The following is a 72,089-nucleotide window of genomic DNA, read 5'->3' as shown; positions in this document are numbered from 1 at the left end:
CCAGAGCGAACCCAAGCAGATTACGTAGCCTGGCCCCTGGCAAGGGCAGTGCAATACTGCCTCCGGCAAAGACATTTGAGAATCACTGCAAAAGACCCCCCTCCCAGAAGATCCAGCAAGAACATCCAGCCAAGACCAAGTTCACCGATCAATGAGAACTGCAAAACTTCAGAGATACAGGAATACAGCAGGTAGAAATCATGGCTTTTTCCCCATAATTCTTTAGTCTTGCAAATTAAATTTTTTTAATTTTTTTATTCTTTTTAATTTTTCCCCTATCCTATTTTAAAGTTTTTTAACTAGTTTATCTTAACAATACCTTTCTTAAAAAGAAATCTTTCTAAACCTTCATTATTAGAGTCATATTTTATCCTTCATTACATTTGACCTTATTTTTTGTATACATATAGGGGTTTTTTTCTAAAAAATTTTGAGATAAAATTTATTCTAATAGGTCAAAATATACCCTAAATCTATCACATGGCTTTGTTCTAGTCTCCAGCCTGAATGCATTCTCTCCACCTTTTTTCCTTTCTTTTTCCAACCAACTTATCTTAACAATTCCTTTTTTTTAGAATTTTTTTAAAATTTCATCTTTACAGTCATATTCCCTCCCTTCTGATTGTTTGCTCTTATTTTTTTGTGTGTGTGTGTGTGTATGTATATATATTTTTTTCTTTCTTTAAAATTTTGGGAGTTAAATTCTTCTGAGATCAAAATACACCCAAAATCAAGTAGGTGGCTCTGTTCTATTCTATATATTTTTTTTCCCTTTCTTTTTACCACCTTTCTTCTCCCCCCAATTTGGGGTCTCTTCTGACTTGGTTAACATACATTTTTCTGGGGTCTTTGCCACCCTTTTGGTGTTTTATTCTCTTGTTCATATATTCTTATCTGGATAAAATGACAAGGTGGAAAAACTCACCACAAAAAAGAGAACAAGCAGCAGTACCAAAGGCTAGGGACCTAATCAATACAGACATTTGGCATATGTCAGATCTAGAGTTCAGAATGACGATTCTCAGGGTGCTGGCTGGGCTCAAAAAAGGCATAGGAGATATTAGAGAAACACTGTCTGGAGAAATAAAATACTTTTCTGGAAAAATAAAAGAACTAGAATCTAACCAAGCTGAAATAAAAAAGTTATTAATGAGGTTCAATCAAAAATGGAGGCTCTTGGGGTGCCTGGGTGGCTCAGTAGGTTAAAACCTCTGCCTTTGGCTCAGGTCATGGTCTCAGGGTCCTAGGATCAAGCCCCGAGTTGGGCTGTCTGCTCAGCAGGGAGACTGCTGAGCCTCTCTCTGCCTTCCTCTTTGCCTACTTATGATCTCTGTTTGTCAAATAAATAAATAAAATCTTTTTTTAAAAATGCAGACTCTTACTGCTAGGGTAAATGAGGCAGAAGAGAGAATTAGTGATATAGAAGACCAAATGATGGAGAATAAAGGAGCTGAGCAAAAGAGAAACAACCAACTACTGGATCACGAGAGGAGAATTTGAGAGATAAGTGATACCATAAGATGAAACAACATTAGAATAATTGGGATCCCAGAAGAAGAAGAAAGAGAGGGGGGGTGCAGAAGATATATTGAAGCAAATTATAGTAGAGAATTTCCTAATATGGTGAAGGGAACAAGCATCAAATTCCAGGAGGCACAGAGAACCCCCCTCAAAAATCAATAAAAATAGGTCCACACCCTGTTATCTAATAGTAAAACTTACAAGTCTTAGTGATAAAAAGAATATCCTGAAAGTAGCTTGGGACAAGAAGTCTGTAACATACAGTGGTAAAAATATTAGACTGGCAGCAGACTTATCCACAGAGACCTGGAAGGCCAGAAAGAACTGCCATGATATATTCAGAGCACTAAATGAGAAAAATATGCAGCCAAGAATACTATATCCAGCTAGGCTGTTGTTGAAAATACAAGAAGAGATTAAAAAAAAAAAAAAAAAAAAAAAACCTTCCAGGACAAACAAAAACTAAAAGAATTTGAAAATACCAAACCAGCCCTACAGGAAATATTGAAAAGGGTCCTCTAAGCAAAGAGAGAGCCTAAATGTGACAGACCAGGAAGGAACAGAGACAATATACAGTGACAGTCACCTTACAGGCAATACAGTGACACTAAATTCATATCTCTCAATAGTTACCCTGAATGTAAAAGGGTGAAATGCCCCAATAAAAAGACAAAGGGTATCAGAATGGATAAAAAACAAAACCTATCAATATATTGTCTGCAAGAAACTCATTTTAGACCCAAAGTCACCTCCAGATTTAAAGTGATGGGGTGGAGAACAATTTACCATGCTAATGAACATCAAAAGAAAGTTGGGGTGGCAATCCTTCTATCAGATAAATTAGATTTTAAGCCAAAGACTATAATAAGAGATGGAAAAGGATACTATATCATACTTAAAGGGTCTGTCCAACAAGAAGATCTAGCAATTTTAAATATCTATGCCCCTAACATGGGAACAGCCAACTATATAAACCAATTAATAACAAAATCAAAGAAACACATGGACAGTAATACAATAATAGTAGGGGACTTTAACAACCCCCCTCACTGAAATGGACAAATCATCCAAGCAAAAGATCAACAAGGAAATAAAAGCCTTAAGTGACACACTGGACCCAATGGACATCATAGATATATTCAGAAAATTCCAACCCAAAGCAACAGAACACGCATTCTTCTCTAGTGCACATGGAACATTCTCCAGAATAGATCACATCCTGGGTCACATATCAGGTCTCAGCCGGTACCAAAAGACTGGGATCATTCCCTGCATATTTTCAGACCACAATGTTCTGAAGCTAGAACTCAATCACAAGAGGAAAGTTGAAAAAAACTCAAATACATGGAGGCTAAATAGCAACCCTCTAAGGAATGAATGGGTCAATCAGGAAATTAAAGAAGAATTGAAAAAATTCATGGAAACAAATGAAAATGAAAACACAACTGTTCAAAATATGTGGGACACAGCAAAGGCAGTCGTGAGAGGAAAGTATATAGCCAAATAAGCCTTTCTTAAGCAAAGAGAAAGGTCTCAAATACTCAACCTACCCCTATACCTAAAGGAGCTAGTGAAAGAACAAAGAAAGCCTAAACCCAGCAGAAGAAGAGAAATCATAAAGATCACAGCAGAAGTCAATGAAATAGAAATCAAAAAATAGTAGAACAAATCAACAAAACTAGGAGTTGGTTCTTTGAAAGAATTAATAAGATTGATAAATCCCTGGCCAGACTTACCAAAAGAAAAGAGAAAGGACCCAAATTAATAAAATCATGAATGAAATAGGAGAGATCACAATCAACACCAACAAAATACAGTTATAAGAACATATTATGAGAAACTATACACCAGCAAATTTGACAATCTGGAAGAAATAGATGCATTCCTAGAGATGTATAAACTACCAAAACTAGACCAGGAAGAAATAGAAAACCTGAACAGACCTATAACCAGTAAGGAGATTGAAGCAGTCATCAAAAATCTCCCAACAAACAAGAGCCCAGAGCCAGAAGGCTTCCCAAGGGAATCCTACCAAACATTTAAAGAAGAATTATTGCCTATTCTCCTGAAACTGTTCCAAAAAATAGAAATGGAAGGAAAACTTCCAAACTCATTTTATGAGGCCAGCATTTCCTTGATCCCAAAAACAGACAAGGATCCCATCAAAAAAGAGAATTACAGACCAATATCCTTGATGAATGCAGATGCGAAAATTCTCACCAAAATACTAGCCAATAGGATCCAACAGTTCATTAAAAGGATCATTCACCATGACCAAGTAGGATTTATTCCTGGGCTACAAGGTTGGTTCAACATCTGCCAATCAATCAATGTGATACAATACATTAATAAAAGAAAGAACAAGAACTATATGATACTTCCCATAGATGCTGAAAAAGAATTTGACAAAGTACAGCATCCTTTCTTAATCAAAACTCTTCAAAGTGTAGGGATAGAGGGTACATACCTCAATACCACCAAAGCCATCTATGGAAAACCCACAGCCAGTATCATTCTCAATGGAGAAAAACTGAGAGCTTTTCCACTAAGGTCAGGAACACGGCAGGGATGTCCATTATCACCACTGCTATTCAACATAGTATTGGAAGTCCTAGCCTCAGCAGTCAGACAACAAAAAGAAACAAAAGGCATCCAAATAGGCAAAGAAAAAGTCAAACTCTCACTCTTTGCAGATGATATGATACTTTATGTGGAAAACTCAAAAGAATCCACTCCAAAACTGCTAGAAGTAAAGTGTCAGGATATAAAAATCAATGCACAGAAATCAGTTGCATTTCTATACACCAACAGCAAGACAGAGGAAAGAGATCCCATTTACAATTGCACCTAAAACCATAAGATACCTAGGAAAAAACCTAACCAAAGAGGCAAAGAATCTGTACTCAGAAAGCTATAAAGCACTCATGAAAGAAATTGAGGAAGACACAAAGAAATGGAAAAATGTTCCATGCCCATGGATTGGAAGAACAAACATTGTGAAAATGTCTATGCTACCTAAAGCAATCTACACATTTAATGCAATCCCTATCAAAATACCATCAACTTTCTTTCAAAGAAATGGAAAAAATAATCCTAAAATTTATATGGAGAAAATACCCCGAATACACAGAGGAATGTTGGAAAAGAAAGCCAAAGTTGGTGGCATCACAATTCCAGACTTCAAGCTCTATTACAAAGCTGTCATCATCAAGACAGTATGGTACTGGCACAAAAACAGACACATAGATCAACGGAACAGAACAGAGACCCCAGAAATGGACCCTCAAGTCTGTGGTCAACTAATCTTTTACAAATCAGGAAAGAATGTCCAATGGGAAAAAGACAGTCTCTTCAACAAATGGTGTTGGGAAAATTGGACAGCTACATGCAGAAAAATGAAACTGGACCATTCCCTTATGCCATACAAAAACAGACTCAAATGGATGAAAGACCTCAATGTGAGAAAGGAATCCAATAAAATCCTTGAGGAGAACACAGGTAGCAACCTCTTTGACCTCAGCCACAGCAACTTCTTCCTAGGAACATCGCCAAAGGCAAGGGAAGCAGGGGCAAAAATGAACTATTGGGACTTCATCAAGATAAAAAGCTTTTGCACAGCAAAGAAAACAGTCAACAAAACCAAAAGACAACTGACAGAATGGGAGAAGATATTTGCAAATGACATATCAGATAAAGGACTCGTGTCCAAAATCTAGAAAGAACTTATCAAACTCAACACCCAAAGAACAAATAATCCAATCATGAAATGGGCAGAGGCTATGAACAGATATTTCTGCAAAGAAGACATCCAGGTGGCCAACAGACACATGAAAACTCGGCATCAGGGAAATACAAATCAAAACCAGTGAGATATCACCTCATACCAGTCAGAACGGCTAAAATTAACAAGTTAGGAAATGACAGATGTTGGAGAGGATGCAGAAAAAGGGGAACCCTCTTATACTATTGGTGGGAATGCAAGCTGGTGCAACCACTCTGGAAAATAGCATGGAGGTTCCTCAAAAAGTTGGAAATAGAGCTACCCTATGACCCAGCAATCGCACTACTGGGTATTTACCCTAAAGATACAAATGTAGTGATCCGAAGGGGCACGTGCACCCGAATGTTTCTAGCAGCAATGTCCATAATAGCCAAACTATGGAAAGAACCTAGATGTCCATCAATAGATGAATGGATAAAGAACGTGTGGTATATATATACAATGGAATACTATGCAGCCATCAAAAGAAATGAAATCTTGCCATTTGCAACAGTGCAAATAGAACTAGAGGGCATTAAACTGAGTGAAATAAGTCGATCAGAGAAAGACAAATATCTTAAGATCTCCCTGATACGAGGAATTTGAGAGGCAGAGTGGGGAGTTTGGGGGATAAAGAAGGAAAAAATGAAACAAGATGGGATCGGGAGGGAAACAAAGCATAAGAGACTCTTTTTTTTTTTTTAAGATTTTATTTATTTATTTGTCAGAGAGAGTGAGCACAGGCAGACAGAGTGGCAGGCAGAGGCGTAGGGAGAAACAGGCTCCCTGCTGAGCAGGAAGCCTGATGTGGGACTCAATCCCAGGATACTGGGATCATGACCTGAGCCGAAGGCAGCGGCTTAACCAACTGAGCCACCCAGTCGTCCCCATAAGAGACTCTTAATCTCAGGAAACAAACTAAGGGTTGCTGAGGGGAGGGGAGTATGGAGAGGGTGGTTGGGCTATGGACATAGGGAGGGTATGTGCTATGGTGAGTGCTGTGAAGTGTGAAGCCTGACAATTCACAGACCTGTATCCCTGGGGCAAACAATACATTATATGTTAATAAAAATTTTTTTTTTAATTTTTAAGGATTAAAAAAAAAATTCAAAACCCTCAAACTTCAAAAGCCAAACAGTAAACTGGGATGGGGGTGGGGGGAACCCTTGTACTATATTTAAAAAACAAAAAAAACAGGAGCCAGGTGGTAATTCATTTTTATTCAAAACCTTCACCAACATATTGGCCCTGAAAGAGATCGTCAACTCTCAGCAGACATTTGGAACCCTATGCTGATTGAAGAGAAAAACTCAAATGTTTTGCTTGTTAAAAAGAAGTAAGTGTTTATCAACAGCAGCTGAACCTCTAGAAATTGTGGAATGACTCACTGTGGAAGAACCCAGAAAAGGTGAGGGCTCACTTGCATGGTTTTAAACCGAGCATATAAGGAAAAGGAAGTGTTGTATTGGGGCCCAAAAGCAGCATATTTCAACCAGAGAACAAGGACTCCCCAGAAGGTAACAAAAATCCTAGTAAGCTGTTGGGAAAACAAATAATGGGGAAATCATTCAATAAAAGCTCAATTTTTCAGTGCCCTTCAACAGACGAATGGATAAGGAAGATGTGGTCCATATACACAATGGGATATTAGTCAGCCATCAGAAAGGATGAATACCTACCATTTGCATCAACATGGATGGGACTGGAGGAGATTATGCTGAGTGAAAGAAGTCAAGCAGAGAGAGTCAATTATCATATGGTTTCACTTATTTGTGGAGCATAACAAATAGCATGGAGGACATGGGGAGTTAGAGAGGAGAAGGGAGTTGGGGTAAATTGGAAGGGGAGGTGAACCATGAGAGACTATGGACTCTGAAAAACAATCTGAGGGTTTTTAAGGGGTGGTGGTGGGAGGTTGGGGTACCAGGTGGTGGGTATTATGGAGGGCACGGATTGCATGGAGCACTGGGTGTGGTGCAAAAATAATGAATACTGTTATGCTGAAAATAAATTTTAAAAAAAAATACTGGTCATCAATGGTATCCAGACCCATAGTGGCAATCATTCTGTAATGTGTATTAATATCAAGAAACTCCGCCAGACACCTAAAAGGAACCCAACACTGCATGCCAATTATTTTTCAATTAAAAAAAATAAAATTAAACTTAGAAAGTACAAGTGAAAACACATAAAACCCCAAGATTTAAACACACACACACACACACACACAAAACCCAAGATGTCCCATAGCACAGAGAAAATCAATAGTTTGTGTTTCTCAGGGACTGGTAACCACACAGAAGTAGATTGTCAGAAGCTGTCATCTGAGGGACCTGAGGAAGGTTCCAGCAGAGATAATTTCCCTCATCTCCTCCCCTGATATTCAACCTTTGAATTTTTTTAATTAATTTTTTTTATTTTTGTATAAACATATAATGTATTTTTATCCCCAGGGGTACAGGTCTGTGAATCGCCAGGTTTACACATTTCGCAGCACTTATCGTAGCACATACCCTCCCCAATGTTCATATCCCCACCCCCCTCTCCCGACCCCCCTCCCCCCAGCAACCCTCAGTTTGTTTTGTGAGATTAAGAGTCTCATGGTTTGTCTCCCTCCCCATCCCATCTTGTTTCATTTATTCTTTTCCTATCCCCCAAACCCCCCACATTACATCTCCACTTCCTCATATCAGGGAGATCATATGATAGTTGTCTTTCTTCGACTGACTTATTTCACTCAGCATAATACACTCTAGTTCCATCCATGTCGTCGCAAATGGCAAGATTTCAAATTTTTGATGGCTGCATAGTATTCCATTGTATATATTTGTGTGTGTATATATATACCACATCTTCTTTATCCATTCATCTGTTGATAGACATCTAGGTTCTTTCCATAGTTTGGCTATTGTGGACATTGCTGCTATAAACATTCGGGTGCACATGCCCCTTTGGATCACTACATTTGAATCTTTAAGGTAAATACCCAGTAGTACAATTGCTGGGTCATAGGGTAGCTCTATTTCCAACTTTTTGAGGAACCTCCATGCTCTTTTCCAGAGTGTCAACCTTTGAATTTTAATTCATGGAGATCTCAAAGGCCTTCGGTTCCTTATGCAAACAGCAACGGGACTTTCTATGGGCCTTGCCAACTATCACCTTGCCTTTCAGGAAGGAAGCTTTCCAACGTAGGGTCAGGCCCCAAGGACAGAACTGGGACCAGAGGGGAGAGGAGACTCCCAGGAGGGCAAATACACATTCCTAGCCAGGCACCTCAGTGGTGCCTGGAGGCATTCCTCTTGGACCTAAAGCTGGGCAGAAAATTCCAGAATCCAGAGTAAGCTGACTGCTGAAATGGGACTTGCCAGCTAGGACTAGGTCCACCTGAGGAGACAAAGTATGAACAGGCACAGAAGATCTAAACAGACCTCCTCCTTTGCAACCTATCAGCCTTCGGGGCCTCTATGGAATTTCAGGAATATACCCTTTTATTTTATTTTTTTAAAAGATTTTACTTATTTATGTGTCAGAGAGAGAGAGAGAGCACAAGCAGGGAGAGCAGCAGACAGGGAGAGGCAGACTCCCTGCTGAGCAGAGAGCCTGATGCGAGACTCGATCCCAGGACCCTGAGACCATGACCTGAGCTGAAGGCAGACGCTTAACTGACTGAGCCACCCAGGCATCCCAATAACTAAATTTGCAAAAAAAAAAAAAAAAAAGAAAAAGAAAAAGAAAAATATCATTGACTATATTCTTGTGACTCATTCATTCCATAACTGGAAGACTGGAAGGCTGTATCTCCGAACATACTTTTTTGTTTGTTTGTTTGTTTGTTTGTTTGGAGATGCTCATGAGACAGGCAACCAGGGAAGAGCAGATGAGTAATTTACACGTCTAAGGCTTGGGGAGAGATCTAAGCTAGGGGCATAGATTTGGGAGAACATCAGTTTATATCCAGCATGTACAAGGACAAGGCAGGACAGGATCACTAGTGAGTGAGTTGAAACAAGAAACCCAAGGACTGAGCCCGGTCACACAGAGGAGACAGAAAAGGAATAGCCAGCAACAAAAGCAAAGCCCAGGAGAACAGGAAGCTGTGGAAAGCAAGAGAAAATGGGTTTCCCTGAGAAGGGAGCAACCCAGCCCTGAGAGGTAAAAGCGGGACCGATCCACGCTCTGTGGATTTGGCAACCTGCACCTTGAACAGTCAGGCAGCGGAAAAGAGAGGAGGGTGGAAATACACAGATCAAGAAACTCTTCGAGGCAAAACTCATAATTATAAGCAGGCTCTTCATTCTTATCAACATGTCATCAATGATGAAAGTTCTCTCCTATCAAAAATAGATTCAATAATGCTGTGAATACAACTATTAATATATGCTTTTTATTTCTTTTGGTTAAGCAGATGATGCAAAATAGCATCCCTGAGAGGTCCTCCATTTTTCAGGCAAAAACCTGTAGCAGTAAGACAAAGAACACCCAAACCTTGGGTAAGGCTGTAGGTCTTATGTATCCCCATTATCAACAGTAAAAAAAAAAAAAAAGAAGTGATCAACTATGTTAGAGGCAAGACTAAATTATCCTTATATTCCCTCTTCAATTTATTTTTATGTTTTTAGAGAGGTGGGCAGAGAAGGGAAGAGGGAGAGAAAGAATCTCTAGATCTCCAGCAGCCTCCACGCCCAGCAAGGAGACCCACTCCAGATTCAACTCACCACCCAGAGATCGTGACCTGAGCGGAAGTCAAGAGTCGGTCGCTTAACCAGCTGAACCACTCAAGCACCCCTATATTCCCTCTTTAGAAGATAACAACATTTTGGTAGATGAGGAAACAAAGAGCATGCCAAACCCAGAAACGCGGGGTAAGTCATATAAAAATATATCATGGGACACAATAGACCACTGTTTTCCTGGACTTTGCAGTATTTACCAGCTTTTAATTTTTTACGGTTTTATTTATTTATTTGACAGAGAGAGAGAGAGATCACAAGTAGGCAGAGAGAGGGGGAAGCAGGCTCCCCGCTGAGCAGAGAGCTCGACGCAGGGCTCGATCCCAGGACCCTGAGACCCTGACCGGAGCCGAAGGCAGAGTCTTAACCCACTGAGCCACCCAGGCGCCTGTATTTACCAGCTTTTTGAAATTCGTAAGTTGTCACCACTCACTTTCTCATCCCAATCACTTCTTTCCATGCCTACTTTTGCTTCCTAATTTGATATTCATTTTCCTACAGAGGCTACTCCACCCAAAAAACAAAACAAGCAAAAAAAAAAAAAAAAACTATAGAAGCTTCAGGTCCACAATGTCCACACCAGCCCTGAATGGAGGGGATGAAAGCCAGAATGGATCACATTCAAGAAACAGGGGGGGAGAACCAAGGAAACAGCAAGTAGGGGAGCTCCTTAGTGGTTTGTTCCAGAAGTAAGAGAAAGGGTGGAAAAGTTCAAAGAGGGGCGCGGGAAATGAGACCAGAGCGTGTTTCATGTAACTGGCTGCACATCCTCAGCTGTCCCATCTGGCGGGATTCTGTGATGGGTGAGGCAGCAGGGAGGAGCTTGGGGAACGCACCAAACACAACAGAACCACACAGAGGAACCTGTATCTCAGCATCTCTCCCGGTGCCAGCCCTTCCACTCTGCTCCCGCGTGGGCACCAGAGATAAAGAGAGGTTTGCATTTTTTTTAAGATGCGTTTATTTATTTTAAGAGAGAGAAAGAAAGCACAAGCAGGAGGACCAGAGGGAGAGGGAGAGAGAATCCGAAGCAGACTGAATTGGAGCCGGGGGCCAGACTCAATCTCAGGAGGATCCTGAGATCAGGACCTGAGCTGAAGCCAAGAGTTGGGGGCTTACGTGAGGGTACCACCCAGGGTTTCTGAAAGAGGCCCGCATTTTAATGACCTATTCACCTATACGCTTTCCGTTAAATGACATTTGTCTTTTAGGTGGAAGAGGCTGTTCAGTCAAAATCCGATCAGCATACCCAGTGTGTACCACAGATACATACCTAGATTTGGTGTCTAGGGAGAGCTGGTTCCTGGTTCCTAAAGAGCCCAGCTGTGTCTTCCCATGAAGGAGAGAGGGAGCTGGGGCAGCGAGGGTGGGGTGTGCGGAGGGTCACGGCGGGAGGGTGGGGTCTAGTCAATGAAAGCACTCCTATCATCCATGAAGTTTCTGTCCTCATGACCTCGTCACCACCCAAAGGCTCTTCCCGCTCATCTGCTAATGCCATCAACAATGATGCATCTTTGGGGTGAGGGGAGACCACAAATTCAGTCTAGAGCAATCCCTTTCCTACATCATGCCCTCTAGCCTTAGTGAAGTCATCATCCCCCAAATAATTTTAATTTCCTACACCTCCTATGTCTTCCCCACATCCTAAAGAGTTTCCCACACCCTGCGGCCAAGGTTACTGATTCGTCCCATGAACTAGGAGGTAGATGTCCCAGAATGCTTTATTCACGGTGAGTCCTCGGTGCCCAGCACCCACAGCTTAGCAGCGACAAGGACAGTGGTTATATTGGCAGATAGTGGATCCCTCTGAATGCTCTGTACTTTTGAAAGGCATAAAAAACATAGTGGGTCTGTAGCCAACTTATGGACCCAGGAATCCCAACCGCTGCCCCGTCCACCACCTGCACCACCAAGAGAGAAAGGGAGCTGTGTTTTGCCTTTGTCTGCTGACACAGTGTTAAAGTCTGTCAGTAGAGGGCGTGGGAGGAACGCTGGCTGAGGAAGAGTTTTCTTCCAGGCTCCTCAGTGCTCCCCAGCAATCTCCTTAATGGACCCACAGCTGCCAGGACTCTCTGCTCAGGGGGTATAGGGGGCAGGGGGCAGTCAGACAACAGCAGCTCCCTGTTGGCTTCCTTGGACACCCTCTTTGGTTGGCAAGCAAGGCACCTCCTTTGGAACAGCTTCCCTGAGCACCCCTAGAAGACCTATTTCTAGCAAGTTCCACCAAGGTGGCCCTTCAGTGATTTCTCCACCAGGGAATGGGTCATAGCTGCACACTCTCCGATGAGGTCTGGAACTCGTCCCAGAGACCAGACAAAGAGGAGGGGGGGGTGAGGGGCTTAGGGGGGGTCTCTTTGATTTGCTCTCCCCTTGAGTGCTCTCTCGGCCCTGGAGGCACCAGCTGTTCCCTAGAGCTGCTATTCCTGTATCCTTTAACATTTGCTTTAGTCCTACTAGCCAAGTTTCCTGTTACCTTGCTCCCTGGTAAGAGTTAATATTTAGGCTTAACATTTCCTTTTCAAATTACAGTCTCCTGGTCTCCTGGTTGGACCCTGACTGATAAGACGGAGATCTTTTAACATATTCCCTCTTCCTGTTAATAAAACCCAGATACACCTTTTGTCTGCCTGGTTTACCAAGTTAAAAACACTGAATCCAATATCCTGAGCTTGTATACAGAATAGAACACCAACAATATTTAATACAAGGGACATAAAGATTATAAGATTATCTTCCAAGAAGGACAAAAGGTTCTAGATTCTAGAGGCAAGATTCACACAGCCATCAACCACTTATCCCAAACGTGGAAAAAAAAAAAAGTCCTGTGAGTCAAAACCTGTCACGGAAATGAGTGGCTACATCTAAAGGTGCCCCCATCTCCACCTTATACTTACAGAAGATTACAGTCCCTGGAACTGCTCATGTTTGCTTTCCAACCAGTACCCAAAAGGGCAACAGTTACTGGTAATTGCAGGTTTCTATGATACTGTGTAACTACCATTAATTCTTTTAAGAACCCACAAACAGATGGCACATCAGGGTAAGAGTCTAGCTCTTCTGGTCAAAATGTTCAACTGAGGTTCTGAGCTGGGGACATGCTCCTGGCTAAGCCACATTCCAGCACTGGGGGGCGATGTCCTCATTGAAAATCTACTTGCCACAGACCCGTAACCAATTGTTGCTGTTGCGCTAGTCCTCCCAATGACATCTGTCCCATTAAAGAAAAGAATCCAAAGAGTACATAAAAGAAAATGACATGCCGTTCGAAATTAATCTGGGCACTGGGTGCGAAGGACCTGCTCTCCAACTGTCTTAAAAACCCAGGAATAGTCACTTAATTAATTTGATTTTTTTTACCTGCACTTTTAAAACTCACGATTTCCCATGTGAAGGACTCTGTAAGCAAAAAACCCGAGGTCCCTGTCAGCCTCTGCTGTCACTGGCCGATTACCTAGCCATTAAAACAAAACTGGTTTGTTTGCTTTTTACCCCCAAGCGTGAATTTCACCCAGGCACTGTGAATTCAAAAACTGGGAGGTAGAGTGAAGTGAAATTTCTCCCTGACTTGTTAAATAGAATCACTCCGCAGGAGAGAAGGATGGAAGTCAGGGAGTTTATTAACTAAGCTTCGTTACAGGAACTGCAGGAGATCAAGTAAGCCTACATGCTCCCATTGTTTGGGGAACACGGTCCCCTTTCTCTGGAGCAGCGGACCCTCCCTCAGGTCTAAAACTGCATAAAATACGGGTTACTGGGCATGGAAAAGGCAAAAATTCATGATACCAGGACCTACCCAGTTCTCCAGTAAAATGATTAACATTTCTTCAGCATTTATGTTTCTGCAAAACGTGTCACTCATTTTACTGTCAAAACCACCCAAAATTCCTGAACGTAGTAACTTGTTCAAGGTCCATTCGAGGGAAGGGAGTAGTGCTAAGCCTGCCACCCAAACTCACATGTTGATCTCTGTATTGGACTCCCATCAGGACGGCTTAAGAGTCAGAGAATGTTCCAAGAAGAAGAGCTTTAGAGTGTCACCCCGCCCGGTAGAAAACCCTGTCTTCAAATGAATTCTCATACAGAATTTTATATATATATATATATACACACACACATAAATATATAAAAGTGTGTGTATATATATAATATATATATTATATATTCTCTTGCTCAGTCTCTCTGTCAAATATAATCTTTAAAAATGCATTATATATATTATATATATACACATATATAATGCATTTTAAGATTCTATTCTATTATATTATATTTTTATTATATACATATATAATGCATTTTTTTAAAGATTTTATTTATTTATTTGACAGAGAGAGTGAGCAAGAGAAGAGAGAGCACAAGCTAGGGGAGGGGCAGAGAAGGAGCCAGATGCAGGGCTTGATCCCAGTATCATGACCAGAACTGAAGGCAGATGCTTAGCTGACCGAGCCACCCAGGCACCCCCAGAATTTTGTATTTTCGAAAAAATTTAGAAGGTAATGTCTTTCGTGGGGTGAAGTGAGCGGGTTGGGGCAGGGGGACTTCAGCACGGCCCCAACCTCATCATGTCCCATCCTGCTAACAGAAGCACCCGCGTTCCCACACAGCAAAGCACACACACACAGGTCCAATTCCACTCTAATTTGAAAGATGAGGAAACTGTACGGCCCCAGGGTGGCTTTGCTAAGCACCCAACTCTTGGTTTCGGCTCAGGTCATGATTTTGGGGTCATGAGATAGAGTCCCATGAGAGCTCTGTTCTCAACAGGAAGTCTGCTTGACAGTCTCTCTCCCTCTGCCTCTGCCCCTCCCCTCTATGTGCTCTCTAAATAAGTAAATATGTTTAAAAACAAAAAAAAGGAGGAAGCTGAAAAACAGAGAACTGCTATTCACATCCTCCAGATCCAACTTGGAGACCAAAGCCAGGGATTGATGGGAAGGGTCCCCAATCATCACTCTTTCCAGTAACACTGTATTTTAAAACACAGTAGGAGGGGCACCTGGCTGGCTCAGTCAGTAGAGCACGTGAGTCTCGATCTTGGAGTTCTAAGTTTGAGCCCCACATTGGGTGGTTATTTAAATTTTTTAAAAATTTTTTAATTTTTTAAAATACCACCACAATAGGGTCAAGCAACGATGCTTCCTGTGGGTGATGTAAAAAGAACTTCTCTGGGGACGCCTGGGTGGCTCAGTCGGTTCAGTGCCTTCCTCAGGCCATGGTCCCAGGGTCCCGGAATCAAGTCCCCTGTCAGGCTCTTTCCCCAGTGTGGAGCCTGCTTCTCTCCCTCTCCCTCTGCCTGCTGCTCCCCCTGCTTGCTCGCACTCTCTCTCTCTCACTCTCTGGCAAATAAAATCTTTTAAAAAATTTAAAATTAAAAAGCTTCTTGGGCTGGGGGGGCACAGTTAGTTAAGCACCTGCCTCGGGTTCCGGTCATGATTCCGGGTTCCTGGGATCGAGCCCCCCATCGGGCTTCGAGCTCAGCAGGTGCCTCCTTGACCCGCTCCCTCTCCCTTCCCACCCCTGCTTGTCAGCATGCTCTCTCAAATCTTTTTTTCAAAAATATAAAAAAATAAAATAAAAGCATTAAAACTCAAAGAGGAAGAGTTGAGCTCTGCTCAGAGGCTGCCTAGCTTGTCTTTCCAGAGGATTTCCAGGGATTTGGGTCTGCATCGTGGCAGTCACAGGAAACATCTACTACATGCCAACCCCCAAGTTGGCGGCAGAGTTCCCCAACTTAACTACAGAAGAGAGGTACTCAGAGGTGGGGCCAGAACTCAGCCACTGAGTATACGTTGACACACAGTGTGATGCCGGTTTGGGGCGCACAGCACTGGGACTCAGCATTTCTAGATGTGACAAAGTGATCATCACAGTAATTCGTTACCAGCGGTCAGCACATGAAGTCATTACGGTATGAACTATATTCCCCAGGCTGCCTCATGCATCCCCTCGTCTTATTTTATAACTAAAAATTTGTATGTTTTAATCCCCTTCCCCTGTTTCACCCATCCCTGCCCCCCCACCACCACCTCTTCCTAAATCAACACAATGCGGCCATCGCTCACCCGGCTGGGTACCCTGCCCCGGCAGGGTCTGTGAGGAGGCTGCCTTTTCTCACTCACACAAAAGCACCACATGGGCGAGCTGAGCCCTGGCGGTGAACATGAATTATACATGGCTTATCTTGTTTAATCCTCGTTTAATCTCTCCCACCGTGAAGTGACTCCTTTCATGCCCACTTTACAGCTGAGGAAACGGTCTACGTCCAGATTACCCTTATGGCACAGCCAGTGGGTGTTAAAGAAGGAACCCAACTGGGGCGCCTGGGTGGCTCAGTCATTAAGCATCTGCCTTCGGCTCAGGTCATGATCTCAGGGTTCTGGGATCGAGCCCCACATCTGGCTCCCTGCTCAGCAGGAAGTCGGCTTCTCCCTCTGCCTCTGCGGCTCTCCCTGCTTGTCCTCTCTCTCTGTCCCCACCTGTCCCTTTCTCTCACCCGTGCTCCAAAACAAGGATATAAAAAGGAAACCAAATAAACTCGAAGACTGTCACATTAGTTCTTTCACTATGAAATATTACCTATGAGAAACACACATAAAACAGAAGTACAGAGGCGCCTGGGTGGCTCAGTGGGTTAAAGCCTCTGCCTTCAGCTCAGGTCATGGTCCCAGGGTCCTGGGATCCAGCCCCGCATCGGGCTCTCTGCTCAGCAGGGAGCCTGTTTCCTCCTCTCTCTCTCTCTGCCTGCCTCTCTGCCTACTTGTGATCTCTGTCTGTCAAATAAATAAATAAAATCTTAAAAAAAAAAACAAAACAAAACAGAAGTACAGTTTAAGGAGTGAACTCAAGGGGGCGCTCCTACAACCACCACCCCCTTGGAGAAATTTCCAGCCCTTCCGAAGACACCTCCCTTGCCAGCCCTTCCCCCTCCTAACTTCCTCCCTCATCTCTGCAGGGAACCCTCTCCCAAAGTTTATGGTAATGGTTTCCCTGTATCTTTTGTAACCACATATGTATCCCTACACAACAAAGTCAAGGTTATCCAATATTCACTAGCATCTGATATGTCCTCCTCTCTGTTCTAAGCCCTTGAAAAAACAGTAATAAAGATCCTTTCCCTCATGTAGTTATGTTCTGGTAGACGCAGGTTGAATCTGGTTTTGAACTTGATACAAACGTCAGACAGACACAGAGCACCGTATTTCTTTGGCCCAATGTAAGATTCGTTTACTTCGTTGCATGTAGTCCAAGTTAATTTCCACGACTCTCTGTAGTATTCCATTGTACAAATGTTTCTTTATTTATTAATTCTGTTCCTGAGGAACATCTGGGTTGTTTCCAGGTCAGGACGATGAGCTTTGTTTTTCTTTTTGGTTTTCCTGAAGATTTACTTATTTATTTGAGAGAGAAAGAGCTTGTGCATATGTGGGGGAGGAAGAATCTCAAGCAGACGCCCCACTGGGCACAGAGCCCCACATGGGGACTGATCCCAGGACGCGGAGAACATGACCTAAGCTGAAACCAAGAGTCAGATGCTTAACCAACTGAGCCACCCAGGCACCCCACGATGAGCTTTCCAGTACCTGTATCCAGACAGACATGAGCGCAAAATCTTTAGGACATATACCTATGAAGAGAACAGCTAGGTTGTTGGATACACGGACCTTCAGATTATTATCCACAAAAGGTTGTACCAATTTGCCCTCCCACTAGCAATGTACAAGTTCCTACTGGTCCATAGACTTGCAAATACTTTTTATTATCAGACTTTTTTTTTAAAGATTTTATTTTTTTTACTGGACAGAGAGAGAGAGCTCAAGCAGGGAGAGGCAGAGGGAAAAGAAGAAACAGAATCTCTGCTAAGTAAGGAGCCCAACATGGGACTTGATCCCAGGACCCTAGGATCATGACCTCAGCCAAAGGCAGACGCTTAACTGACTAAGCCCCCCAGGTGTCCCTATTATCAGACTTCAAGTTTTTGGTCAATCTGATGTGTGATGTATCAGTGTGACGTTTTTCCCTATCCCCAAACATGTACGGGTCTCTTGGATTTTCTCTCTCAAACATGTCTATTCAAGTCTTCCTTGCACTGACAGCAGAGGGAGTCTGCTGTCAGATCCTGAGTCTCTGTCTGATACTTTCGGGGGCTGCCAGGCTCTAAGTCTGGAGTTGCTGCCACGCAGATGTTAACGTGAGCGTGGAGATCTGACCAGGCCGGGAATTTGCTGAGCACCTACTGTATGCCCATGCCAGGCAAGCTACAGAAGGAACTCATCTCAACACGTCCTTCAAGGTCACTGTTTGTAAAAGCAACACAGCAATCTAAGAGCGACTTTCTACCACCCCATCCCATAGACTGGTCCAGCTCAAAAAATAAAATGGTTCAATGACCAGAAGAAAAATAAATCCTTTTTATCCTTCAAACATATTCTATATTAACACAACACTTAGCACCAGACAAGCGAAACAGGAGGAAGAAAAAAAAATCTTATCTCCCAAACCTACCAAGATCAAAGGAACGCCCATGTCACTGAATAGAGCTGCGTTGTGAATTCTACTGGGTGACAGAACTGGAAAGAATCTTCTAGAGAAACTGGGGCTTTGTGAAGCTAACACTCATCGAGGACTTACATACACTAGGCAGACATTACTTCAAAACCCTACCCATTTTTGGATGAGGAATCCAGCTTCGAGGGGTCATGAAATTGCGCCAAGGTCACCCCGGGGTGGCAACATGTCCGCTGTTTGAGCTCAAGCTTCCTTCACTCCAGACAGAGCACCTTACGGGCCCCAGGATCCCCAAGGGGTGGATCCAAAATGTGCCCCAAATGAAAACTCAGTTGGCAAAAATCCAGGAGAGCAACTGAGGCAGGAGTTAAGTGGCACTGAGTTAGGAGGGTGGAGAGAATTTACCAGAGGAGCCATCAACCTTTATCTATAACTTACTAGGCTTCCAGAAGTGGTATAGAGATTTGCGGACAAAGGCTTCTGGTGCACTTGGGAGGAGAGATTGAAGAAAGCAAATGGACGTTCTACATAAGCTCTCTGATACACTAGTCTCTTTTTTTTTTTTTTTTTAGGAGTTTATTCATTCACTTGACAGAGACAGAGCATGCACAAGCAGAGGGAACAGCATGAGGAGAGAGAAAAGCTAAGCAGAGAGCTGGACATGGGGCTCGATCCCAGAACCCGGGACCATGACCTGAGCCAGACACTTGACCAACTGAGGCACCCAGGTACCCCTGCACTATTCTATCTTGTAAAAGATTTGTAATAGGGGCACCTGGGTGGCTCAGTCAGCCAAGCCTCCAACTCTTGATCTCAGCTCAGGTCTTGATCCCAGGAATGTGAGGTCAAGCCCCCACATTGGGCCCTGCATCGGAGCCTACTTAAAAATAATAAAAGATTTTTCATAGCTTATCTTTTGATAAGAATCGCCTACTTGGCATGGGTTAAAAGCCCTGAGATAATGCACTTTGTGAGGTCCCACTGAGCCTACACACATGTCCGTGAAAGGGTCTACACCCAATTCCAGTGTGGGGGGAGGGGCTCTTCACACATCCAAGAGATTCTCTGGATAATAGCTGGGTAGCTGGGTGTCCTCCAATTCGACTCAATTCTGACACTACCCCCCAGACAAAGCATCAAATTCCAGAGTTGAAGGCGATAAAAACAAAATAAAAAAAAAAAAAAGAGGTCCAAAGTGGTGTCACTTAGACCCAAGTTCCCATAATGTAATTGCATTTTTTACCTCCTCCAGAAATGTACTCTTAATGTGTCCAAGTCAGGAATTATCTTTAACCAGGGTCACTGAGTCTGCCACTCGGGCCCTCTCCGTGCCCCCGAAGAAAAGAGGTCATCTGTGGGGGCAGGAGCCCCTGCTCCTCCCCCTAGAAAGCAGCCTCACCTAGAACATTCCTTCTCTTCTGTGAATAATTTCCATGCCTCATGCTCCTTCCATAAAACCTTTCCATTCTGGGGGCGCCTGAGTGGCTCAGTTGGTTAAGGCTCTGCCTTTGGCTCAGGTCATGATCCCAGGGTCCTGGGATCAAGCCCTGCATTGGTCTCTCTGCTGAGCGGGAAGCCTGCTTGCCTTTCTCTCTCTCTCTGCCTGCCTCTGCCTACTTGTGATCTGTCAAATAAAAAAACAAAAATATTTTAAAACCTTCCCATTCTGTACAACTCCTCAGAGCTCTCTCTACTTGCTGGGTGGGATGTCTCCCAATTGGTGAATCATTCAGTCAGGCTAATAAGATCTTCAAATGTGCTTGGCTGAATTTTTTTATTTAACAAAGGGCTCAGTCCTGGAAGGCTGCCTCCTCCCCATTTCGGAGGCCCATCGCTAGTCCAGGCAGTCTCCTGTGGTTCTGACCCACTTGGCTATCCAGCAGAGATTCCCACAACCTCTTCCTTGGGATGATGAATTTGATAGAGCAGCTCACAGAACTCAGAGAAACTATATTTACTGGGTCACAGGTTTGTTCGCCAGATGGAAGAGATGCACAGGGCATGGTATAGGAAAAGGGGCATGGAGCTTCCAACCTCTCTGAACATGCCACTCTCTCCAAAGTCCCATGTGTTCACCAACTCAGAAGTTCTCCAACCCCCTCCTTTTGGGTTCTTATGAATTCTTCATTACATTGACATGTTTGATTAAATCATTGGCCACTGGTGGTTTAACTCAATTTCCAGCCCTTCTTCCCTCCCTAGAGGTGGGGTGGGGAGGGGCTCAAAGTTCCAACCCTCCCATTACCTGGCCTGGGTCCACTGGCAACGACCTCCCATCCTCGGGGAGAATCCCAAAGTCACCTCATTGACCTAATGGAGGGCATCTTTGGTGAGCTCTTCCCTTAGGAAGTTCCAAAGGTTTAAGAGCTCCATACCAGGACCAGGGACAAAGACCCAATGTGTACATATCATAGACGACAATGTCACGCCACACCAAAAAGGTGGTTGTATAAATAGGGGTTGGGTCTCAGGGGTCTAGGCTGGAGACAGACTATGGAACCCTTGGCCAAGAGGTGGCTACTGAAGTGCCAAGATGAGAAGATCTAAGGGCTGGGATAATGTGAGTTAGAGCTCCATTAGGTCGATAATGGAACTGCTGAATCCTAAAACCCTAGGAGCAAGTACAGATGGTCTAAAATTACTCAAAATTCTCTCCCAGAATGTCAGCATGAGAAAAAAAAAAAAAGAAATGATCTAGATTCTCTAGCCTTTCTCTAAAGACTCAGCTCATCTGTGTAGAAGCGATCCAACCTGTAACACATTTCCTCACATGGGCCATCCAAGCTCCCTAGTAAAGATCAGGATGGTCTTTACTCAATCAGGTCAGCCTAATTTCAGATGCTATTTTTACAGCACAGGTAAGTACCTACTGCTTCAGTCTGAGCTTGTCATCGGCACGCAGCCTCTTCTATTCATGTAAGAGCAGATTCCCCAGATGTCTAGGTCCAAATGCATAGTCACCTGAAAGCCGAAGATAGCCTATTGTCCTTATATCACAGGGAAACTAGCTTGGAAAGACTCAGAAAAATGACGAGTTGAAGAACAAACGGGGGAGGTGGGTCAGGGGATAGGTACTAAGGAGGACACTTGTGATGAGCACTGGGGGTTGACGTTAGTGATGAATCACTAAATTTTGCTCCTGAAACCAGCATTACACATTAATGTTAACTACCTAGAATTTAAATTTTTTTTTTTAAAAAAAGGCCAGTTTGGAGAAAGGAGTCAGTATCACGGATCACCATAATCTAAAAATATTAAAGCCCATAAATTAAGTCTATGTCAGTGAACTACATTCCTAGATTAATTGGGAACTTATATAATGGACTCCAATAATTGAACTTTATTTCATGTATCTCTTTCATCAAAACATTTTGGACTAGGGAAGCTGGCTGACTCAGTGTGTAGAGCATGTGACTCTTCGATCTCGGGGTTCTGAGTTCGAGCCCCATGTTGGATGGAGAGATTACTTAAAAATAAAATCTTAAAAAAAAGATTTTTGGGACCATGTTCAGTGTGATTTTTCCCTATGGCCCCTAAATCACTTATGGAGGTTAATATAGACTTTCTTTCTCATTTCCATAAATAACCTTCTCAAGTATCAAGTAACGTCAGTGGTCAAACTACTTACAAATAAACTGTGGATAGGTTGAAAATGTGAAGAGAGGTTTTTGTGTCTTTGGGCTGAATTAAAATGGATGAAGCAAAAAAATTTTGCAGGGGGAGATTTCTCCAACAGAGCTCTGACGAGACTATTTGAGATAGGCAAGCTGAAGAGACTCCATTTTAGAGAGATTCTATGTCCGCTGTTTTCCTGGTAGACCAGTGTACTCCTGATCCGTATTCTGCCTCTGAATAAGCCAAAGAAGCTATCAAGAAAGTTTGTCATGGTCTGAGTTTTGTCCAAGGCCCCAAGCACCTGATAACACCTCAGAACCACCAGATGTCCAAATATGTTCCAGAACATTCCCTCCAAATTTTGGCTCGACTGGCATCAAGACCCCTACCTTCAGTAATGTACCAAGTAAACCCCATTGTTCACCTGACACTTACCTGTGATCAGCGCTTACCCTGGCTTTCTGGAGGAATGCATTTCCTGGACCCTTTTCTAATATAATCCCCCTAACCCCGGGCTATGATAACACTTAGTCTTCTCTTGGTTCCCGAGTACCCCAGACACTGCCTATTCTCTCTCTCCCCTGCCATTAGATACACTCCATTTTCCCTTTTCTGGTTCATGTTGGAGTTCTATCCTGGGGGAAGCCAAGAAGGCTCTTGGCGGGTCCTGTGGGACCCTCCCCTGGCTCCCCATCCTGCCTGCCTCATATTCACACATAAAAATCTTTTTCAAAGAGGGCTTCAACCACCTCCCTTTAGACTGGAACTTTTTCCCTTTTTTGGGGGGGGAGGTTGTTTTTTTTATTTTATTTGACCTCAAATTTTCTAATGGATTAAGGTCTTCTTTCCAGCTTATTTCTTATCCCTGCCCAAAGACCCTGCCGGTGAGGCATCCCCTGATGGGAACAAAACTCCTCCGGCAAGCACTTAGGACTGTCCTGAGCCAGCAAGACCCCGCGTGACACACCCCAAGACGAGGGTCGAAGTGACCTTCACAACCCACCTGCATGCACCTGACCTTTTTTTTTTTTTTAACTATTTTATTTATTTATTAACGTACTTATCAGAGAGAGAGAGAGATCACAAGCAGGGGGCACAGAGGCAGTAGCAGCAGCAGACTCCCGGCTCATCAGGGAACCCAATCTGAAACTCGATCCCGGATCCTGGGATCACGACCTAAGCCACCCAGGAGTCTCTCATGCACCTGATCTTTGTCCCACATTTTCCTTATATAAACCTTGTCGTATTCTCAGCGCTTTGCACACGGTCCTAGAGAGGTCACCGCCGTCTTCCTTTTTCCGGTGTTGACCTCCCTGCAATAAATCCCTTTGTTTCCCCCACTCCTCTCTGCCTTTCATCAGCAGCGAGCCGCGTTTTTTCCTTTTCTTTTTTAAGCAAGCGCTAGGCCCAACATGGGACTCGGAATCCCAACCCGAGATCAAGAGTCATGTGCTCTACCCAGCCAGGCGCCCCCTGGCGACACTTTCCAGAGCACTTTATATTTGAGGGGAAAGGAAAAGCATGAATTAAGACAGATTTGGGGATAACATCACCAAAGTACATACATCTCTGCTACCTAACAGCAATTCTAGATAAAACAAACAAACAAAAACCCCATAACTCCGTCCAGTTCAGAATCCGTCATCTAGATCTGAAAATGGCCTATGAGTATTTCTTACCACCCCAAATCCTCAACACTCACATTACCAACTTCAGAGTACTGGTTCCTTTGAAAATACTTAATATGCTGAGTCCACTAAAGACCTCGAAAAAACTGAGAATTTCTCATCTTCCCAAGTCACTATACCTCCCTTTCAAAACTCCGAGCCCTGGGACGCCCGCCTGGCTCTCGGTGGCAGAGGACACTCCCCATCTCGGGGTGGTGCGTTTGAGCCCCACACTGGGTACAGAGTTTATTTAAAAAACGAAACTGTCAACCTTGAAAACCTCAAAGTCTTTCCGCGGCAGGGCAAATAATAATGGTGTGACAAAGAAAACCATTCAAGTTTTCCTTATTTTGTATGACACTGTTATTTGTACACACAAGGAAGCAAAACATATGCAGACACATTCCTCCTGGGAGTGGCCACTCTGAAACCCCTCTGCCTTGGCTCACATTATAAAAGGAGGGGCACTGTGTGGCTCAGTCGGTAAGCCTCTGCCTTCGGCTCAGGTCATGATCTCAGGATCCCCGCGATGTGGGGGAAAAAGGCAAAAGAAAAATTAATTATTAATTCCCTTACTACCTACAGCCCATTGACAGGACCCTGAACAGGCAGAGTGACATTCCTCTAGGGACTCAACTGCTTAATGTTGACACTCTGCTTAGGGCAAAAGGCAATCCTGGCCGGACCCTCCCTGTCTCCCAGATCCTTGAAGTCTACTTTAATGTATAAAAATGCCTCTGGGAACTTCCTTTATCTCTACCACCACCCTACCACCACCGCCGCCGCCGCCCCCCACAACCCAGGATAGGTGTTGGCGATCATCCCCCAGGCATATGACCCACAGATATACATCTGAAGGGTCTCGTGACTAAGGTTTTATTAGTTGGTAATAACCTTTTCCCAACAGCAGCTAGCCCCAAGGTCCTGGAAACCTTGCTTCCAAAATTCCTTAGAGACTCACTCTATCCCTAAGCCCCTCCCAACTTGAAAGTGTATAAGGGGGCACTCCTCAGGACCCCAGTGCAGCTCTTTCTGCCAGGAATCCTGTCCCCATGCTTTAATAAAACCACCTTTGTGCACCAAAGACATCTCAAGAATTCTCTCTGGGCTGGGGGCTTCGAATCCTAAGGTTCTTTCCTACATCAGTGGGATGGAGCCCCACATCCCATCAGGCTCCCTGCTCAGTGGGGAGTCAGCTTCCCCCTCTCCTCCCTCCTCCCGCCACAGCCTCAAGCCTCCCTGGCTTTAACTGTTTCTCTTAAATGAATAAATAGAATCTTTAAAAAAAAAAAAAAAAAGTATAAGACTAGAAAATCTATCCATCCAACAGTGAAATTCTACGCTGTCCTTAAAAACTTGTTTTTTTTTTTTAATTTAATGATGGAAATGATTGTTTCCGTTGTCATTTTAAGGGGTTTAATACCCAATGAAACTGCTTTTCAGCCTCCCACAGAAAGGTCTAACCCCATCAGTCATTCAGGAATGTTTCAATCCATGCCTGAGAGTCTGCCATTCAGGGGGTCCCTCTCCAACCCCCCAAAGGATGATGAGGTCATCTACATGACAAGACCTCTTGCTTTCCTCCCCGATGGGAAAGCAGTCCTACTGGTAAAAACCCTTTTCTTCCGCTAGAAACTTTCTCAGCCAGCCTTCCTGCTATAAAAGCCTTCTATTGCCCACCATCAGGCTCACCCAAACCCCCACACCCCCCTCCCCTCCAAAACCCTTACTGCAGGGAGCACTAGGTGTGGTGCATAAACAATGAATCTTGGATCACTGAAAAACTTAAGATTAAAAATAAAAGCCTTCTATTGTTTGATAAAAGCTGCGATCCCCAAACTTACTCGGCTAGATTTTGTTCATTTTTTGTTTGTTTGTTTTTTTTCAAGATTTTATTTAATTGTCAGAGAGCACAAGCAGGGGGAGCGACAGACAAGGGGAGAAGCAGGCTCTCTCCTGAGCAGAGAGCCCGATGCAGGACTCGATCCCAGGACCCCAGGATCATAACCTGAGCTAATAAAGGCAGAAGCTTAACTGACTGAGCCCCCCAGGTGCCCCTGGATTTTGTTTTTTAACAAGGGATACACTCTCCTTAGCCATGTTGGGAGAATTCAAATAAGGTCTCCGATATGCAATTAGCCGTTTCTGGAGCGTAGCAGTCAATACACAGCCAACTTCCAGAATCACTGATGCTTATCTAGGCAAGTCTTTTAGCTGTGGGTATGTTTTGCAACTAACACCCTCTAGTACCATGGGGGACCACGGGTCAGGATCAAGCAAATTCTACTCACATTTCTCAAAGATACCTGCTGGGAGTGGCTGATTTCCTTAAATATCTGGGGACCCCTATAGCCTCCGCATTCTTTTGGAAGCCTCAACATTGAGTACCATTCGACACAGTATCTGGGGAGTTTCAATTAAAGTGTTTGCCTAAATGCGCAAGCCTTCAAAACGGCGTAAAAAGAAAATCGGACCTTACCTGTAAATCTCAGGAGGCCCACTTTGGAGTAGGGCTCTCATTCCAGTCGAGCCGGCCACGTTTTCACTGCAAACTAGTCCTGTCTTAGTGCCTCACATCCCAGAACCCTCTGGTGTCTGAAAGTCCAACTGATGTCTCCCGTGCGCCTGAGAGCCTGAGCCCCAGATCAGCCCTTGGCCTCGCCATGAGCTGGTTAGCAATGCCTGAGTCCCCACTCAGCCCTCCTCAATTTTAGCAAGATCCCCAGGTGAGTCGCTTGCCTTTTCACACTTGCTGTGTGGCTTTTTAATTAGAAGTCCACCCTCCACTCCTGGGGCGCCAGAGAAATCTAGCCTGAGCTAGGTGTCCCCGAGAAGTCCAAGCTTGACTCGGACTACCATACACTACCCAAGACCTTTTCCTCTGCGTTTCGTGAGCGCGTCTTCCTTGTTAAGTGATAACAAAGACAGACGCTTGGGCTGTCGGATCTCGGTGGCTCCGAATCTAGACTTAATTTTTATCTGTCTGAATGCTACCCCAAGGGATTCATCTACCTCTTTCTAGGTTCGCTCTGGGCGTTAGACACAATTAAGAGCAGGTGAACAGACTAGTTATGACTCCCCTAATACCATCGTGTATTCGAAGGTGTTCTGATCATTCGTAAAAGATATTAGAGAGTTAAATACCGTTTTGGGGAATGCTGCTGAAAAGCAGAACGTGTGAGCATCTGCCTTGGGCTCAGATCATGATCCCAGGGTTCTGCGATGGAGCCCCACTACGGGCTCCCTGCTCAGCGGGGAGTCCGCTTCTCCCTCTCTCAACTAAATAATTAAAAAATAAAATCACACAGGTATTAAAGGACAAAACTCATGTATGAATCCAAAACTCACCACTGCTTTGGACACGTGTTCCACAGAATCATACAGGCAATAAATGCCGTGAGAATTCCTGGCGTCAAATATAAAACATCTAACTCTAACAAGTTAGCATGCCAACTTATTCTCTTTTCCTTCAACCTATAAACTGCGGCTAGATCACTGCTTAGGCTCCTACTACAACGTACTGACCTCTACAGCATTTCATGAATGTCTTCATGCTTTCTCATCACCCAACAATGTGAAGGAATTAGGCACATTTAAGAAGGAATTCAAATGTCACACGTGAGGGGCACCTGGTGGGCTCAGCCTGCGACTTTTTTTCTTTGAAAGATTTTATTTATTTAACAAGTAGTCAGAGAGTCGGGCAGAGAAAGAGGAGGAGGCAGGCTCCCTGCGGAGCAGAGAGCCCGATGTGGGGCTCGATCCCAGGACCCTGGGATCATGACCTAAGCTGAAGGCAGAGGCTTTAACCCACTGAGCCACCCAGGCGCCCGTCTGTGACTCTTGAGCTCAGGGTTCGGAGTTCAAGCCCCACCTTGGGGGTAGGAGTTACTGAAAAAAAAAAACCAAAAAAATTTTTTTTTAATTTCACATGTTAAAGTTACAAGCAGAACTGACAACTCAAGAAATTTTACCCAGATCATCATTTCTGGGCTACACATAGTTCCTGATCGTCAGATGTGCTTTACCTGAAAGTGGAGAGATCATTTAGGGCAAACAAAATCAAAATGGGGAAACAAATTAAAGATGACAAAGTATCTTAAAACTCTCAAATCTCAAATCATATTGAATCTACTCACCATATACAATAAAAGTTCAATTTATAAGAGATTTTCCAAGACAGCGTCCTCAGCCAAGCACATACACATTACAACCCCATTACGAAAAAAAAAAAAAAAAACACACTTGTGTTATAAAATTAAGATCTGAAAAAAATACTCCTTTTATGATCCATCATTGCAAAAATACTTTTTCTAGTTCCAAGATGGCAACGTCCTACCTGCCTCTTCCTCTTGAAAATCGTACCTCCTCCCAAAGAAAAAAACCATCCTAAAACAAAAATATACAGGAAACTGAAAAGCCAACTCCAAGCGCTACCAGTTGACCTGTGTAACCATTAACGACACGGACATGAGAGCAGATGGAGGGATGGTAAATGACCTGGTGGAGGAAAAGTCAAATCGGAGCTTGTACTGGGAAGACCCCACGAGCTGCATTTACCCTCGCCAATCTCCAGGCAGGCTCAGAAACCACAGGGACCATGTAAGGGAAAGCAACAGAGGATCCTAGGGCTGGTTAAGCAGGAGAGATTCAATGTGCTGTGATCCAGAAGTGATTAAAAACTGGGCACCACTCCTGTCTTGGGGCGCTAATATTTTAGAAAATGCAGACAAAAGTGAAATGTCTAAGAGCGTCAAGCAAACAACTCAAGCAGGAAAAAGGGGATTACGGTGTGTTGGGGGGTGGAAGACACAATTTAAAGAGGAGTTATGGACACCTGAGCGACTCCAACCCAGGAAGATCATCTTCACTGTCTGCATCTTCAGAGAGCCCTTGCTGGGTGGTTGCCAGTAGGGTTTGGCCAATAAGTAGCACCAACAGACCCAGTGAAGGATATTTCTACTCCCTCCGTGTCCTGGCACCACTCTCAAGGGTCAGGTGAGCCCAACTCCCAGCAAGCAACCCTTCCTTAATGTCTCTCTGTCCCCAACATCTTGGAACACAATTTCCCCTTCCCTTCCTTGCTCTAGACACAGTAATGGCTTTGAGTGGTGACTCATCCTTCCAGGGCCTCACCAGTTTCTCCAGGATGGCTCACATCTCCAAGTAATCTTTTCATTACCGTTTCAACAGGTCCCTCTATTGTGAAGGCTACTTTCTGCCAGAACCCAGGCTTCATCAGCTTGCCATCTCAAAGCCTTCTTGAGCTCCCTTATTCTCTACCCAGCATGCTCATCACTTGGCTCTTTGTAGGGCCAGCTCCTTCGGGGTGAGGTGTCAAACTTCTAAAGGGGCATCCCTGACCGCCCAATCTAACAACCCCTTCCTCACTCTTCTAGCACTCCATTTCCTCAAAAGGAAGCTCCTAAGACCTGGCTGGGCGGTCTTGGTCACCTTATAACCAGTACACAGCTCCATGTCTCAGAAAGAGCGGGAGTCGAGTCCCAGGAGAAACTTCAATTTTCAGGATGTTCATCGCCGTGAACAAGCTAGTGAAGTTCTTCTAAAATGAAGGCAGGCCTGTCTTGTCTTTAACATTTGGTTCTCCAGTTTCTGTAGCCATGCCAGGATTGATGGTATTCCCACATGGGACACACTCTAATCCGATGATGACCGGAGTGTGTTCAATGCCTAGGAGATAACTCTGACTCCTCTTACTTTTATGAAAGCAACTGCAACTATGAGAATTAAATTATACAGGATCATGGGAATAGCCTGGAATCAACTTTAAAAAAAAAAAAAAAGGAAGACCCATCAAACATGAACAACAATGCGTTGTGACCCACAACCAGAGCCCAATGACCCTAGGATATGAATATGAACTAAAGAGTCTTCTGATCAAAATCTGATTACGGAGCAGAAAAGGAACTGTCTCCTGACAATCTGATCAGTTAGCTGAAGTAAACTAGTTTCACGTTAAGCTTTTCTAATGACCGCTTGGACAAGAATTAGAGCTAGTAAGTACATGCCCAAAAACCTTACATAAAAACCTTAGCTCTAAGTTAATATACTCAGCTGAACTTCTCTTATCAGTGATTTGTTTCCATTTTCCACGTAAACAGACTGAGGATTCCCAGGATGTGGTCCAACAGTTACACGTATTTCAATTTTTATTGAAAATGAAAAAATCCAGGAGAATGATTCTTATACAACTCTACAAGGTTTTATGCACCTTTCCTATTCCTCTTAAAGCTTTTAAAGTGTCTACATGGTATGTGCTTACACAGTCTTGAGACTCAAACCTCACCACACACAGGGCTTTAGCAGCCCGAATGTACAATGACGCACGAATGCTGCGGAAATTTAGTTAGCCTATGTCATAAAGTGCTAATCATCAGTGGGAACGGAACAAGGCCTGCTCAATCCTGGACTTCACCATGAGAGCTCCCACTTGCGCTGGTGACGAAAAAGCTAATTTGATATACTACCCGCCTGAGGGACGGATTCCCATTTAAAAATATGTATTAAAGACAAACAAACAAGGAAACCAGGTAAGGCCGAAGATTTGGGTTGATCTATCAAAACAGGACAACAGCATTTCAAAACCATGAGTGCTAAAGTGTACAACAGTCTAGCTTCTGAATATTTTAATGTCTAAAAAATACACAGTTTAAATTAAAAAGGCATCTAGGTAAGAGACAGCTTTTAAAAATGAACATAAAATTTCAATTAAAATATTAATTCTTCAAACGAAGAGCTGTTAAAAGGGTACACAGTCACTATGATTTTTGTTATTATTCCTAAACAAGCAGATTTGTCTTTTACTTACTTTTACAGATGCTTACTGCTAAACAATCGGCCACAGAAAACATCCAACTGACCAGTTACTTCACATTTTAGAATAATTTAATGACTTTAAAATAAGTCATGAACTTTCCAAACATGTAAACATAAACCAGGACAATCTAATATACAGTATCAGTGCCAAAAAGAAGAAAATCATAAAATCACAGGACACGATAGGAGGGCAAAAGAACAATGTGCCAAATATCAGTGAATCTTCACTAATATTTGTAAAAAAATAAATTATTTGGTATAACTCATTTCACAGAGTAAGAAAAACTGAAGACAAATTTTACATGAAGTGACAAGTTTCAAGTGTTAGCCAAGAACTTTGTGTTTCCTGCAGACAGACAAACAATGTTTAACTATACACGAAGGTATGGGCATTACAGCTAAGGAACTCTTCAAAATATCCTTAAAAATACAAGTTGTAATCTTAAAAGAAAAAAAAAAGCAGTATTCACTTTGCAGGGAATATACTCTGAAAATCCGTCATACACCTCAAAATACATAATTTTCCATTTAAATATACTACCATTTCTCTGACCTTTTTAACCTATCTATACTTTCGTTCTCCTATGAAAGACATATATGAGACACAAGCTAAGTACTAATTTCCACCCATAAGGCATCTAAAAAATATCTTAAGACATGAACATGATACAAAATGAAAAAATCAACCACCAAAGAAATGTAATAATAAATACTTTTGTATCCCTTCCCTCCCCGCCAAAAAAGAAATTTAAGTATCAGCAACAGGGCTGACATAAATAAATTAGATTTCCTGTTCATAAAAAAAGACAGACAGTCCAGTTAGAGAGTTAACCATTTCAGAGTTAATTAACCAGGAGTGTCTTTACTCCCATGCCTTGTGAAAGGCAGGACGACGACAGGAAGAGGCAGAACTGTTTAGGTTTTCCGATTTAAGAGGAAACACGCACAAAAACCACTGTGATCACAGACTACTTAGATGATATGTAATTAGTTACGAAGGTTAACACCAAGGCATTATTCTGCTCCCCTTTCCTACCCTAAGTCACGTCAGATGCTTAAACTACATGTGCTCTTGGTATTCTAGGTATTTTGCCGTGATGGGTTCCTCCAGCTGGACTCCCCCACTGCCCATTAAGGCAAATGCTGGGTACATGGTGTGCGAGCAGTCCACCTGGCGCTCGTAAAGGCATTTCATGTGATCCATGTCATAGAAAGCCACTCTGCCTTTGTCGTAGTCAAGGAAAATCCCTATACTCGTGGGCATGGGGAGAACTCTGTTCTCAGGCTCGTTGGCAGAAGTGGCTGACTTGGGTATGAAAAACTTCTTCATGCCAATGGTGACCAGTGTGAATGGCTGTGAGGAGTCAAAGCAGGCGTCTTCACTTCCGCTGTCATGGCCGCTGTCTTGCTCATATCTGGAACACAACGGATGGAGTCTTAGCGGGGGTGCCAAGCCACAGGCCTTCGGGGGGCCTCCAAACGGTTTCATGCAATGATATACATCGCTTTCAAATTAAACAGTACATCAAAAACTTTTATTAAGATACAAATCAGTTAAAAACATGACGACTACACATGGCCATTTAGAGTGATACCAGAGACTCAGCCCCAAATTCTTTGTCATGAACTATCATAAAATGTCTATATATATACCTACAGATGAGAAAAATAATAAAACCCCATAAAATAATTCCGGACTCTGGCCTCTCAGAACTGAAGTGGGGGAGGAGTGCCTAGCTGGCTCAGACTCTTGTTTCAGGCTCATGAGTTCAAGCCCCACACTGGGTGTAGAGATTGCTTAAAATAAGTAATAATAACGGAAGGAAAAAACTGAAGGGAACGGTCAGATTAAATATTCATAGCACATAATCATACGTTAAAAAAAAAAAAAAAAAAAAATATATATATATATATATATATATATATATATATATATATATATATATAAAACCAAGATGTGTGCCCTAATGCAAGGAATTGGCAAATTAAAGTAAAATACACAAGCAATGCAAAACAATGCAGGAGAAAAAGTCATGTTTCATGGTCCTCAGAACCCTCATTCAGCACTGGGATTTCTACACGGTTCTATGAGGCAAGCAAGCAAGAATGAGAGGGTCTCCCCCCCAACAAATATAAATTTTGGATACAATGGTCCTTCCATTTTCCTCCTGGGCAGAGTTCACTTCTTACGTATTTGTGATTATGGTACAATGGCACTTTTTTTTTTTTTTTACGTTGACACTTTTAATCAGATTTTTTCACTTCTAATATTTCTGATATTATAAGCTTTTTAAACATTATGAATGCCAATTTTCTACCAATATTCTAGGTCTATGGCATTATGTTTAACTGACCATATCCCAATTACTGTTTTCATCATTTTGTCTTTTTTTCACCCTAGAGCAAAATGCTCTTCCTATCAACTCCGATTATTAATTTGGGATTCTATCAAAAATGGACTATGTGGGCCAGTAGACCTTATCCCATCTAAAACAACGAAACCATACAATCTCGGTTCAATCACCCATCTCTTAAGACACTGGAAGTCTCTGATATGGAAACCCATGTCCCATCACTCAATGTTGTAAAATCCTCACAGGGGACTTTGAAGAAAACTGTGCCCCATAACAAAAGAACGACTTCATATCTGTTCTGAAGTATGGCCATCAGAAGCATTTCACCATGCACTTGAGTAGCACTGACCACAGAAGCAAAGCAGCAAGGTAGCTGAGATGAAAACCTTTTGAAATTTCAAAGTGCAAAGCACAGTCAAGAGGTATCCAGAACAGATTGACTTCCTCGCAGCTCCAAAAGGAACTGCTGAGTCGCAATTCTCACTGTGGAAATACAAGACAAGCCCGACCCCTTTCCTCAGCCAGCCACCTAACCGCAGCCAAAGCACCAGGGTCTAAGGAAAGCACTCGGACCGTGGTAAGTAAACCCAGGCGGACTTCCTGGCTTGCTTTGCGCATGAACAAGGCTGTTTATCTACAGAAGGATTCTCAAGTCCTAGACCGGTAAGAGAACCTACCTTGGACTAACTGCATCCCGGGGAGAACGGAGCCACTCCTGCAGTTTATCACTGGAAGCGACGCCCGCCTTGACCAGGTAGGAATACGGCTCCACACGGAAGGCCCAGAAGTGCTTCCCCTTGGTAATTCCAATGTCTCCAATGATGTAGTCCAGGCTCGTGTAATAACCCACTTGGATGCGATCTGCTGCAAGCAGGAGATTAAACCCGGCTCGGCTCTCCACGCGGTCTCTCTTCAAGTTCAGCAGGAGGTGTTCATTATTGTAGCCACATTTTTCATCAAAGAGGAAACTGAAAACTGTGGAGAGAGCTTGGAATTAGTCTGATGACTATGTGTTCGGGTTTCTGTAATTGGCGGTTCGATCTGATCTGGTCTTGAACCAGAAAGGCCTGAAAGGAGCCGTGAGAGGGAAGAGTTCACACTGCCCTCGACAAACTGGACAAACCAACATCCTGACCAGGAGATCACCTCCAGGAGAATCTCTCTATCCAAAGATGCTCTGAAATGTTGGACGGCAGAAGCAAGCATTTTAAGTTATGAGAAAACCTACCGATGGGGTTCCTTGCAACAGACAGAGCAGATCTCTTCTAAATGTTTTACACTACTGGGATCTGTCCCTTTGCTCAAAATAAGGGACTGTTCATTTTCATAATTATCTGTACATTTTTCTAAACATGCATTCCACATTCTATAGATTTGGAAAACCTTACCTACTCTACTGGGGGCTTTTCCTTATCAACCAAAATGGCAGAGATAAGACAGAGCATGATGTTTTTTTTAAAAAAAAAAAAAAAAGGCAAAGGTCTGGGGTTTAGAGAGATGAATGAGTTTTAATCCCTGCTTAAGGGGCGCCTGGGTGGCTCAGTGGGTTAAGCCTCTGCCTTTGGCTCAGGGCATGATCTCAGGGTCCTGGGATCGAGTCCCGCATCAGGCTCTCTGCTCAGCAGGGAGCCTGCTTCCTCCTCTCTCTCTGCCTGTCTCTCTGCCTACTTGTGATCTCTGTCAAATAAATAAATAAAATCTTAAAAAAAAAAAAAAAAGAGGCAGGCAGAGAGAGAGGAAGGGAAGCAGGCTCCCTGCTGAGCAGAGAGCCTGATACGGAGCTCCATCCCAGGACTCTGAGATCATGACCTGAGCCAAAGGCAGAGGCTTTAACCCACTGAGCCACCGAGGTGCCCAATTTAAAAAAAAAATGTCTACTAGCAAGCTAAACCCTTTCTCCATTTACAGGCTGACCAATTTTCCTGGTAATGCCTACTGTCCTGCCATGACCATTCCTGCTTCCAGTCCATCTCAAGTGTCTCCTGGTTTACAAAAAATGTATTTGATTGGTCACCCCATTCACACGGCTTCTCTCAGAGAAAAGCAAGTCAGCTTGGGAGCACCCAGCTGGCTCAGTTAGCAGAGTATGTGACTCTCAATCTAGGGGTTAAGAGTTCAAACCCCACACTGGGTGTCAATATTTCTTTCTTTTTTTTTTTTTTTTTTTTAAAGATTTTATTTATTTATTTGACAGAGGGAGATCACAAGTAGGCAGAGAGGCAGGCAGAGAGAGAGAGGAGGAAGCAGGCTCCCCACTGAGCAGAGAGCCCGATGCGGGACTCGATCCAAGGACCCTGAGATCATGACCTGAGCCGAAGGCAGCGGCTTAACCCACTGAGCCACCCAGGCGCCCTGGGTGTCAATATTTCTTAAAAACAAAAATAAAAGGGCATCTGGGTGACTCAGTGGGTTAATACCTCTGCCTTCGGCTCAGGTCATAATCTCAGGGTCCTGGAATTGAACCCACATCTCCCCCTCTCTCTCTGCTTGCCTCTCTGCCTAACTGTGATCTCTGTCAAATAAATATCTGACAAATAGTTGTTTTAAGTAGTAGACAAATATTTGACAAATATTTGTCAAAAAAATTTTTTTAATAAAAAAAAAAAAAGAAGTTGGAACATGTCATTTCTTCCTTCCCTGTCCACCACATACATCCCCCAAAACAGCAGCTACTTCCAGGTTTCTTTCTAATTCCACTTTCAGTCAGAGAGCAGAGAAAAGAAAGGGGAAACTACATAAATGGTAAAATATCACTTAATACTTGCAAATCCATCCTCAAACTCTCTTATTGGATTTTATTCAAATTCAAGATGAACAATGTTAGCCAACCCTGATCTGTATTTGTATTCTAATTTCTTTTTTTTAAACTGGCCACAATGGGCATGAAATACATGCATGTCCTCTTGGACAAAAGAGGAAGGAAAGACAAGGGTGTATAAAATACGGGCTCGTGAGCCACTGAAGTGGGGCGGGGGGGGGGGGGCAACGGGGTCTAAAAACTAACTGGAGGAAGCTCCAAGGCAGCGATCAACCTCTTGCTACACACAGGAGCACAACTTTGCTTCTGAGGATCACTCGTCCACGGAGATGCTGCAGGCAGCACCAGATGTGGTGATTCTCATTCTGGAAAAATCTACAGGAGCTCCATGAGCAGTAGCAGTTTCTGACTCTGAAGGTAGGAGAGGGGGCTGTGAAAGGGGAGCTTTTGGGGGGCAGGGGGAGGGGCAGTTTCTATTTGGTTCTAACATTTGTCCTCCAAACCCACGCATGCAGGGAATCACTGAGTTACTGAGAAAAAATCCGGGGACCCCTGGGTGGTTCGGTGGGTGAAAGCCTCTGCCTTCAGCTCAGGTCATGATCCCAGGGTCCTGGAATCAAGCCCCGCATCAGGTTCTCTGCTCAGCAGGGAGCCTCCTTCCTCTCCCCCACCCACCTCTCTATCTGCTTGTGATTTCTGTCTGTCAAATAAATAAATAAAATCCTAAAAAAAAAAAAAGAAGAAGAAGAAGAAAAGAAATAAAGAAAAAATCCAGAGAAGTCAGAAGGAGCTTAATCACAACAGTATTTTATAACATATTTCATAACAATTTTTTTTAAAAATCTACCTAGATCTATGTCATAGAGATTCCTATACACTCACCAAAAATACAGAACTCTACTACTTAAAACTCATGAGGTAGCATCTATGTGCTTTTAATCTCAAATTAGTAGCCCTGCTCACTCGAAGTTCTTCATGTTCTCTATCTATGTCAGGCCAAATTCTAATCCTGTTCCCAGCCTACCTGGTGAAATTCACGCATGCGATTCTTCCTAAACCCACCTGGGGATGGAATCAGTTTTCTAGAATTTTTTTTTTTTTAAACAAACGAATGCTAATTTTAGTGTGGATCTAGACATAGAGCTGGCGGTTATTTTTTATCCAGGTATCCTCGGACTCCAAGGCTTTCTGATCCCCCACATTCACACTACCTGGAGCCGGCGGGGTATGAAGGATCAGCTCCCTGCTGCAAGGACTGCAGATGGAGCCCTTGTAGGCTCTCACTCTGAAAGCATAGTTACAATTGCTTTCCAGGTCTGAGATCACTTTGCTGGTGCCACAGACTTCTATCTCGTTCCAAGACAGCATTTCTTCATCTCTATTAATCTTCCGATACTCAAGGACATAGCTATCCGCTTTATCCTTTTCGGGATGGTACCAGTTGATCAGAACATTGTTATACACTTTGCTCTGTTCCTCGTTGATCTCTGGCACGTCTATGCCTGAAAGCAGCAAGATACAAAACGTGGTAAAATCACGGTGTTTCACAACCTGCATGCCCCTCCGTAAAAATGACAGACTGACAAATAACTTCAATCGTTCTGCATGGTCCGAGAATTTTCCTCTTTTTTTTTTTTTTTTCTAAGCTTTTATTTCTTTATTTGTCAGCAGGAGAGGGAGAAGAGCACAAGCAGGGGGAGCGGCAGGCAAAGGGAGAATCAAGGCTCCCCACTGAGCAGGGAGCCGATGCGAACCCATCACAGGATCCTGGGATCCAGACCAGAGCCAAAGTCAGATGCTTATCCAGGTGCCCTGGTCCAAGAATTTTCTGAATCTGTAATGCTGTGTATAAGAAAAGGACCAATTCTGGCAATGTATGACAACTGTGGACACGCAAACTGAAATACGCCAGACAAAGAGACCTACGCTGACCACATGATCCCTCTTCTATGAGGAATCTCAAAGAGCCCAATTCACAAAATCGAAGACTGGAATGCAGGCTGCTGGGGGCTGGAGGAGGGAGCAACAAGCAGTTATCAATCAAGAGGCATAAATTAATCAGTTAAGCAAGACGAAGATGCTCTAGAGAGAACTCAGTACAACATCGTACTCAGAGTCAATGACGCTGTGTTCCACACTTAAAACCTGTTAAAATAACAATCTCAAGGTATGTGCTCTTACCACAACACTGAAAATGAAAAAGAATAAGCACAAAAGACTTTTAAATGTATATTTAGGTTTATACTTGAAAGGAAGGAGAACGACAGAGAAGACGAAAAAAGATTCAGTAGCAGCTTTACGGGTTACATTCATTCTGAAACACTGTAAATTAAAGTTTTTCAACCATCTGCATTTCCATTTCCACCTACTAAGTAACAACACTGGACTTGAAATTGTTAATCTATGTCCTCCTAGAATTATTTTAATATATAGTTTTAACTCTAAGTTTGGCCAGTCCGACGAAGTTCAATGAAAATTCCATGATTTTCTTCCAGACTGTGTTCCAAAGAGTTGCAAAGCAATTTAAATTAATTTTTCTTGGTATAAACAGGATAGTTTTTTTTATTTAAAAAATCAGGAACTACATATAACACACTTGAAGTGACTCAAAGATAATCAGTGTAATACTTTCGTGCAGATCCTGTGCAGATTCTCCCACTGGCATCCCACGCCATGGCTGTATCAACATGTAACAATGATCAGAACTCGGTTTCCAGTTTTTCATGAAAAATACGATACAAAAGTATCGCAGCTAAACCTTCATGCATATGCAGGATTCCGTCCATAGAAGAATTCCAGTAAGCTTAACAGTTTAGGATAAGTTAGTAAAGTCCCTCTCTCTCTCTCTCTCTCAACACACACACACACACACACACACACACACACACACACACACATTTCTATCAAATCAGAGCCTCTCCCAGAAACATACGAGCTATGCAGAAGCCCATCTGGGTATGGAATTTTCGTGCAACCGGAAGTTACAGAGCCATAATGACATCTAGAAAGTCATTCAAAATACATTTGGGGTGGGGAGCAAAATAACATGAGCAGCACATACCCCGACCCTCACCCCCTCCCCTTTTTTTGAACCAGAGCTTACTAAAAAAAATGTGCATGCAGGAAACAATGAGACCATTGAGTAGTCAGGGGCTGGGGAATGACCTTCCCATCACCCATCCACTACCCTGGATTGTTGTCAGACCTTGGTACAACCCAAGATTGTCAACCATCAACATCCTCTTTCCAAGGACTGTTTTGGGACCCCCAGAGCAGAGAGGACCTTATTCTCCTAAGTAAACCAGCTCGTGTATGAAAAACAATTCAAGTCTACCTTCTGGAAAAAGGGAGACTACAGTACCTGAAGCAGAATTAGCATTTGAAAGAGTAACAAATATGTATTTAAAAAAAGAAGAGCCTTATAATGAAAATAAACACATATCCAGGGTGCCTGGGGATCTCTGTCAGTTGAGTGTCTGACTCTTGATTTTGGCTCAGATCATGGTCTCGGGGTCCTGGGACCAAGCCCTGCATCGGGCTCCACACACAGCAAAAAGTCTACTTGAGGGTTCTTTCTCTCTCCCTCTCCCATTCCCCCCAATCCCCGCTTACATGTGCTCTAAAAATAAATAAATCTTTTTTTTTTTTTAAGATTTTATTTATTTGACACAGAGAGATCACAAGTAGGCAGAGAGGCAGGCAGAGAGAGAGAGAGAGAGAGGAGGAAGCAGGCTCCCTGCCGAGCAGAGAGCCCTATGCGGGACTCGATCCCAGGACCCTGAGATCATGACCTGAGCCGAAGGCAGCGGCTCAACCCACTGATCCACCCAGGCGCCCCTAAAAATAAATAAATCTTAAAAAAAAAAAAGATAAGCACATATCTGAAAGGAGATTCAAATATAGCTTTGAAAGAAATGAGGTCACAGTAATCATCCTTCAGTTTTTAACTTTAAAACTTTTTCTCTTTTAGGTAGGCTCCATGCCCAGTGTATGGCTTGAACTGAAGTGAAGACCTAAGTTCAAGAGCCAGATGCCCTACTGACTAAGCCACCCACCCCGGCACCCCTAGAATTTCTAACTTTTTTTTTTTAAGGTTTTTTTTTTTTGTTGTTATTTATTTGACAGAGAGAGAGAGAGGGAGAAGCCGGCTCCCTGCTGACTGAGCAGGGAGCTCAAAGCAGGGCTTGATCCCAGGACTCTGAAATCATGACTGGAGCCGAAGGCAGAGGCCCAACCTACTGAGCCACCAGGCGCCCCTAGAATTTGTAACTTTAAACAAGACAAACTTCCTTCAGGTGACTGTCCAAATCCACACATCTGTAACTACACAGTCATCAACCTGTAAGTATTCCACTAGGGACTGTAACTGCTCACTGTCACTAGAAGAGAAGTCGTGGGGGAGACATGAACAAGGCAAGGAGGGGAAAGGAAAGGAAGACCTCCCCACTGGAGATCAACAAAACAGCATCATGAGTGTGTTACAGCCTCAAAATGCGGATGCCCCAGTTCTAATCCCCACTACTTCAGAATGTGACTTTATTTGGAGAAAGAGTCTTTATAGAAGTAATTAAGTTAAAGTGAAGTCATGAAGATGCGAACTAATCCACCAGGACTAGCATGACTGGAGTCCTTATGAGCAGAAACTGAGACAGACACGTAGACGTAGAGAGCGGAAGGCCGCCATCGGCAAGCCCAGGAGAGCAGCCTCAGAAGGAACCAACTCTGCAACACCTTGACCTCGGACTCCAAGCCTCCAGAACTGAAGAAAATACCTTTCTGCTGCTCAAGGCATGCAGTCCAAGCTGTTTTGCTTCAGCAGACCTCATGAGCTGATACAGCTGATACTTAAAACCTCTCAAGAGTTTTCACCTGGAGACATCATTTCTAGGTTTCTGCCCTAGAGAAACTCATACAGGTGTGAGCAAGTGAACATGACAAAGACGTTCAACACAGCAATAGGGAAAAAACAAACGGTCTCTCGGTAGGGAAATGATTTCTGTAATGAAATACTATAAGCAGCTAAAATACAACTTTAAACCAGAACTCTTTGAGCATCAAACATCTTAAACTTCATTTTTTGGAAAAACAATTCACAAAAAGGATACATATGCAATCTGATGCCATTTATTCCATGTGTTTTTTTTTTTTAAGATTTTAATGATTTATTTGCGAGAACATGCACACACGCAAACTTCAGAGGGAGGAGGGGCAGAGGGAGAGGGAGAAGCAGACTCTTCGCTGAGCAGGGAGCCCGATGCGGAACTCGAACTCAGGGCCCCCAGCTTACGACCTCAGCCAAAGGCAGACGCTTCACCAACTGAGCCACCCAGGCACCCCATACAATGTTTAAAAACCACACAAACCGAAAGAATACACTCTGTGCATTAAAAACACATTCTTCATGCTGCCAAACCGAAGAGCGGGTTTTTCCCGTGTGTTGCGAATTCCCATAACAAGAGTAAGCAGCTCTGGCCATCATTGAAACTTACCACTAGAGAAAAAGGACAATTCTCCAAGAAGTTCTGTTTGTTTAGATGTGTTCACAACATAGTCTTCAAAGGATGTCTGAGCCGCGGGTCTAAAGCTCTTCAGAGATTCCGTGGCTTTCTGTATTCTGCGGGCAGATAGTTTATACAAAAACAACTCTGTAAAAGGTCCATCAGACTAAACATCTGTGATGTGATTAGCCAAAAAAAAAAAAAAGGCCGCTCAGTGTTTGGGTTTTAAGAGTGCGGTGAGGGTGTCCGAGGGTGTCCGAGGGTGTCCGGTGAGGGTGTCCGCACAGAGCACAGCATCAGGAAGCCCCGAGAGCTCCAGCTGGAACAGAGCAGCCACAAAGGCCACTGCTAATAAGATTCTAAACTCAAACATACCTGAGGTGGAGCTGTTTGGCCGTCTGTACAAAACAGGACTGATCCGTCTCCTTAAGCACTTCTTGGGCGTATCCCACAAGCCCATTGTTCTCTAGAAGTCCCTGGTATTCCTCCACTTGAGTCTGAAATTTGTCTAATCTTAGTTTCTTAGATGCATCAATCGCTTTCAAAACAGATGATTTCCTCTCTTCTAGAATTTCAAAGAGCTTTTCAAAATGTGTGACTGCTTCTTCTTTGGCTCTCTCTCCATTACACTATTATAAAACAGGCACAAGGGTTATATTACCTCACCTGCTAAATCCACATGTCTTTTCTCCAAATAACCAAAATTTAATCTGGTCCAACTCTGGCATTTTCAGAACAATAGTCTGGCATTGAACGCGCTGCGCGAGGAACGATCGCCAACTTTTGGTGAGACATACTTTGTAACCGCATGACACTTTTCCCCAGCTTTCATCTCCTTAGTGCACCAATCAACAATTAAATAAGGAAACAACCTTCAACATGGACACAGAGGAACCTGAGGCAGGAATTAACTGATATAACCCAAGACACTGTACCACACAATTCTGGAGTTTTCCATTCATTTCTAATTTGGGCAACGTTTGACCCTTTCTACCCTCTTCCAATTTTTTTAAGAAAACTTAAATCACAGCATGAAACTCAGAAAAATGACATCTTTTACTGAGATATAAAAATGTAACTCTTCTCTTCAAATTAATACAACTTAATTAGAATTAAATCCTTTGTGACTTCAGGCAAATTATTTAACTTCTGTTACGTCTGAGTTTTTCTCTTCTGAAAGATGGGGATAAGAGGATCCACTCGGGTTTTTTTAAGATTGGTCAAGATTATTTACATAAAATGCCCACAACAAGGGCATAGACTCTGTACACAGAACGATTATACTCACTGCACATGCAGCCCTTCGTCTACTTGGTCATAAAATGATCCTATCTGTAGAGCTTATGGAACATTTCTAAACATCCATAAAATCAGAGACCCACACGACTTTGAAAGTAGGACCAGCAGAGCACACACATGCATTCATCATTACAGACCCATAAGCAGCAGCCAAAAGAAAAAAAAAAGTCTTCAAACACATTCTTAAAAGCTGACAACATATGGAAGAAGAGCATTGTGTACTTTCCAATGGCTTCTGGCCAACATTTCTAATGAAAGGCAATTTTTTGCAGACTCCCCTCTGTTTCCTAAACCCAACAGGCAGAAGTTTTTGTAAACGGTGGGCAGGAGGGAAGAAAGAAGGGGGACGGAGGGTGGTGACATTTTGGTAGTATTTCAGTGATAAATTATAGCATTAAACTCAAAAAGATCATTACAGGTAGGTAAAAAGGGGGGATTTTTTTTCCAGCTAAGCGTAATTACAGAATAAAAGGACAGTGTCATAGTCCTCACTGAGTCAAAGTCAAGAATGCAGACCATTTCTCCAAAGTGGCGGAGATTCTTACTGATAAGCTCACGAATGTAGCTTCAGGGAAAGGGACACAAAGAAGCTAAGTACTTTCTCTAGGATCCCAAAGACTCGGTGTCTGCATGAACAGCTCATGTGAAATCACCAGCTCTGCAACCAGTCCTGGGGCTCCCTTATTTCAGAAGTCGGGGCAGCAGAACTGAGGACCAGGAGTGAAACAAACCTTCAGTGACACAAGATACAATCCCCTGGAGCGGATGATACCGCCCTGGTAGAGTGGGTCATCAGACAATGAGAAAAACAAAATTCCACTTTTCAAGCACATGGAAAAACTACTTACTTAGGGTGGTTAATGCAATCGGTGAGTATCAGAAAAAGAGTATTAAAAACAAAAGGAGTGCTGGTGATCTGGTACTAATTTGCAGAACATCTCAATTTCTTTAACCCATTTCGGAAAATGAAATTAATTTCTTGAAATAAAATTTCAAGAAAGTCTCTTACTAGCCCAGATATTTTTCTATTTCATTGTAACTTCTAAAAGTGATCAGGAGTAATGGCTCTTCAATTTATTTCCAACAGAGAAGAGAAATCACACGTCCTAATCAATGAAGAGTATTTGGAATTTTAAAACAACCCAGTACTATCGTCTTCTACCTCATTTTTTAAAATGCTATAGATTCTTTTTTTTTTAACTGAAGTATAATATACACACAGAAAAATGTATATGTGAGTGTGGAAATGGACTAATCTTTGCAAACACACATCACTTAACGTGCATCCAGATTAAGGAAAAGGAACGTTACCCAGATCGCAGACACCAACCTTTCCAGACACCCTCCCTAGCCTTCAGTGACACGCGACCTGAACTCTAAACAGAACCCCGGCTCCGACTTTGTTGTTACTTTTCATAAAGGAGATCACAGAGTTCACGCTCCTTTGCTCTGGCATCTTTCAACATTCTCCCAAGATTTCGCTACACTGTTGCCCCTTTGCAGATCATCATTCTTTAAACTTTTTTTTTTTTTTTTTTTTTTTTTTTTTTAGATTTTTTATTTATTTATCAGAGAGAGAGAGGACGAGAGCAAGCACAGGCAGACAGAATGGCAGGCAGAGGCAGAGGGAGAAGCAGGCTCCCTGCCGAGCAAGGAGCCCGATGCGGGACTCGATCCCAGGACGCTGGGATCATGACCTGAGCCGAAGGCAGCTGCTCAACCAACCGAGCCACCCAGGCGTCCCAGCAGATCATCATTCTTAAGTGATTATATTCTGGGGCTAAGGGATAGCTGGGTAGTTTCCACGCCATGGCTATTAGATTCCAGCCATGAACATTCTAATGTGTGTCTATTGGTGACCCTGTCTCAGGTATATTCTTGAGAACAGCGCATTTTAAGTCAACACATAGTACATACTTAATCTCGTAAAAGAGAGGTAATTGTCAAGAATTCCAAACTTCACCTGCTGTTACTACTTCTGAGATCAATATGCCCAGGTCAAGGGCCAGTCATTCGTTCCCCTGTGCTTCCACAGCATTTCATCACCACCTCTCCTGGGTACAGACCACACATCATAGCTTAAACCTCTGGTTTCTCTAAGCCCGGAGAAGCAGGGGTGAAACCTACCCCAACTTTGTCCTCCAAGCTCATTTACTGCCCTCCGGATGTTATGAGTGAATGAATTCCCTAGATGGAGAAATAAAAGCATGCAAACCAGCTCATCACTTACCTCTGTTTCTTTCATTAACAAGTTTAGTTCAGAAATTTGGCTCTTCACCTGGCTCTCCTTGCCAATAAGATAATCAATATCCTTTGAAAGCTTTTCCTGTCAGAACATACCAGTAACACAAATGAGAAGTGTTAACAAAGGCCTTGCAGATCTACCTTCCTTCCTCTTTCATCTTTTTACACACAATTTTTTAGCCTATGAGGAACACGCAGTAAAGTCAACCCTGACCACTCTCGTTATTCACCCAGGGTACACAGTTACTGGCCTTGTGCACAGGGCCCCATGGACCTATAAGAGATGAGAAGCAGGCCGAATACACTTGATCTTAGCCAAAAGGCCGAGAAGCGATAGAAGCAGGCCGAATAAAAGAACAAGGCAGTGATGCTTAGATTAGCCAAAAAGACACAATACATAAGTAATGCATCTTTGCTGTCTCTTCATTGTTCCCAGGTCTTCCTCTTCAAGTTTCTAAGTGACCACAAGGACGGAGATTCAAATAGGATTGTCTTCCATCAGATTTTATAATTTATTTTCTCACTTTTGCTCTCTCTCTCTCCTTCTCTCTCTCACACACACACACAAGCACGCACGCATGCACACACACACACACACACACACAGACCCTCAAAGAGCAAGCAACTCTTCCAAAATGACCTTCACAGCCTAGCCCGGACTAGATATCCATTAAATAATTACACCTACATAATAACAAAGAGATTTATACAAACAGCTCATTAAGCTCCCAGAGTGTACTGAAGGAAGAAATTCAGTAGCTACTGAAGTAATACCTCCATCAGGAGATATTTATGAAGTAGTTACTTTGATTGGTCTCCTTAATGTAGAGGTAACATCGTTAGGTTTTGGGGAGAGCCCCAGTTTTGTTTTGTTTTGATTTTAAAGATTTTATTTATTTATTTGACAGAGAGAGATCACAAGCAGGCAGAGAGGCGGGCAGAGAGGCAGGCAGAAAGAGAGGAGGAAGCAGGCTCCCTGCCGAGTAGAGAGCCCGATGCGGGGCTTGATCCCAGGACCCTGAGATCATGACCTGAGCTGAAGGCAGCGGCTTAACCCACTGAGCCACCCAGGTGCCCCATGGGGAGAGCTCCAGTTTAACCCAGAGAAAAACAGTATGTATGACAAGTATATTCAAAAGTTAACAAACCGACCCTTGAAGCCCCACAGGGTACGAAGTTGTGAGAGACGAATGTATGCAGAGTCTAAGTAAGAGGGATGTCATCCAGAAAATGCCACCCCAGCCACAGCAGTGACAAGAGGACCTGAGCATTTCTCAGTCGTCGCTGCTGCCCTGAATGAGGCTGGGTATGAAAAGAGGACCAGGACCTGCAGCCAAGTCAAGAAGTTAGTCTCCTGCCTGTATCATTTGCCCCTTTCCTCACTTAGACCATGTAACAGGGTAAGAGAATGTATGTTGAAATTAATATGGAAGGCCCCATCTTTAATTCTCCAGAGTATCCAGCCAACAGACACACTGAGTTTCCTTGAGGGCTCACCAGAGGGACAGAAGGATGACCCATGAGCTAGAGGAGTAAGATTTCGGAGACTTGAGGACAGGATGGGACCAGAAAGAACCTGTAGGGAGTCAAGGACATGAAATGTGTCTTTTTTTTTTTAGTATTTTTTTTTTAAGATTTTATTTATTTATTTGACAGACAGAGATCACAAGTAGGCAGAGAGGCAGGCAGAGAGAGAGGAGGAAGCAGGCTCCCTGCTGAGCAGAGAGCCCGATGCGGGACTCGATCCCAGGACCCTGGGATCATGACCTGAGCCGAAGGCAGAGGCTTTAACCTGCTGAGCCACCCAGGTGCCCCTGAAATGTGTCTTGACCCAACGTTTTACAGATCAGGAAACTGAAGTTCACTGACAGCAAATACCACAGTGTCAGTGCTGAGCTAGAAGCTTCCTCACTGCCCAGTACGCTGACCACTATTCCACAGGCTGTCAGGCGCTTCCTCAGCACCAAGCTGCAATGGAGAGAAGAACTCCTCCAGTGCCGCCCCTCCAGTGCCGTCCCGTCAGGCCTGTGCTGGGACTACACAGGAGGGGTGCAGCACTCCTTGTCGCTACAGCGGCGACATTTACATGGACGTGGGGCCTCATGGTAAGACCGCTTACACTGGGAGTGCAAGACAGGCTGGAGGAGAAAGGATGACAGAATTCAGGAACCCAATGGCAAGTCAGAGAGCACCAGACTTCACTCCCAGGGAGGACTGCTCAGCCAGTCTCTAGCCAACTACAGCCTTTATCTCCCGTCCTCTGGGGCCCCTCACAATAAGGCAGTCTGGGTTAAGATGACGTGTGTGTGTCCATTTATTCACAGGCCTCCAAAAAGTGTAAGCATCAGACACTCATCCTAGATGCTGAAAAGTGCAATGTAAAAAGACATGGCTCCTACCCTCAGCAAAGACATCTAATGGGGGAATACGTTTTAAATCCTTTAGCTACATTAGGGACTAGCCAGAGGCTAACTGCTCAAGGATGCCGAATTTGCTCCAAAACCTTCCCCTGGACCAGTGGTTCTCAAAAGCTGATGTGCATCAGTCTCCACAGGACTGAGACATACCATGGAACCCCTCAAGGAGGAAAGACTTTGCCCTCTGCAGTTTTAAACCAAGTGTTCCAGGTGATCCTAACACCCATGCAAGTTTGAGAACCACTGCATCCGGCCTTTAATCAGGTCACAGGTCAAAGTTACCCAGAGAAACAGGAGTCCACAAAACGAGGGAGAAGAGAGAGAAATTCATTCCACAATCACACTAAGTATCTTTCATGGGAGCAGGCTAGGAGAATATTATATAATCAATGCTTCCTGCCCTCCCCCCCTTAGGGCTTATCATTTAAAAGGCGTTCTCAGCTTTGCCCCATGTCTGAAAATGTAGGATAAAATGATGGGAAGAAACAGCCCAGAATGATACATTTTAGTCAACTGCCAAATGACTTCAGAGAACAGGGCATTATGTACTCCACAAATTGCACACACCCCCAAAATACAGAAGCCGTATTACCTTCTCAATCAAAAGGGACTCGTTACAGGGATGTGTACATTTTCTACCTTTTTAAGTCCTATTTCCAGTCATTTCAATTATGATTAAAATCACAAAGCCAACCTTTAGAGAAGACATAACTGCACATGAACAAGATCACTGACCTTCCTCTAGAAATTTATGGAAATAAAGAAAAAATGAAAAGTAGGGAAATAGTCCTCAGAAAACCATCCAACTGTAAGAAAGTGGACAAATGAAGAAAGATGAGCTAACAACCAACCCTCCTTTAAAAAAAAAAAAAAAGATTCATTTTTTTTTTAATTTATTTAAGAGGAAGAGAGTGCGGGCGCAAGAAAGACAATAAGCAGGGAGGGAGGGGCAGAGAGAGAGGGAGAAGCAGACTCCCTGCCAAGCAGAGAGCCTGACGTGGGGCTCCATCCCAGGACCCTGGGATTATGACCTGAGCTGAAGGCAGACACTTAACCCACTGAGCCACCCAGGTGCCCCTCAACAAAGTGGGTTTAGAAAACCCACTAACACCCATAGTTGGGAGAATCAGGCTTCTGAGAGGAGGCCAGAGTGAGGGAGAGACAATGAACACCCAACTGTGGGGGCCTGGTTCAGGGCAGAGCAGGATTCTGAAGCCTTAGCAGTCCAAACTGGCCAGAGGAGAGCGTAACATGGTTTCCTGTGTTGCAAGGTGGGAAGGACTCCATATTGCTGGGAAAGTGAGGTCACTAAACAAAGGCAAGTAACAGGAGATGAAACCAGGCAGCTGTCTTTCTGTCCAGGGAGAAACAGGAGTGAGGTTATGTGGAAGCAAAAACAAGACTAAAAAAACGTATCCCACCCCAAGAGTAGAAGAGAGGACCGCCAAGAACAGACGGGCCCGTTCCTCTCCATTACTCACCATTTAGGCCAGTTCACCTGAAAGCACTAGCGAAGCACTTTCCATCAGCGGAAGGGAACCCTCAATTCCAAGGACAGGTCAGACACTCTAACACCGTCCACTGGTATCAGAAGCCAGATAACAGGGGCAGATGGGAAGCCTGGCCCCAGCTTCAGCCATCTCAACAAACAACAGTAATGAGATGGACAAGGTCATACCACCGTGATGTTCATTTTTCTTCTGTCTTTCCAATACTTGAGTGTGTAAAAATGAAAATAGTAGAGGGGCGCCTCGGTGGTGCAGCTGGTCAGGCATCCATCTCCTGGTTTCAGCTCAGGAAGCGATCTTAAGATCATCAGATCAAGCCCTGTGTCCGGCTCCACACTCAGTGAGGAGTCAGCTTGAGTTTCTCTCTCTCTCCCTCTGCCCCTCCCCCCCATGTTCTCCCTCCAAAATAAATGCATCTTTTAAAACATGTAAATAATATAAACTTGTATCATGTAGCCCTCCTGCTTAAAGCCCAGAAGTAAGTAAAAAGAAAGATCTAAGGAGATCTGTTTGCTATTTTTGGCAAAGGGGTCAATCTAAAGTTTATCCTCATTAAAAAGTGAGTAAATTGGGACGCCTGGGTGGCTCAGTTGGTTAAGCGGCTGCCTTCGGTTCAGGTCATGATCTCAGCGTCCTGGAATCGAGTCCCACATTGGGCTCCTTGCTCAGCGGGGAGCCTGCTTCTCCCTCTGCCTGCCTCTCTGTCTGCCTGTGCCTGCTCGCTCTCTCTCCCTCTATCCCTGACAAATAAATAAATAAAATCTTTAAAAAAAAAAGTGAGTAAATTGAAAACCCCATGATGGGAGTCTACTGGAAGAAAAAACAGTCTGAAACATTAGGAGAAAAGTTAACAATGGAGCAAAGAGTTAACTTAAAGGGATGCTACTATCGAAGATTTATTCCAGGTTACAGAAAAAAATTTTTGGACAGCTTGTTTAAGACCAAATCACTAAAAAACAAAAAAAAAAAGAGGTGTCAAAAGTTAAATTTAGGGGCACCTGGATGGCTCAGACAGTTAAGCATCTGCCTTTGGCTCAGGTCATGATCCTAGGGTCTGGGGATTGAGCCCGGCATCAGGCTTCCTGCTCAGCGGGGAGTCTGCTTTTCCCTCCCCCACCACCCCCGCGTGTGCTCTCTCACCATCAATCTGTCAAATAAATAAATATTTTTTAAAAAGTTATATTTAATTAGCAAACAATGGTAATGCCACTGGGGGGCACAAATGAGTAACAAAGACTGGATCTACTATCCCATTAAAAAAAAAAAACAAACTTGAAACCTAACAGAGTATCTGAAAGGGCTCTCAAGACACTGGACATCAAGAAAGAGAGTCCTGTGAGAGGGAAACAAGATGGACCCAACCCACCATCCTGTCTAGACCCAGCGTCCTCCAAGGCCAAGGGCAGAGGTCCAGGGGACCAGGGTCTCCCAGGAGATGAAGAGACAAAGCTGCGAAGTCCAGGGAGACCAGAGCCTGTAAAGCAAAATCCTCAAGAACAGGAAGTGCCAGAAAGAACTCTGGAGAGTGTACCAAGGGTCCCTGTGGCTTATTCAGCAGAATACTGACCAATTTCTATGTGCTAGGAAGCTTTCAAAGGCCAGGGAAAGGATCACCTAAAAGGATGACAAAGAACAACTCCAGGAGCTCATACCCGGCTGAAATAGTGCCTGTGATGCACCAAACAAATTAAACAACAAACCAAAAACCCCTCGAAACTCAAAAACCAAAAGGCACTGAGAAGAGTAAAGAAGAAGAGAAGTCTGGTAAAATCGGCCCCAGAACTGAATGGTGCTTTGTCCTAACTTAAAGTAAGATCCAAAAGCAGCCAGCTGTTCTGAGGGAAATTAATCACACGTTAGAAGAAAACTCAAGAATGTCTGCAGGTCCTGAAGTATCCACTGCCCAACAAGGTAAAATTTACAGAACTGACCAGCAATGACAGATGACAGAATCAGTAGACCAGGACAATAAAACGGTTATGCCCGTAATCCACGTAGTCAAAGCAGGAGGAGCACTGAGCATGACAGACATATCAAATGCAGAAGAGAAAGCCACGTGAATAAGTCAGAATTTGATCTAGGCCCCAAAAGGCATGTAGATACCATTAAAGGTAGAAAGAAACTCACTAAAATGAGAGGTGGATTTATGAATGAAGATCTCATTTTAAAAGAAAAAAAGAATAAAACAAACAAAAAATAGCATTATACCACTGCCTCCCTTGCTGTAGCTTATCAAATAAATCTGAAAGTTTTCAAAGATCCGTGTATAAGGTTCCAATAGAGAAACAGGAAGTGACTCAGTTTTAGGTGGTAAGGGTCCCAACCAGACCCTTACTGTAAATGAAGTTTCCACTATTTCTATAGGGAAGCAACAGGAATTAAGGGCCTTAACATAGCTACTATCCCTCAAGGTGTGGCAATCCCACACACACATTCAACATGCGTGTCATTTCCACACACACTCAACAGGTGTGGCATTCCCACACACACACTCAACAGGCCTTTTATACACACACTCACATACATATTCAACAGATGTGCCATTTCCACACATGGACTCAACAGGCATATCTTTTACACACACACACACACTCAACAGGAGTGGCATTCCCACATACATATTCAATAGGTGTGCCATTTCCACACACACTCAACAGGTGTGGCATTCCCACATACATACTCTACAGGCCTATCTTTTCCACACACACACACACACATTCAACAGGCTTGTCATTTCCAAACACACTCAATAGGAGTGCCATTTCCAAACACTCAACAGTTGTGGCATTCCCACACACACATTCAACAAGTTTGTCATTTCCACATATATACACGCACACCCTCAAAAGGATTGTCAGTTCCACACACACTCAAGTGTGTCATTTCTACACACACTCAACCACAAGCGCTGGGCTCATGTGGGGATCATCATGGAGTGGTCTTCACCCCCTCCTTCTCCAGAACCACCCAAGTCAAACACGCTAACAACCTCACATACATCACTGAGGGACTCTCTACACTGATGACTCACTGCAGTAAAACGAGACCATACTTAGCCATGATTTTATAAAGAAAAAGCTAAATGCATTCAAGTAAAACCAACGTTGTAAAAGACTCAACATTTAGTTCCCCAAACGCACAAATCCTACCTTTAAGGTTTTGTAGGCGCTGCTCATGGTGGTCACCCGGTGATTGGAATGATTACCGCCCAACTTACAGAGATGACACACCGGCCTCCGACACAACTCACAGTACATGTTTATTCTCTCCGTCTCGTGTTCTGGGCACATTAAAATCTATTGAGTACAGCACAAAGGTGTAATTACAGGTTTTCAGAGCTTCCAGGATACTCAAAGTCCCCAAACACAAAGACGTGCTTTGCAAAAATCACTAAATAAAACCACTTAAAGGAATAAAAGTGTGAAAAAAATACAATAAAAGTGTAAAAGCATTTGGTGTATTAGAATTATTATTTCTCAATTTGAGGGTTCAAATGGTCAGTTAAATCTGTAGATGCCATTGCCCCTAAATTTGGCAGTTAAGGTGGTGGAAATTTCACTATCAGGCTTTCTCGCTGAATCCAGCCTTCCAGAAAGGCCATGGGCTGCACTGATCAGGCAACCCGGAATGACACGACCAGTATTTTTGCAAGGTACCACAGCAAATAACTGATGGGAACCCAGGCCCTCACTGTCCTAGTAAGAAATCAGCTACTAAGGAAGGGGGCACCTGGATGGCTCAGTCCATGAAGCACAACTTGATCTGGGGCTTGTGAGCTTGAGCCTTCGAGCATGAGGCAGAGGCATTACTTAAAAATGAAACAAACAAACAAACAAAAAGCAACCTGGTATTAAGGAGCCTTGGAACACTTTCTGATACATGGTTCCAGATGTTTGCTTTTACATATTAAACATGCACACAATGGCCAAATTTAGAACTGTTGTGTTGTTGTTGTTTTTTTCTCATCTAAGTTGCTACCTTCTTATTTACTCTGTAAACTATCACCATAGGTATGTCTGAAATTGTACACGAAGTAACAAGAGATTACTTTAGACTAATGTGTCCATGAAATCAAAAAGCTGTCTGTGGCTCCTCGAGTTCCCATTTTCATCAACGGCTGATTTGATAGTATCAAGACACAAAGAAACATTCAATATGAAAACTCCTACACCAATGAAAACTCCTCCACTTCCAAAACAACTGGAAACAAATTTAAAATCTCCAGCATGTCCAAGCTCCTACATTTTCAAAACCACTACATGTATTTGTTATTAGCATAGTTAACACACAATGTTGCATTAAGTTTTCAAAACCAGTTATGTTTCAAGCATAAATATAAAATCTGGCTCTCTACAAGGATGGATGATAAGAACTCCAAGTCATAGGCAAATAAATATTCCATAAGGGGCAACTTTGTAGAATTTTACTGTATGGCATAACACTGTAATTTAAGGAAAATAAAATTTTCCTCAATATAACCTATCCTACCTCTTCAGTTCTCTCTTACCAATCTTTTACTGTATTTGTTAAGTACAGTTAAGTCTGCAATGTAGGCGCTAAAGAATTTTACTTGAGATTTCATGTGTTTTAAATTGTAACAACCCAAGTCTAATATAATTCATTTAATCATCATAGGTTCTTTCATAATGGAACAGTATTAATCAATTTAATTAATCTTCTAAAAAAGGCATTAAAGCACCAAGTTGAAGTCATAAATTATTAAGAGTCTGTGACCTGGTAAATTTAAAATGAGATAAGGAACAGAATAGGGGATTAAAAACTCTGGTAAATCTACTGCCACATGGACAGCTTTGAAAACAGAGTCAAAGGGTGGAAGCACAGACTGCTTTTGTTTAACTGACCAGTTCTGCCCCACAGAGAATGTCGTCAGAGGGGTGCGGGGATGGCTCAGTCGGGAGACCATGTGACCCGTGAGCCCATGCTTAGTGAGTCTGAGCCCCACAATGGGCACAGTGCTTACTTTACAAAAAAATTTCCCATATAGATATATGATGTTAGACATACTCAGCTCATAGTTTCAAGATAACTTCAGGATTTTTTTGTCCCATTTTAAAAAAATTTTTTTAAGTAGGCTCCACACCCACCATGGAGCCCAATGCAGGGCTCAAGCTCATGACCCTGCAGTCAAGACCTGGGCTGAGATCAAGGGTCAGAGATCAAGGGCACACCCAGGTGTGCCCCATTTTTCTACTACAAATTAATGTGAGGGCAAAGTTTTATGCTCAAGAATGTAAATAGATTTTCACACACAAGTTACTAAGGTAGAAGGAATAAGAACTTTAATCAAAAGAACCTATTAGGTTTTTCTTTTTAAATCTATCTCAATCAGAAAGCAGTAAAAATGAGGATATCCAAACATCATTCTGCTTTTCAATCACTGAGCAGGGCAAACAACAGTGCGTAAGAGAAATTACCCAGAATATTTAAAAAATGCGAATTCCATTTCAGATTATTATATGAACAAGCTTCAGAACCGTAGGCTGTACTTACTGTCACTTATCCCTAGCACAAGGTTAGCTAATTGAAAGCATCAGAAAAATGCTTCCCAATCAAATCTTTTAGACAACTAGGGGTTTACCACTTAAAGCACAAGAAGCCTTTGAACTTCACACCCTTCTCAATCTCCGAGTACCTCTGAGACAAGGCTGCGTTGTCAGAGGTATCATGACAAACATTCGAGCTTCGTGCTCCATTACCTTGGGTTGTGACATGGAGATCCAGAATTCTGCCTTCAGGCTGTGTGGAGGCATTTGGCCACCTACGAAAGAACTCCAGATACCAGGCCTCAATTTCTTGTACAGGCTGTGTGTGTGTGTGTGTGTGTGTGTGTGTGCGCGCGCATGCGCGCGCGCTCATTTTTTTTTAACATACAGGTTTCTACGTTCATGACCACCATCTTATTCCTAGCTAGCTCTTTATAGTAAGCTCTACGCTCCACACGGGGCTTGAACTCACAATCCCAAGATCGAGTCACACACTCTACCGACCAGGTGCCCCTCTTACACAGGTTTTTTAAGCTCTTCCCATTCTTGTTGTCAAACTCTGGACGCGTTTCAATTCCTTTTGCAATACTAATATTCTAACACAGTCAAAACTGCTCTTACCTTGGGCCTGAAGTTGGTAGTTGGACCCACGTACTCGTGCTGAGCTTTCACTGTACCCCACGGGTGGTAAATTTTGAAGCACTCATTGCAGTAGCTCGCGCTACAGTCCATGCAACTCTTGGTGGACTCCTGGGGTGGTGGCTTACAGAGGTCACACATGATGGCCGTGGCCGCCCTAGCTGCCTGCCGGTACCTCTCCACGATAGTTTCCAAAGTGAAATTGCGAAACAGACCACTGATTCCTCGTTCTCCGAGATCCACGTCGTGCTCACAGCCAGGGCAAGGGAAAGTCGTTGTCCTAGGGGTCAGGGAACCGCGCTTCCAGCCTGTGTGATTGGAAGTCCTTGTTTAGTTACGTCAGTAGGAAAACGAACAGAATGAAGAAGAAAGGAGTGATGATTTGGAAAGAGACAGATCAACATACATAGCTCCTTCCCCTCCACTCCCTCCCTCCTGCCCAGAAATAATACTCAAAGTGATTCCACTGGAATCAGTATTCTAAAAAGGCTTAATGCTTGTTTTTGTATACAAAAGACAAGCCCCACTGACTAGACCCATATCAAAGAGGAAAGGAAAAGCTATACTAAAGCCCATAAAAAAGCCACATCAAACCAGATATATGGACTAAACACAGAATACAATACTACACAGGGTCACAATTTTTTAATTATATCAATATTTGTAGTTATTTCTGTATCTCATATCCACTAATTTGGTTTTAAATGAATACAGCCTTGGCTGACGGATAAAATGAGTTCATATGTAAATGACAGGAGTCCCTAACCCGTGCCCCATGGATAGGCTCCAAAAAGATCCAAACAGTTCCGTACACTATTTGAAACTGTATGCAAAATTTTCCATCTATATACCTATGGTTATTTTCCAGTTCAACAACTCATAGCTTTGATCGGATTCATAAAACAGTTAAGAATCGCTGTGAGAGAGTTTCCCACGGTAGTATTGTTTTATCTGGGTAGGCTAAGTCATTCGTTAACTGAGTACAAGCTCTCAAAGAATGAAAAGCTCATCCATAGACCTAGACTCTAGTGACTTTATGAGGGACCAACCATTTAGTATCTTCTTATGACCTGAAAAAAAGAATCATTAAAATTACTTAATTCAGTAAACCACAAGTTGATCCAGAAAGTTTTATAAACAATTTTCCAATATATACGTAACACAGTCAATGACCATACATGGCACACTTCTGTTCAATATTACCCTAATTTGAACAGGGCAAGAAATCAAGACATGACCGTCCTTACCTACATGTTCACAGGAATCTGGGGCTGTCCCTTTAGCCTAAGTACATGCCTGTCACATTCACTGCTCTCCGTCGTGAATCTACCCTGCCAGGACGAGTCTTGGTTGCCCACCAAGTTAACTACCTAATTTATAAACACAAAACTTCTTCACCTAAAGCCTTCCTTCATTCTGCCAGTGATCCAGTACCAAAAACGAATGGCTGAAGTTAGCGTACCACATTTAGAAAAGGTCTTTCAACAGCTATGTTAATAGTGCCTTGGCACATTACCGTCATCACTGAACAGACTGTCTTCAAATAGGTCTGGCATGATGTCACTGAAGGTACAATTCAGCCATCAGCCCAGAATATTGTTCATTTGAAGTGACTCTACAGCATGCTAAAGGGCCCTAGGTCCCCAAAACTACTTGTGCAGAAAACATGCAGAGTATTGTTAAAATCTTTGTTTACCTTGACATTTCTAAACCTATAAAAAAAAAAAAAAAGCATGACAAAAAAACTGCCCCATAAAAATGAGAAAACTCTACATAAAATGTATTCTTATAATAATTCTCAAAACATGCAACGCCAAGTCCAAGATATTCCACAACATGGCAGGCATAGAACAAAATAAGCCGCAAAGCTACTTTTCAGACACATGCCAATGAACGTTTCATTCCATGAAAAGACAAGCCGAGAATTCTGGAAGTGACAGAGTGCAGTGGTCAAGTTGAAACAAATGGAAAGTCACATTTCACTGCATGCTTCCCCACATGACCCAGATGATAGAAATCAAAATGGAGACTATTTAAAAAAAAAAGAAAAAAAAGTGGGTTATTACTGGTTTTATTCATTGAAGATGGCGATCAATTTAAGGAACAGGATCAAACCAAACTAAATCACAACAACAAAGTCATGCTTTACTATATACTGGTGACACCCAGATTGTGGCCTTCAGGTTCAGAAATTTGAAAAAAAAGACAGTTCGTCCCTTTTCTGTAAACCTTTTATTTTTGTTCCAAAAATAAGGTGTAAAGCATCTCACTAGCTTAATGAGACAAAATATTGAGACAATGTATCTTAGCTGTTTTCCTAAACAGATCTCTAAAAAAAAGTCTCCCATTTTTCTACGAATGCCAAAGCATTTATGTTTTTTAGTTAATCTGACTTAGACTTCTATTGCTGTTTTCAAAAGCAAATGACAGAGTGTATGTTCTGGGCAATAAGGAAACAGAAGAGACCTAAGGATATTCTGGGAAGTCAGTCTAGTGAAAAAAAAAAAAAAAAAAATCAAGATGGTGGAACTAAGAATGAAACACACCAGAGTCAACTTTGTACTCCCTGTAGCTTTGCTGTCCACTACAGTAACCATCAGCCAAATGTCACTATCTAAATTTAATTTAAAGATTCAGTTCCTTGGTCGCACTGGCCACATTTCAAATTCTCAAGAGCCATCTGTAACCAATGACTCCCATATTCTAGAACACAGGGTCAAACAAACATTCCCATGATCACAGAATGTTCCACTGGATGATACTACTCTATAGTATGACATAATGAGAAAGAAAAGTAATGACGACTTTGGAAGGTAAGGAAGGCCAAGCGGAAGGTCAATGCAGGCCAAGCAATGCAACTGTGTACGTTAAACTGCATTTATGGGGCCGATAATATGGGGCTGAAACTGTCACCTTGCAGCATCAGTTCTTTTCCCCCATATTCCCTGACCTCAAAGACAGATTAATAAACAAGTGTAACTCATAATTTTAAAAAGACGACTCCAGAAAAAAAATCTTCCAACTGGTTTATAGCAAATCTCCCCCCAAAATGAGCTTTCAGGCATTATTAAGTTCTATCATTTAAATATCAAAGAGACAATCAAGTATTTCAAAACTGAGTCAATTCAGAACAGGTTCAACACCTCAGATAGCTCTATCCTCCCCCATATTCTGACTACAAGCTACTTCCCCTCTGTTACCTCCCGGGCAAAGGTGAGTGTCTCCCCAAATGCTGGATATTCAGGTCGGGCTTCTAGGTGCCTGGCAATGGGCTAATGCCTCTTTTATACCAGCATGACCGCCCAATGCCTAAAAGTTACTATTACCTTCGAGTACTAAGGTCATGTTCAACCTGCAAACCCTTGTTCTCAACTACCATCTGAATAAAGAAATCGGAAACAAGCAATGAACGTTTTTAAAGCCAACTGCTCCTACCTTTCCTTTTTACTAAATCTCAACACTGAAAATTCTCAGGGATTCGCTAAAGCCTGTGTGCAAAAGGATGACCCGTGGCTTTAAAACCATTAAGATCTGTAAACTGAGGCACACAGAGAGGAAGGTAAGGAAGACAGAAAAGGGATAACACTTCAGGTGTTTATTTTCTCCATTAAAATATAAGGTATCACCAGCATTCTACAAAAAAGTAGTCAATTTTATTTTAAAGGTCAACTGGAATATTAAAAAAAAAAATTCCTTTTAATAAGGTAGGATTGGCCCATCATTTGCCAGGAGTCAAATACTCTGGAAAGCCTGAAAAAGCAGTGTACATTCTTTACCCACAAATGGGTAAGACCTCAGTGTTAAAACTCAAACATTTTAGACCATTAACAGAGGAAAGACCCCTTACCCACAAAACAAGTGAAGGTCATTCCTATTAAATACAAAAAAACTGCCAACGCCTTTAGGCCCATTTTTAAATGCAGAACAAAGTCCTGGCTCATTTAACCTCCCCAAGGTAGCAAGATGGCCGTGGATAGAAGCTTTGTTCCACTAAGGAAATGGAAAGGATTTTAAAGGTTATTTTTTAAAAAGCTCCCAACATGGGTATGTCGATTTTCTTCAAAAATACCTTGTCATGAGGATGGACAAAAGGGAGGCATTCCTGATCGGAGCCCCCTTTTAAATCACCAGCCCTCGCTTGTAATTTAGTCCTGTTGACCTTTAAGTCATTCAGCCAATTTGTCCCCTTTCGAGAAAATTTTGAACACTTGACCACTGATGTATAAGAATTTTATGATAAACAAGGTTATTAGAGTCAACTCTAATACTATGCTGCCTGCGGCCACACGAGCAATGAAGCATTTTCTACCTCTCCACCCCAAAGATCTCCGTTGTGATGCTGTGAACAATGAACAGAAAGCTGGATTTAGAATTTAATTTCAAAGAGAAGATTCACAACTTGTTAACAAAAGATAAAGCAGCAACTGTGTCCTGTGCACAATTCTTGAGTTAACAGTAAGAAAATGTTTTTTTTTTCCCTCCAGCACATGTGGTTATTTATGAAACCCTCGCTGTAAAGCATTCAGAGCGGACCTTGGCGCTCAGAATTAATCATTGTTGGGGCCCGTTAGAGGCCCAAACCCTATCTTATAGATTCATATTTTTAAATAGTCGTTATCTCCGGTAACTGTTGAAAATACACAGCCACAGCAAGCATCTTTTGTTTGATTTTTTTTTCTTTTCTTTTTTTTTTTTTTCTTACTGACATGTATCAAGCTTGTAAATAAACGTTACTAAAATGGGCTGTATCTTCCTGACAAAAAGAAACACAAAATGGGGGGAAAGCTTGCACAGGTGACCCCAAATGTACAGTTAAGAAGGCTATTTTTCTGTAACTGAATGTGGTACTGTATTGTACACACAAACCCGACCCCCCTTTCCAGGCACCCTTTTATTATTAAAAAATCTGTCAAATTTCCCAGGCAATGATATTCAAAAAGAGCTGCATGAGCCAACAGCATCGGCCACATCTGCCACTTTCAATTTTCCAGGAGCCAGATTAATGAAAAGAAAACAAGTGAAATTAATTTTAATAACAGCTCTTATTTCTTTAACCCAATATATCCAAAATACCATCACCTCAAAAGGTAGGAGAGTTACAAACTACTGGAGGTAGTTCCTAGCTGATCATCATTCTAAGTGTTTGGAATTGGGGAGGTGTTTTTTGCTTCCCAGCACCATATCAGCTCAGATGAGCACATCTCAACTGCTTAAGAACCACACGTGGCTGGCTAGTGGCTACTGTTCTGGGCAGTCCTTCTAATCAATCCCTTTATTAAACCAGTGGCAAAACTAATTTTTAGAATTCTACTCTTCCCACACCAATTGCTCAGAATAGGACTTCCTTCCCAAGTGCGTCTAAATGAGGAAAAATAGAAAAAGAAAGCTGCCAAGAAAAAAGGGGGGGGGGGAGCATTACTTCCCTATGAATTTCTTTTTGAATCTCTGCAAAGAAAAATCAGAGGCAAATGCCCCATACATGGAGGGCAGCATCGTATCTGTCATGCTATCACCTCTACTCATTTAAAGCTGTTTTCACAAGGAGGAGGGCAATCCTAAAATCCACCTTCATTTGATAAAAGCCTCCAGGAATGATTACTACACTTAGGGCCTCCCCACCCTCTGACTGCTTTCTTTGTACTCGTTCATTCTCCCTACTGCTCTTCTTAATGAATGACTGGGTTCCGTACAGGGTCAGGCTATATACTTCTCAGAAAGGAGGGACAGATCTATCTTGTTCATTCCTCTTCAGCATTTAGCAGCATCCGGCAATCAGCAGGTCAATGACACGTGTGTCGACGGAATGAAAGCAAATGAACACAAGGTAGGGAACTTCAGAGTGGGAGAAGATACAGCAGCTGACATACAAGGACAGACCACCCAAGGCAGAAATCCCCTCTACGATGTCTGCAAAGGGCGGTCACTCGTCCACTGCTTAAAACAAGGACTTCAAACTTGGGCAGCCCCAGTGCTGGATGGGTCTTAGTTGAAGATGTGTTTTGGCTGCCCTATCCTGTGCTGAGCCGGCATGGAGTTTTTGAATAATTGGAACTAACTGCCAAGGTTTAAGACAGATGACACATCAAAACCACTGTCAGGGGTTTTTTGGGGGGTGGAGGGTTAGTAATCTGACAATCTGGCATCTCCATACCCCTATGATAATGAAATAGTGCCAAGTGGCTCCTGCCTGGTGAGACAAGGCATCCATTCTAGTCCACAGAACCAGGCGCTGCTGTCTCTTAACAGGGGAGGCCTGGAGTCAGCTGGCTGCTGCTACCTGGGCTGCTGGTTTTCTTATGGCAGCTAAGTAGGAAAATCAACTATTTACAGTCTCTGTACTGAAGAAGTATGACGAAAGAGGTTCCTGTATTTATTATGCCTGCGGTCAACTTCCTCAATGTATCTGGTCCCTGCAGCATCATAAATCTGAGCCCGCACTGGAACACTTCTATGGACAGGGGGCTAACAGTCTCATCTTAGGAAAGCCTGTCGTGTTTGTTTTCTTTTCCCCGCTGAGCCTGAGATCTGCATTTCTCCTTCACTCACTGATCTGGAACCTCTGCTGTGAAGACACCCAGTTTACTTTCTCTTTCTCTAGACAGTCTTCATGTTCTGCAGTCTCTCCCTCTCCAAGCTAAATATACTCTCTTATTTCCTGTAACTGCCTTTCGAAGTTTTCTAACTCCCTGCCCTCTCAGGACATGATAAAACTTGACAGGGTTCTTCCTAACGGAGAGCCAGGACTTCTCAGTAATTTCATTTCTGATCTTGAAGGTGTAAAGTGCAGTGGAATGGATCTCTTGTTTTTGGGGAGGAAAAGGGCCACTATTACTGAGTAAAAGCCATCCGAGTAGGCTTTATAGAAATCTTGTAGTTGAAGTCTGTCATGCAACAACCACTCCACGTGCATTTACTAAACATCCACCAAGCACTATCTAGGTGAGCTCCTAAATTAATTATTCATCTGTATTTCACCCAAACTTTGTAAGGATCACATATAAACACCAATCAAATGTTAAGATTAAGCCCACATAAGATACAGGATTTCACAGAATTATAGAAATATTAGTACGTAACTAAAATTCCTTTGAATGCTCTGTGCTCAATGTTAATATACAATAAATGAATTTCCTTGGTCAACCAACTGGGGGGTTCTGTCCCTAACTAGCCAATGAGGATCTACCAGCACGTTATCTGTTTTCTCTGGAAGGCAATTTCAATCTATTGAAACCTGTCTTTCCCCTCCTCCCAGAGACAGCTAGCTCCTAGCAGGGAGGGAAACCTACAAGTGATGACTTCATAATAACCATGACCCTCTCTGACCTCACACTCCCTGCATCCCCAGTCACTTCATGCTCTTTTTTTTTTTTTTAATATATGCTTGTAATTTTTTATACATGCAAAACAGCTTCTAAGTGATTCATGATTACCATTTAAAGAAAAATACGTGGGACGCCTGGGTGGCTCAGTTGGTTAAGCAGCTGCCTTCGGCTCAGGTCATGATCCCAGCGTCCTGGGATCGAGTCCCACATTGGGCTCCTAGCTCAGCGGGGAGCCTGCTTCTCCCTCTGCCTCTGCCTGCCATTCTGTCTGCCTGTGCTCGCTCTCTCCCCCTCTCTCTCTCTGATAAATAAATAAAATTAAAAATAAAGAAAGAAAGAAAGAAAGAAAGAAAGAAAGAAAGAAAAAAAGAAAAATACGTGTTTTTAAAATAGCATAATACTGCTCTTAGACCAAATCCACTCTTATCCACTGTCTGAGGGAGCACAAAGACAAGATTCCATGTCACAGCTGGGACCAAGAGAGAGAGCATTGGCTAAATGCAAATGAGGGGAAGAAGATTCTAACAGGTTTGTTGTTTTTTGTTTTTTTTTTTTACATGTAAGATTAAAAATTTATTCCTGTGCTACAACAGGAAGAAATAAACAGAGTGGCCTAAAGGATCAAGCTTAAAACCTCCAAGCCTAACCTGGGCAGAAATGAAGGCCTAAAGTCTGGGGCTTATGGCCATTCGCGTCCTCTCCTAATATCCCTAACATGACACTGAAGTATTTCTACCCAAACCTCTGCCTCCAGTTGGTCCTCACTGATGCTGTTGGCCCTGAAATTCCCAGTGGCCCTCTTCCCTGGGATTTCAAATTCATTTTACTCTATCTAACTCCTGCAGCGGATATCCAGAAAGAAGTAAGTAATACCACCCCAACCGGAAACAATTTAAACTCGAGCTGTGTAAGGTACAGGGTGGGGTGCCTGGGTGGTTCAGTGGGTTAAACCTCTGCCTTTGGCTCAGGTCATGATCTCAGGTCCTGGGATAGAGCCCTGCATCAAGCTCTCTGCTCAGCAGGGAGCCTGCTTCCCCCCTCATCTCTGCCTGCTGTTCTTCCTACTTGTGATCTCTCTGTCAAATAAAATCTTAAAAAAAGAAAAAAAGGTACACTGTATGTGCTCTACATGTGGATCTACTCCCATCACTCCAGAATTCTACCCCTAAAGAATATTCTACACAATATTCAAAATCCTGATTTCAAACAATGGATTTAAAGTGGCTGAAGAAGAAAAAATCCTCAGGTAGAACAAAATGACACCAAATAACTCATCTCAAAAGCCTTCTACAAATAGTCATTATGGCATATTCATTTACACAGTACCATAGACAGAGAATTCCCTAGAGTAAGTACTTCTGTGGTCCATTATTTCATCCCTCATATAAAGGACCCCAGAGGATCCAGACGATACAGATACAGACGATTATTAAGGGGTCTAAAAAAAAAAGCTGGTGTTCAATAACCCACTTTAACAAGAGACAACAGGAGACAAGAGAAGTTCATTTTGACATGGGAAAAAAGGGAAGGGCTCCTTTACAACTAGTTTTAATTTACCCACCCAGAAAGACCAACCAACACAATGGCAAAAGTAATTTCCCCTCCACAGATATTGCTGGAACTCCCAGGCCCCAAGCTTCTACCACATACCTGGTCTGCTAATTCTGTCAATTTTGTCCACGCTAGGGGACGGGAGCCGAAGTCGAGGACTGCTCTGATTGGAGTTGTCCGATCCCACGTCATTGAATGAGTCATCATGGGTCAGTAAGAGTTCTTTTACACACTTATGACAGATACTGTGTTGACAAGGGAGAATCAGCGGGTGGGTGAACAGCTCCTTGCATGCTGGGCAAATGAGCTCTCTTTCGATATTCTTAATAGTAACCTTGAGGAAAAGAAATCGAATCAAAAGCTCTTAGTGGGGGGAATATATTAACACACTTATACCTCTTGGTAAGTACGTGTGTGTACCATGCCAAAAGGAATGAAGAAACAGTGTATAATCTGAAATTCCTTTCTGGTAATGAGATTCCCAGACCACTGCCCCCCACCCCCCACACCCACAGCTTAGAACTGAAGGGACACAGACCTGGGAAACACTGAAGTCAGAGAAAAATCAGCATGAAATATGAGGGGACCGTAATATTCCACCGATTACGGAGTTACTCAAATCATCGTGAATTTACTAATTTAGGACATCTGAGATATCCAAAAAGTAGATTACTTCAGTAAGAGTTAAGAAGCCAGCACACTAAGGATGAGACCATGTTCCTTCCAAGCACAGTTAAACTGTGCCCAGACAAGAGGGGGCAAAAACCGGGTTAGCCAGAATGTTCATAGAAGCCTCCTTGAAGGGGCGCCTGGGTGGCTCAGTTGGTTGAGCAACTGCCTTCGGCTCAGGTCACGGTCCTGGAGTCCCGGGATCGAGTCCTGGGATCGAGTCCCGCATCGGGCTCCCAGCCCCATGGGGAGTCTGCTTCTCCCTCTGACCTTCTCGCCTCTCATGTTCTCTCTCACTGTCTCTCTCTCAAATAAATAAATAAAATCTTTATTTTAAAAAAAAGCCTCCTTGAAATCTATTTACAAGCTGAATCATCAGCAATCTTCTATTAAATGTGACTAATTTTCATACGCTGCAACTGTAATGTAACTAAAATGCTTGAGGTTCTCTTGCTGCCTAGCGAAGTGGTTATCTTAAAAGCACTTGATGAATATTGAAAAGGATGGAGAGGACTGGAAAGCACCATTTTAAGGGCTCTCAGTACTACCCGCTGGCATTATTTTCCAGGAGAAACATTCAGTCTCTTGTAACAACCAAAAAGGTTTGATGACCTCATACTCATTTTACCACCCTTTCCATATGCTGTTCCTCTGCCCCCACCCCCAAAAGACAGGTGCTATGAATCTATATTCAGCCTTCTTGTAGCTTTACAGCCCGATTTTAAAGTACTCCTAACCCTGTACAATCATTTCAATTACTGGAGCTCCAGAGAAAATGAGAACTGAATTAATTCACTTATTTTAATTAAATAAAAATGTATGGTCTTCTAGTCCCCCTCCAGTGACACTAAGGGCTTTAATCATCCTTGACAACAGCACTACATCCAACTAGCTTTTCTCACGGTCTATGGTCTTTCCTGTGTTTCTTGCTGCATCATCCAATAAATATTTCATAGAAGCCCGCATCATCTCAGGATTTTATTAAATTTGGAAGACCGCCACGCTTCACAATTCACGGCAAAGAAAATAGAACGTTCACATCCCATCTCGTTTCACCGAGAATCTGACACCTGATTCAAAGGAAAAAATATCGTTCTGAAGGTCCAAAATAGGTTCAAAGAAAAAATTCTGTTCTGAAGGTCCGAGACAGATTCCCGTTTGATGGAAGGTGTACCTCCCAGAAGATGATCCCGAGTCATTTTCACCTCTCTGGTAAAAGCAGGGCATACGCTTTCTAACCACAGCAGATACGAAGTCATTCTGGCCCAGAAGAAAAATGAGTTTTCATTTTAGAGCCATTAAGAGAAAGGGGTGGCGGCGGCGGCTCCCACAATCAGGCTGTCTCAGAATCCACGGGGTTCGACGGCAAACGAGGAACTCGGAAAGAACCGCAGATCGGAGCCTTTCCAACAAAAACCCTTGCACCCCGACAGCGGCCAGGGCCCGCCCGCCTCCCCCGCGCAAGCCAGGGAGGAGCCTGCGCTCGCGGCGACGGCCGGCCGGGCTGGGCCGCGCCCGCGGGGGTCCGAGGGGGACCCCAGCGCCGGCCCCACGACACTCCGGGACAAAGGGGCGGCCGGACGCGCGCCCCCAGCCGCGACCGGCTGCCGACTCCCGGAACCGAAGCAATCCGACAGCGCGGACCCCACGCAAGAGCCCCGCCCCGACGCCCCGAGGAGCTCAGGTGTGCGATCGCCGCCCCGGGTCGGCGCCCCCTCGCGGAGCCAGGGGCCCCGGGGTCCAACCCTCCGAGGGGCGGAGAGGGGGCGCCCGGATTTGCGGAACCCGGGGCGCGGAAGGCGAAGAGGAAGCGGGGCCACCACACGCCCGCCCTCGCTCCTCCGGAGAAGAGGCTCCCTCCGGCTCAGAGCAGAGGAGCGCGCGCGGGGGGCCCCCGGGGAGGCGCCATGGGAGCGTGAGGCGGCGGCCCCCGTCGCCCACTCACTCACCAGCGAGTCGGAACCGTCCCCTTCCATGGTAGCCTTCTGCCAGGTGTCATCAACGGCGGGGTCCCAACAGGCGGCCGTGCGGCCCGGGCAGGGTCTGGTGGGCGGGTCCCCGCGGCGGCCGTGGAGCCTGGGCTCGGAGCTGGTGAGCCGGACCCGGCCAGCGGACCGACGCGGCGAGGAGCGGGGCGGGCGAAACACAGGCGCGGAGAGCCGAGCACGCTCCCTGCGACGGCCCCGGAATCCCGCCCCGCGGCCGGCTGCGGCGGCGGCTCCTGCGGACTGCGGCTGGGCGGGCGGCAGCGCGGAGAGACCCGGGCGCCGACGCCGCGGAGGGGCGGGGCCGGGGCGGGGCGGCGCCGTCGCTCGGGCAACAGCGCCCACCGCACAAAGGGGGCGGGGCGGCGCGGGGCTGCGCGCGGCGGCCGGGCGACCGGGCGGGGCGGCGGCGCGCGCGCTGGGGTCCCGGTTCTCGCCGCCGCCGCCGCCGCCGCCCGGGCCCCGCCCCCTCCGCCGCCGCGGTCGCCGCCCGCCGCCGCGGGTAGCCTCGGGGGGGCGGAAGCGAGGGGGCGGGGAAGCGGAGGGCGGTGCCGGGGCGGGACCGGGGTGGAGCGGCCCGCGGGGCTGCGGCTGACTGCGGGCCTGGAGGCCGGCCTGGCGCGGTCCCTCGGCCCGGCGCGGCCCCTCTGCCCGTCATCTGGCTTTCCCTGCGCTTCGGCCAAGCACCCCCTTCAAGCCGCATTTCCTGACTCGAGACGGCCGGCGGGGGCAGGAGAGCCGTGCGCAGGGGAGGGGAGGACCGCCGCGAGACCACCCCGCCCGCCGCACCCCTTCCCGGGCCGGGGCTTCCCCTAGCGGGTCCGGGTCTCCGCCCGGCTCTTCTTCCTCCTCCGGCCCAGTGCGTCGGGAGAACTTCACGTCTCTAACGGGTCCCCAACCACTCGTATTCGGCTTCTGCTTTGACACCCCAGGGCGCGGCGCTGTCACGCACGACACGTTCTCGCCAGGTGGCGCGGGCTTGGGGACCCGAGCCGGCCACGCGGGAGCGCCCTCCCCGCCCCGCCCCCTGCAGCCGGGACAGCCGCCCTGGGGTGCCCCCTTGGGGACGGAGGGAGCGGGGCCAAGGGGCGCCGCGGGTCCTGGGCTGCTGTGACACCCGCGCACCCACGCGGTGCTTGGCGGGCTCGGGGACCAGCTGCGCCAGATGCACCTGCCGCGACTCAAGCACCTTTCTTGTGTCTCGTGTCACCGCGACCCGAAAACAAATCACCAGGGACGGCTGGACGCCGAATATGGGACCCCGCCACTGCCTTCCCGGCTGGCTGACTCCACCCTTCCCCAGAGACCGAGAAAACGGGAGCTCTCAGCAGCTGGGGGAAGGGACCTCAGCGGCAGCCCAGGAAACCCGGTCAGGTGTGAAACGCTGCCCACTTTTATGTTCTACTTGGGAGACGTGTGTCGTAGGGAAAAGTTCCCACCGTCTTCCCACAGCACGGTCAGCCCGGTAGCCTCTTCTCCAACCTGGCAGTGAAGGGACCATGGCAATGGTCTTGAACGGAATGCCCTCAGTTCACCCAGGAGGTGTAGAGAGGACGTCCGTGCGCCTTGCCGAGCAAGGACTGGACTATTCTGATCCGGATTAATGCCCGCTCTGCGGCCCCACATGCTGGAGTTGAGGCCGTTTGCTTCCCACGGGTTCAGAAACATCCTAATCTAGAGGGAGATGATAAAAATAATGCCTGCATCATTTGGTTACTTGTATTACCTACCACACCGTGTTCCCATATAGTTTTTAAGAGACTCAACCATTAAAAAGCATTACATATCAGTCTTGGGTTTTTTTAATTTATTTAATTTCATGGCTTTTTAAAATTAACATATAATGTATTATTTGTTTCCAGGGTACAAGTCTGTGATTCATCAGTCTTACACAATTCACAGCGCTCACCATAGCATATACGCTCCCCAGTGTCCATCACGCAGCCATCCCATCCCTCCCACACCCACTGCCCCTCCAGCAACCCTCAGTTTGTTCCCAAGAATAGACAGAAGATATTAAGTCTTCTACGGTTTATTTCCCTCTCTGGTTTACCCACTGCCCCTCCAGCAACCCTCAGTTTGTTCCCAAGAACAGACAGAAGATATTAAGTCTTCTACGGTTTATTTCCCTCTCTGGTTTCGTCTTCATTTTTCCCTTCCCTTCTCCTGTGATCTTCTGTCTTGTTTCCCAAATTCCTCTTATCAGTGAGATCATATAACAATTGTGGTTTTCTGACTGACTGACTTCGTTCAGCATAATATCCCTAGTTCATCCACGTAGTTGCAAATGGCAAGATTTCAAATTTTGATGGCTGCATAATATTCCATTGTGTATGTATACCACATCTTTATTCATCTGTGGATGGACTTCTAGGCTCTTTCCATAGTTTGGCTATTGTGGATATTGCTGCTATAAACATTCGGTGCACATGCCCCTTTGGATCACTACATTTGTATCTTTGGTATAAATACCCAGTTATTTTAATTACTGGGTTGTAGGGTAGCTCTACTTTCAACTTTTTGAGGAAACTCCGTGCTGTTTTCCAGAGTGGCTGCACAAGCTTGCATTCTCTCCAACCAGTGTAGGAGGGTTCCCCTTTCTCCACATCCTTGCCAACACCCAGTGTTTCTTGACTTGTTAATTTTAGCCATTCTGACCGGTGTGAGGTATCTCATTATGGTTTTGATTTGTATTTCCCTGATGCCGAGTGATGTGGAGCACTTTTTCCTGTGTTGGTTGACCATCTGATGTCTCCTCTGCAGAAATGTCTGTTCAGGTCTTCTGCCCATTTCTTGATTGGATTATTTGTTCTTTGGTTTTGGGTGTTGAATTTAATAAGTTCTTTATCGATTTTGGATACTAGCCCTTTATCTGATATGTTATTTGCAAATATCTTCTCCCATTCTGTCTGTTGTCTTTACATGGAAAACCCAAAACACTCCACCCCAAAACTGTTAGAACTTATACAGTAATCGGTCAATTGCCAGGATATAAAATCAATGCACAGAAATCAATTGCATTTCTATACAACAACGAGACAGAAGAAAGAGAAATTAAAGAGTTGATCCCATTTACAACTGCACCCAAAACTGTAAGATACCTAGGAATAAATCTAACCAAAGCAGCAAAGAATTTGTACTCAAAAAACTATAAAGTCCTCATGAAAGAAATTGAGGAAGACACAAAGAAATGGAAAAATGCTCTGTGCTCATGGATTGGAAGAACAAATATTGTGAAAATGTCTACGCTACCTAGAGCAATCTACACATTCAATGCAATCCTTATCAAAATACCATCAACTTTTTTTCAAAGAAATGGAACAAATAATCCCCAAATTTGTATGAAACCAGAAAGGACCCCGAATAGCCCAGAACGACGATGAAAAAAAAAAAAAAAACTGACGGCATCACAATTCCAGACTTCAAGCTCTATTACAACGCTGTCATCATCAAGACAGTATGGTGCGGGCACAGAAACAGACACATAAGTCAGTGGAACAGAAGAGAGAGCCCAGAAATGGACCCTCAACTAATATTCCGCAAAACAGGAAAGAATGCCCAGTGGAAAAAAGACAGTCTCTTCAACAAATGGTGTTGGGAAAATTGGACAGCCACACACAGAAGAATGAAATTGGACCATTTCTTTACTCCACACACAAAAATAAGACTCAAAATGGATGAAGGACCTCAACGTGAGAAAGGAATCCATCAAAATCCTTGAGGAGAACACAGGCAGCAAGCAACCTCTTCGACCTCAGCTGCAGCAACTTCTTCTTAGAAACATCACCAAAGCAAGGGAAGCAAGGGCTAAAATGAACTATTGGGACTGCATCAAGATAAAAAGATTTTGCACAGCAAAGGAAACAATCAACAAACCAAAAGATATCAGTGTTTGTTTTTAATACTGGTCTTTGGGTTAAATTATTCCCCTCTGGCTGTAATCCCACATCTACCCACCTGCATCAGCCCACCTGAATAGGGCTTTGGTCCAAAACCAACTAGTTAATTGATTAAAAGAGATTAGACGGCTTCATTAACATGAGCTAAAGATTAAATGCTTACAGACAACATTTGGCTGAAAATAAATTCCAAAGCCCTCCTTCCGTTATGCAAATCAGATATTACTGAGACACCATTTTCCACCTGATTCTCCAGGTTCAAAAAATATCTTAGCACACTTGGCCAGAATGTGGGGAACTAGGCACATTCAAGCTTTTTCACAACACTGTAGCTTGGTAGAGTTAATTGGAAGGGAAATTTTGCAAATCCTATCAAAAACTTTAAATGAGTGTACCTTTGACTAAGCACTTCCACTTCTAAGAATTCTCCTACTGAAAGGCTTGCATGTGTGCACAAAAACCTGTGCAAAGATCTTGTTGGGACCTTATTTATAGAAACTATCATCCATGATGTCCAACCATACCATGAAATACTGTGCAGCAGTTAAAATGAAGGTACTGATGAGTAAGGATTTATAAAACATCGCCTTAGAAAAGGTGAAAAGCCATAGATTCTCTATGTTACCACTTCAGCCAAAAAAACATGAGACAAGTATATTAGCTTATATTGGAAAATTAGTAAATAAAATAAGTCTCCAACATAGAACACAAAAAAATAGCAAACGGACTACAGAGAAAGGGCTAGAATCAGGTGTGGAAGACACTTTTCACTCACTTTCTTGCATTGTGTACTTTATATGTGCCTGTTTTCCTTCTGGAACATTTTTAATGCAATTTACATAATTAACCCATAAATGCTTCAATACTTGGTCATTTAAACTCTTAGCCCAAGAAGTTTTAAAAGCAAAAGGGCATATTGCCAGGAAGAGAGCAAAACATGTAAACCACCATTCTAAACCATTCTGCCACCCCTAGTCATTTCTACCTCACCCTCCGCCCTCCTCCCCCACCCCTTTGGTTACAAGGGTTTGAGTCCCCTACCTCATCAACTTCTCTCAGCATGCCTACAGACCAGCTTCCCAGTTATCCAAGATACCAAGATCTTTCCCAGTTCCTAAAGTTAAAACCCTGTGGGTTTGGGGTTTTTTGGTTTTGGGGAGGTTTTTGCTGTTTTTTGTTTTTAATCTTCTTCTCTCCTTCCCCTCTACCTCTGGCTAGTCTTCAGAGCTTATCCTTTCCCATCCTTACAGCTAATTCCCCTGCTCAGGTCCGCTCCCCGTGCCTAGATTACAAGAACAGCCTACCAATTAGGTATTTACAGATGACTTTCCATATAGGTGTCACTATCCCTGTAGCTCTATTTGTGACAGGGGCAGGGTAAGCTAAGGTCCTAGACTACAAGGAGCTTAGTGTGGGGCGATAGCAAAGAGGGCTCTACGTGCATGTGAATGACTATCTGAATGCTGGCATGTTGGGGGGCAAGAGACAGAAGGGTTGGTGAACTTACAGTAACAATGAGTCTCGGATAGTACGGAGGGCCTGGAATGCCACGCTTCTCTTCTGAAGACTTGAGGAAGCTTCCGAAGGCTTTTAAGTGGGAATGATGTGAGTGATCTGTATTGTTGGGTTTCTTAAATCATTATTCTCCCAATCTGCATTGCTAGGTACCCAGGGATATCACCCTAGGTACCTGGGTGATATCCCTGGGTACCTACCTGGTACCTATTCCTAGTTTGGAGTATCCTGGCATCTCCTCTTCCAAGACTTTCTTTTTAAAAATATGGGTCAAGGGGGGTGCCTGGGTGGCTCA

The 72,089-nt window shown here is 43.8% G+C and overlaps 1 protein-coding gene across 1 annotated transcript; it reads right to left on the bottom strand.

Moving 5' to 3' along the window:
* Positions 1–30,683: 30,683 nt before the first annotated feature.
* TRIM36 (tripartite motif containing 36) lies at positions 30,684–66,655 on the bottom strand. Its single transcript, XM_059175835.1, has 10 exons — positions 66,345–66,655; positions 63,826–64,060; positions 54,836–55,161; positions 51,860–52,006; positions 44,772–44,867; positions 41,618–41,871; positions 41,234–41,358; positions 36,956–37,246; positions 33,664–33,961; positions 30,684–32,047 (listed from the first exon to the last, which is right to left on the bottom strand). The coding sequence occupies exons 1-10, from the start codon at positions 66,369–66,371 to the stop codon at positions 31,693–31,695; spliced, it is 2,154 nt and encodes a 717-aa protein (XP_059031818.1). The 5' UTR covers positions 66,372–66,655; the 3' UTR covers positions 30,684–31,692.
* Between the last annotated feature and the right edge of the window lie 5,434 nt (positions 66,656–72,089).

Source organism: Mustela lutreola, chromosome 5 (genome assembly GCF_030435805.1).
Source record: "Mustela lutreola isolate mMusLut2 chromosome 5, mMusLut2.pri, whole genome shotgun sequence".
NCBI classification, from domain to species: domain Eukaryota; kingdom Metazoa; phylum Chordata; class Mammalia; order Carnivora; family Mustelidae; genus Mustela; species Mustela lutreola.
The sequence above is the reverse complement of the archived record's forward strand: the minus strand, read 5'-3'. Positions and strand labels throughout refer to the sequence as shown.

Bases quoted from the DNA above. Each gene is read 5' to 3' on its own strand.
- TRIM36 (XM_059175835.1), bottom strand. From the start codon at position 66,371: ATGGAAGGGGACGGTTCCGACTCGCTG. The intron at 44,868-51,859 runs GTAGGATTTGTG...ATGTTCTGACAG, and splicing joins GCGCCTACAAAACCTTAAAG to GAAAAGCTTTCAAAGGATAT. The intron at 33,962-36,955 runs GTAGTGTGAATG...CTCTCTCCACAG, and splicing joins TCATACCCCGCCGGCTCCAG to TTTTCAGTTTCCTCTTTGAT.